The 72,089-nt window shown below is 27.7% G+C and overlaps 6 protein-coding genes and 1 pseudogene across 6 annotated transcripts; all 7 read left to right on the top strand.

Moving 5' to 3' along the window:
• Nucleotides 1-50,721: 50,721 nt before the first annotated feature.
• Nucleotides 50,722-51,312, top strand: LOC109607815 (RNA polymerase II subunit A C-terminal domain phosphatase SSU72-like). Its single transcript, XM_020024277.2, has one exon. The coding sequence runs from the start codon at nt 50,722-50,724 to the stop codon at nt 51,310-51,312; it is 591 nt and encodes a 196-aa protein (XP_019879836.1).
• Nucleotides 51,313-51,569: 257 nt separating this feature from the next.
• Nucleotides 51,570-52,692, top strand: LOC109601974 (RNA polymerase II subunit A C-terminal domain phosphatase SSU72-like). Its single transcript, XM_020018281.2, has 3 exons — nt 51,570-51,903; nt 51,956-51,997; nt 52,093-52,692. Exon 3 carries the CDS (start codon nt 52,095-52,097, stop codon nt 52,680-52,682), a length of 588 nt encoding a protein of 195 aa, XP_019873840.1. The 5' UTR covers nt 51,570-51,903; nt 51,956-51,997; nt 52,093-52,094; the 3' UTR covers nt 52,683-52,692.
• Nucleotides 52,693-52,863: 171 nt separating this feature from the next.
• LOC109601977 (RNA polymerase II subunit A C-terminal domain phosphatase SSU72-like) lies at nt 52,864-53,391 on the top strand. Its single transcript, XM_049966506.1, has one exon. It carries the CDS (start codon nt 52,864-52,866, stop codon nt 53,389-53,391), a length of 528 nt encoding a protein of 175 aa, XP_049822463.1.
• A 181-nt stretch (nt 53,392-53,572) lies between these two features.
• LOC126265365 (RNA polymerase II subunit A C-terminal domain phosphatase SSU72-like) lies at nt 53,573-54,100 on the top strand. Its single transcript, XM_049966507.1, has one exon. The coding sequence runs from the start codon at nt 53,573-53,575 to the stop codon at nt 54,098-54,100; it is 528 nt and encodes a 175-aa protein (XP_049822464.1).
• A 181-nt stretch (nt 54,101-54,281) lies between these two features.
• LOC109601975 (RNA polymerase II subunit A C-terminal domain phosphatase SSU72-like) lies at nt 54,282-54,825 on the top strand. Its single transcript, XM_049966495.1, has one exon. The coding sequence runs from the start codon at nt 54,282-54,284 to the stop codon at nt 54,807-54,809; it is 528 nt and encodes a 175-aa protein (XP_049822452.1). The 3' UTR covers nt 54,810-54,825.
• Nucleotides 54,826-54,990: 165 nt separating this feature from the next.
• On the top strand, nt 54,991-55,512 carry LOC126265347 (RNA polymerase II subunit A C-terminal domain phosphatase SSU72-like). Its single transcript, XM_049966438.1, has one exon. It carries the CDS (start codon nt 54,991-54,993, stop codon nt 55,510-55,512), a length of 522 nt encoding a protein of 173 aa, XP_049822395.1.
• Nucleotides 55,513-55,697: 185 nt separating this feature from the next.
• Nucleotides 55,698-56,220, top strand: LOC109601976 (RNA polymerase II subunit A C-terminal domain phosphatase SSU72-like; annotated as a pseudogene).
• Nucleotides 56,221-72,089: the final 15,869 nt, after the last annotated feature.

The following is a 72,089-nucleotide window of genomic DNA, read 5'->3' as shown; positions in this document are numbered from 1 at the left end:
TATCTCTGTCGGACAATAAAGTGCTGTGTGGGGTGTAATAAAGTTAGTTTTATGTCTGTTTAAGTGCCGTATGTGCTATAAATGTTTCAGCAGTAAATTACACTTATATATGTATTTCATTTTGTGTAATTTACAAAGATGGTGCATTTTTGCTGGGCATGTTTTAGGATTAAAATTATAGCTACTCGTACAAACTGGGTCTTTGATTAAATTATAGAAACGTACATTAACCTAACCTCAATATAACTTAACCAATTCTAACCTTGGTCAACCTATCCTAACCTAACTTAACCTAATCTAAGATGTTTTAAAATTATAGTAACTTTATAATAGTAAAAAATAGTTTCATAAAACAAAAATTTTAATACATTAAGAAGTATTAATTATTTATATTTAGGATGTTTTAAAACTATTTATGATTAGTAAACAGAGAAGCAACAAATAATATAACTTAATGTAACAGAAATAATAATAAATAAAAAAGTATTAACTATTTAAATGCAATAAAACATCAATAATTCCATTTTTATCCGTAGATTCAATAGAAACCAACAAAAAATTCTCTATGTAAAAATATAGAAATGTGTGACATAATATAAGATTAATGAACAAATCGAATTTAACATTAATTTTTGTCAAATTTATTGGAAATTAAACTTTAATAAGCCCTGAAAGCAATTTCATGAAAAAATATAATAAATGAAAAATTCTACACTAACTTAACCTAATCCAACCTAAGTTATTTTAAAACTATTTGTAATCAGTAAACATCGGATCAACAAAATAATAATAAAGTAGTATTAATTATTTAAAAACAGTAAAATATCAATATTCCTTACTAGAATTTTCTATCATTAATTTCAATAAAAACCAAGGAAGAATAATCATCAATAATAACCAACGAAACATTTTCTAGGTTAAATTATAGAATATGAGATGAATCTAGTTTAAGTTAAGTTAGGTTGCTAATAATTTTACAGTAATGAAAATTTGCATATTAATTTTTGCCCAACTTAATTTTAACAAGCACAGAAACAATTCTATAAAATAATAATAATGAATGAAATGTAATCCAATCTAACCTAACCTAACTTAATCTAACCTAAACTATTTTAAAACTGTTTATAGTCAGCAATCAGTGAAATCACTAAGGTGATATAACCTAATTTAACTTAACGTAAACCAATCTACCGTAAACTAATTTAATTTAACCTAACCTAGATTGCTTTACAACTATTTGTAGTCAGCAAACACTGAGGCAATAAAATAGTTTCATATAACAAAAATAATAATAAATTTAAAAAATATTTAAAAGTATTAATTATTTTAATGCGATATATCAATATTCTCTATCAGAAATTTTTTCATCTGTAATAAAACAAAAACAAAAATTTAGCTTAAATTGACATTTAACAAATACAGAAAACAATTTCATAAATAATAATTTACTTAACCTAATGTAACGTAAGCCAATCCACCCAAATCTAAACTAACTCATCCTTAGCTAACCTAACTTTGCCTAAACTAGGATGATTTAAAACTATTTTAAGAGAAAACCTTTCCAGACAAAAATACTAATGAAATGAAAAAATTAAATTAACCCAACCTAAACTAATTTAACTTAATCTCATCTAAGGCAATCTAGTCTAACTTAATCTAACAAGTATAGAAAACAATTCCATAAAAATAATAATAATAAATGAAAAATACTAAAGTAATTTAACATAAATTAACCTAACCTAATATAACGTAAGTCAATTTACCCTAACCTAACCTCACTTAATATAACCTTGTATGCTTTAAAACTATTTGTGGTCAGCAAACAATTATTATTTTGATAATTACTGATTAATTGAATAATTTTATATATACATGGTGTTTCATAACTTATCCGAAATTTTTTATCTTGATATGCACTTCTAAATAATAAGACTAACAGAAAACGAGATAATTTTTTATACTTTTTAGGCAGTATTTACTTCTTAATATTTTCAAGGAAGTACAAAATATCGGTGAATTGCGTAAACTTTGAACAGCTTTTGTAGAGTAAGGTTCGTTACACTTTAATACTTTTTATCTCGTTTTCTGTTGGACTTTTATTAGATTTTTTTAAAGAAATCGACTTATTTAGAAGTGCTGTCATACAGGGTATGAATATGTACATCTTACTAAATTACTAGAAATTTTTAAATAATTTTGACTTTATTGATTAACTTGTGAAAGTTACTGATTAATCAGTTAAACTTGCTGATTTCGATATATCTTAGCAAGTCACTAGTAAATTTAAACATTCATCAGTGAAAATTACTAATTCATCAACTGAACTTACTGATCATTCAGTGGACCTTTACTGATTATCAGTAGAACTTAGTGATTCATTAGTGGCAATACCGATTAACTGAATATCACTGATTGTCAGTAACAAAAGTTTTGACTTAAGTAATCAATAAATATTTACAGACAATGACTAGCTTCCCACTAATTCAGATTCATAGAGTATGTAATTGTCACTTAATACTATTAAACTACAGAACATATTTTCTGCGTGCACCGTAACTGATTTAGTGTAGTAGTTCTTAGTTAAAATTTAAACTTAATTAAAGGCGTAAGTAAGGGATTAATTTTATGTTTTAATTGCTCAGCTGTGTTTATTTCTGGATAAAGTCTTGGACCATATTTTAGTTTTTATGTTAATTAAACTACTTACACAAGTCCGGAGATGCAATTTTAACCTTATTATTTTAAAACGAAAAGTTTCATTTAAATTATCCGGCATATTTTTCATTATGCTTAACTCAATTAATTTTTTTTTTCCTTTTCGTAGCCTCACAAAGGATTTTAGATTACATTTTTATGATACTTTAAGTGACTTAGACGCAATCTTTTGTCGTTTTATTAAAATTTTAACAAAAACGTTTCGAATTGAACGGTTAGACAAACGCGGGATGTGAAATGTACAAACGGACCGGTCGAATCATGGTGAACAATATTGACCCGAATCGCCTGTAAATGGAAGTTAAAGCGCACGATACAAATTTATTGGACTAGTGAAGGCATTAGTCGAACCTATTGTATCGCGGGTCCCTTAAGAAAAATAACTCTGCGGATTTTATGGTTGCCTGGCTTAAGGACGAGATGAATTTATAAATCCGTAGATACAAAGGCTCTATCTCTACAAGGTGACACGTATGGGCAATAAAAATAAAATCTTGTCTTATTTTACCAAAATTATGTGGCCTTCCTATTAAAATATGTTAAGGGATGGATCTAAAACGAGAAATATATTTTTTCCTTTGGAATATATATTTTTTTAAGAAAAGCAATTTATAAGAAAAATATTGCGGTGAAAAATGGTGGTTACTCCCTAGATCAGCTGAAAAACTGTTGCAAATATTAAAATATTAACTGATTATATTAAGCAAAACTATGCCACTGAGAATCAGTGGAATTGAACTGATTAATCAGTTCATTTTCACTGATTGTTTAGTATAATATTACTGATAAATCATTAAATTTACTAATAAATCACTAAATAACATTGGTAATCAGGAATCTTCACTAATGAATCAGTAGGTTGCACTGATGAATTAGAAAGTTTCACAGATGAATCAATGATTTCCATTGATGAATCAGTGACCTCCACTTATAAATCCTTTTTTCCACTGACAATCAGTAATTTCCATGGATTACTTAGTAATACAATGATTAATCAGCAATTTTCACGAGTAAATCAGTAATTTTAACAGATAAAACGTTTTCCTTTGAAATATATTTTATAACAAAAGCAATTTATAAGAAGAATATTGAATTGAAACAAAAATAAAATTATTATATTTACTATTGTCAGTAAATATTAACTAAATTACTCAAAACTATGCCACTGAGAATCAGTGGAATTTAAATGATTGATCAGTACGTTTTCACTGATTGTCCAGTATAATATCACTTACAAATCAGTAATTTCATTAATGAATCAGTAAATTCCAATGATTAATCAGTAATCTCCACTAATGAGTCAGTAAGTGTCACTGAATAATTAGTCAATTGGACTGATGAATCAAAAAGTTTCACAGATGAATTAGTAAATTCCACCGATGAATCGTTGATTTCCATTGACAAATTCCACTGTTTACTCAGTAATTCAATGATTAATCAGTAATTTTTACTTATGAGTCATAAACGAGAAATATATTTTTTTCTTTTGGAATATATTTTATTAACAAAAGCATTTTATAAGAAAAATGAGTGAAAAGGATAATAAATTTAATTATTTCTAACAAAAATAACGATTATCCTTGGCGGAAAACTGTTATTAATCAGCGAAAATTACTGATTCATCACAAAATCTTACTCTTTCTTCAGTGAAAATTACTGATTAATCAATGAATACACAGTTATTTCATCCTGGATAAAAAATAAATTGAATAATTCGATTCTATACGTTTTCTTTTTAGTCAATTTTTATATCAAATTTTCAAAAAAAAAGAAATTTGATAGATTATTCTAGAGGGATGAATTCCTGTGATTACAAAGTTATTGAATATTACATAAGAATGTTTTTTATCAAATGGAATGATGAAAGAGCATTTTCATCAATATTTTTAGTACAAAAAACCAATTATAAAAGTGTAATAAATGTAAAAATGAGAAAAATCAATCAATTTTTCTTACTGGTTGGTTAGTAGAAGTTATTTATTAATTCGTGAAATTTACTGATTCATCAAGAGAATTTTACTTTTTATTCAGTGAAATTACTAATTAATCAATGAAACTGAATGATTAATTAAAATTAAAGATGAGAAAAGAGAATCAGCACTCATAAGTAGAAATTATAGATTCATCAATGAAAGTTACTGATTAATCAGTAAAACCTACTGATTTTTTGATGTTAAATCCCTGTTTTTACAAAGTTGTTGAATAAAAAGTAGTCAATCTAATCGAATGATGAAGGATCATTTTAACCAATATTTCTCGTTCCCAAAGAACAATCATAAAAGTGTAATAAATTCAAAAGTGAGAAAAACCTATTTTTCTTTCGACCCAGTTCGTTGAAAACATTAAAATAATGACGAGAATATGTCAGAAGTTTTAAACTGCAGTATTTTAAACTAATAATGATGACTTTGTTTTTGTCACAATTCAAAATGTACATAAAGTTTTCGGTGGTTTATTTTAAAATGATACGTAGCATAATAAAACCTATGAAGAAAATCCATTGCTTGAAGGGTCATGTAATTCGTAGTATCTTAAAAACGAATGGACATTTTTATGTGGCTCAGACAAAGGTCCCTTTTTACGGGCCCAGAACTGGCTTTATTTATATTTTATCTCGTGCTGAATAAAATAGGAAAAGAGTAAAATATTTTTATATACTATCAACCGTAAGCCTTATCAAGACAAAAGGATTTACTCCGGACCGCAACACATTTTTCGCTCGCGTTGTTGTCGTTGTTATTATAAAAAAAAAAATGTTAAGCAACGCCACCCACTGAATCGGACAAATTCGATTTAAAACCGTCGTCCGGTTTCATTTGGCCGGCACAATCAGGACTGGTCCGGACGCGGGACCGAAACAAATCGATCTGAATTTATCCTTATAATTCGGCAAATAAAAATGTTGCATTCGATGAGAAATATTGGTCTTTAGAAATATAAAATGTAATGGAGTGGTCATCCTGAATGGGCATAAAGAAGAACAGACGGAAGCGGCAGGAAATGGAATTATTGAAGCAATATTGAGTTCCTAACGCCCAAGGATTCGTTCGCATGTCCTGCTGCACCCCGGGAAAAATTTCAGCCATCCTGCTGGAATAACCTTTCGAGTTTCTCTTTTTGTGAAAATTTAATATAAAAAATGAATAAAATGAAAACGTATACAATTGAATTATTCAGTTATTTTATTTATTATCCAGGATGAAATAATCAGCGCATTCGCCATATTTCAAAGTCTTCGGTACTTACAAGTTAATCATTTGAATTGATTCATCAGTGGCAGTTAATCATCACAATTTCACTGATGACTCAATAAGTTTCACTGATTAATAACTAATTTTCACTAATGAATCAGTAAAATCATTTGATTAATCAGTTAGTTTCATTGATGAATAATCAATAATTTTTATTGATGAGTGATGATTCTCTTTTCTCACCTTTAAATTTAATAAATTTCTATGACTGTTCTTAGTGAACAAAAAATATTGCTCAAAATGTTTCTTTATCATTCCCGTCGATTAATAAGTAAGTTTCATTGATTAATCAGTAATTTTCACTGAAGAAAAAGTAAAATTCTCTGATGAATCAGTAAATTTCACTGATTAATAAATAAGTTCCACTAACTAACCAGTAAGAAAAACTGATTGATTTTTTTCATTTCGATATTCATTACACTTTTATAATTGGTTTTGGGTACGAAAAATATTGATTGAAATTCTCTTTCTTGATTCCATTTCTTATTTATTATTCAGTAACTTTGTAATCACAGGTATTCATTCTGCTAGAATAATCTTTTGAGTTTCTTTTTTTTAGAAAATTTAATATAAAAAATGAGTAAAATGAAAACGTATACAATTGAATTATACAATTTATTTATTATCCAGGATGAAGTAATCAGCGCATTCGCCATATTTCAAAGTCTTCGGTACTTACAAGTTAATCATTTGAATTGATTCATCAGTGGCAGTTAATCATCACAATTTCACTGATGACTCAATAAGTTTCACTGATTAATAACTAATTTTCACTAATGAATCAGTAAAATCATTTGATTAATCAGTTAGTTTCACTGATGAATAATCAATAATTTTTATTGATGAGTGATGATTCTCTTTTCTCACCTTTAAATTTAATAAATTTCTATGACTGTTCTTAGTGAACAAAAAATAATGCTCAAAATGTTTCTTTATCATTCCCGTCGATTAATAAGTAAGTTTCATTGATTAATCAGTAATTTTCACTGAAAAAAAAGTAAAATTCTCTGATGAATCAGTAAATTTCACTGATTAATAAATAAGTTCCACTAACCAACCAGTAAGAAAAACTGATTGATTTTTTTCATTTCGATATTCATTACACTTTTATAATTGGTTTTGGGTACGAAAAATATTGATTGAAATTCACTTTCTTGATTCCATTTTTTATGTATTATTCAGTAACTTTGTAATCACAGGGATTCATCCTGCTAGAATAATCTTTTGAGTTTCTTTTTTTTTAGAAAAATTAATATAAAAAATGATTAAAATGAAAACGTATACAATTGAATTATTCAATTTATTTATTATCCAGGATGAAGTAATCAGCGCATTCGCCATATTTCAAAGTCTTCGGTACTTACAAGTTAATCATTTGAATTGATTCATCAGTGGCAGTTAATCATCACAATTTCACTGATTAATAACTAATTTTCACCAATGAATCAGTAAAATCATTTGATTAATCTGTTAGTTTCACTGATGAATAATCAATAATTTCTATTGATGAGTGATGATTCCTTTTCCTCAACTTTAAATTTAATAAATTTCTACGACTGTCCTTTGTGAACAAAAAATATTGCTTAAAATGTTTCTTTATCATTCCCGTCGATTAATAAGTAAGTTTCATTGATTAATCAGTAATTTTCACTTAAGAAAATGTAAAATTCTTTAATGAATCAGTAAACTTCACTGATTAATAATTAAGTTCCATTGACCAATCAGTAAGAAAAACTAATTGATGTTTCAACATTCATTACACTTTTATAATTGGTTTTTGTGTATGAAAAATATTGATTGTACTCCTCTTTCATCATTCCATTTCATGAACAACTTCTTATGTATTATTCAGTAACTTTGTAATTATAGGGATTCATTCTGCTAGAATAATATTTCGAGTTTCAATTGGTTCAAGTTATTTATTATCCAAAATGAAATAATCAGCACATATATCAAAGTCTTCAGCACTTATAAATTAATCAGTGACAGCGATTAACATCGACACAATATTACTGATGAATCGATAAGTTTCATTTGATGAACAACTTTTTATGTACTATTCAGTAACTTTGTAATCACAGAGATACAATGTTTAAAATTGTCCTGAATGAACAATATAATTCCACTTTGTAATCAACACAATTTCACTGTCGAATCTGTAATTTCCATTGATGAACCAGTCAATTCCAATGATGAATCAGTAAATTTCACTGATTAATGAGTAATTAATTTTCACTAATAAAAAAGTAAGTATCACCGATAAATAATTAGTAATTGATGAGTGATGATAAAATACCCTCATCTTTAAATTTAGTATACTTTTACGTTGTTCTCTAAGAACGAGAAACATTGCTTAAAACGGTCCTTTGTCATTCCCTTCCACGGACTACTTTTTACGTGTTATTCAGCAACTTTGCAATCACAGCAATTCAACGTACAAACGTCAAAATTTCATTACACAAATTTGTCTTTTAATTATATTTGTCTGCGCACTTTTTCACTCTCTTTCGCCACCGAAGTTAATACAATAAGCTACTAAAAGAAGCGTTCGTCTCAAACGATTTCAATTTTATTATATGTCAGAAAATTCTCCTTTCACAACGATTTGCCTTTGTCTTTAACGGTTCCACGTTTTATAGTATTTAATTTGGACGGCTTTTTCTAGCTTTTGTTGTTGAATTAATGAAATTATTTTAATTAAAACTGTAAGAACGCATTCGACTACTTTTCTTTTTTCATTTTCGATCCGTCGCAGGAGGAATTCGCAATGCAATTTTAAATAAGCTGCAATTATTTCGTGCGTTTCTGCATTATCGCGGCTTCAGGTATTCGCCGACAAATTTTAAATTTATCGCTGTCGTTATTCGCGTTTAGTTATAAAATATCACGTACATTCAACGCGACATAAAATATTTTCTAAAATATTATGCGGGGGTTGAAGGAAATGTGCCGTTCGGAATTCGAGCGATTTTCAGCTAGAAAGTGATGTGGCTTTCCTTTAAAATTCAAAACATAGTTTGAAGCCTTTCGAGGCAGTGAAATTCTTAAAATACGTTTAATCGAAACTGAGGAAAAAATCCTCGGTGGTCGGTTAAATTAGCAACCGCCCCGTGTGCGGAATGAGATGAGTTGTTGCCCCACTCGCGGTGACAAAAACCGTTTCTTTTACGCGGAATAATGAATTTCTCCGGGGATGGAGGGGGCTGCAATTTTATTATGCGCTAAATTAATTCGAATTCTGTCTTAAATAATTATTTACGATGACAAGAAAGTGCTCACGGAGCAAATTTATGGTGGTTGGCCGGTTAATTTATGGCGAATGCAGTTTATAGCTGATGAAGTGTAAAGCAGGTCTTATTTAGTGAAGAGCGACTGTTGCAGAACTAATTAACATACATATGACATTAACCGGTTCCCTCTTGGATTAGCTGGACGTTCCTATTGTTTGATCATGCACACGTGATTAGACCGGCTCCAACCTAATCAAAGTAGGAGCTGGTTGTTATAAGTGATTCATTCAGGTTGGATGGAAGATTTTATTTGGACTTTATCTTCATACGTCACATGTTAATTGTGGGAATTAATAGTGAAACAGGAAGGAATTGAAATGAGTATAACTAAGGGAAGTTAAGATTGTATCGTCGAAACAATGGCAAGGACTGAGAAACAATTGAAGTTGGCAGTATATTTTTGAGTATTTAAGTTGTGAGATATTCCATAACAGACAATTACTTGAGATATGCTTTTGACTGGAAATATTATCTATTTCTTATTTGACAAATAGTTTTAAAGTTTTCTATAAATCATAAATTTAAGTACGAAGTTACAAATAAACCAAAATAAACAAATAATAATAACAAAACCTTCGTCAGTCAACAATATTATTTTTAAGAATTAATTTTATATTTTAGTTGTGTTGATTATTGGAATCTACAGGCATAAAGTTAAACTGACTCCAACTTAATCAAAGAAAGGCTGGTCAATATAATTGACATGTTCAGGATGGGCAGTAGATTTCATTTGGTACATTGTTGGTGTTTTTATCTATATAAGTTACTGGTGTTACTTATGGAGATCAAGAGTGAAACATTAAAATTAAAATAAGAATACCTTCGAAAGTTGAAAGTGTATTTTAAAATTAATAGAATTTATAGAATTATTAGAATTTATAGAAATTATAGAATTTACAGAATTTATAGAATTTATAGAATTTATAGAATTTATAGAATTTATAGAATTTATAGAATTTATAGAATTTATAGAATTTATAGAATTTATAGAATTTATAGAATTTATAGAATTTATAGAATTTATAGAACTTATAGAATTTATAGAACTTATAGAATTTATAGAACTTATAGAATTTATAGAACTTATAGAATTTATAGAACTTATAGAATTTATAGAACTTATAGAATTTATAGAACTTATAGAATTTATAGAACTTATAGAATTTATAGAACTTATAGAATTTATAGAACTTATAGAATTTATAGAACTTATAGAATTTATAGAACTTATAGAATTTATAGAACTTATAGAATTTATAGAACTTATAGAATTTATAGAACTTATAGAATTTATAGAACTTATAGAATTTATAGAATATATAGAATTTATAGAATTTATAGAATTTATAGAATTTATAGAATTTATAGAATTTATAGAATTTATAGAATTTATAGAATTTATAGAATTTATAGAATTTATAGAATTTATAGAATTTATAGAATTTATAGAATTTATAGAATTTATAGAATTTATAGAATTTATAGAATTTATAGAATTTATAGAATTTATAGAATTTATAGAATTTATAGAATTTATAGAATTTATAGAATTTATAGAATTTATAGAATTTATAGAATTTATAGAATTTATAGAATTTATAGAATTTATAGAATTTATAGAATTTATAGAATTTATAGAATTTATAGAATTTATAAAATTTTTATAGAATTTATAGAATTTTTATAGAATTTATAGAATTCTTATAGAACTTTTAGAATTTTTGTAAAATTTATAGAATTTTTATATATTTTATAGAATTTATAGAATTTTTATAGAATTTATAGAATTTTTATAGACTTTATAGAATTTTTATATAATTTATAGAATTTTTATAGAATTTATAGAATTTTTATAGAATTTATAGAATTTTTATAGACTTTATAGAATTTTTATATAATTTACAGAATTTTATTAGAATTTATAGAATTTTTATAAAATTTTTATAGAATTTATAGAATTTTTATAGAATTTATAGAATTTTTATATAATTTACAGAATTTATAGAATTTTTATAAAATTTATAAAATTTTTATAGAATTTATAAAATGTTTATACAATTTTTATAGAATTTATAGAATTTTTATAGAATTTATAGAATTCTTATAGAACTTTTAGAATTTTTATAGAATTTATAGAATTTTTATAGAATTTATAGAATTTTTATAGAATTTATAAAATTTTTATAGAATTTATGGAATTTTTATAGAATTTATAGAATTTTTATAGAATTTATATCATACCGTGGAAACAATGGAAACGAGTGAGAAAATTTGAAGTTTTCATTTTATCTCTGAGTAAGTCGTAAGATATTACACAACAGACACATTGTTTGAAATATACTTTTAGTTAGAAATACAATCTATTTCTTATTTGACAAACAATTTTCTATAAATGATAAATTTAGGAACAAAATTACAATTAAACAAAATAAATAAGTAATAATAACAAGTGGAATTATATAAATCAATAATGTTTTTAAGAATTAATTTTATATTTTAGTTGTATTGACTGAACACAAAGTGAAACTGACTCCAATCTAAGCAATGAAAGATCTGATCATTATAATTGTCTTGTTCAGGTTGTGTGGAAGGTTTTATTTGGTAAATAGTTAGTGTTTTCTATCTTCATACGTTACATGTTAATTATGACGATTAATAGTAAAACAGGAAGGAATTAAAAAGTGCATAACTACCCAAAGTAAAGAGGATGCCTTGGCAACAATAGGAAGAAGTGAGGAACATTTGAAGTTAGCAGTTTATCTTTGTGCATCCAGATCGTGGGATATTACAAAACAGACACACTGCTTGAAATATACTTTTAGTTGGAAACATTATTTCTTATTTGACAAAGAGTGTTAAAGTTTTCTGTAAATGATAAATTGAGGAACGAAATGAAAATTAAACTATCATAAAATATGCCAGTATAATTAGAAAACCTTCGCCAATGGACCAATTTTTAAAGTATTAATGCTGTTAAGAAACATATTTGTATTTTAATTGTATATTTATATTGTATCTACGAACATAAGTTAATTGGAACATGTACCAAATAGAATCAATTCCTTCGTAATTAGTGAAACTAAGTAAGTTAAACAGTTGGCATAAAATTGACAGATATTTTGACGTAACCGTGCGTAGACGTAGACTTCCTAGTAGTGCAAAGCGTCGGATAATTTTTCAAAAGCTTACATTTACAAGCGAAAATCCGGCAATTTACAGCCTCCGTTTACAAACGGACCAACTTCTCATCTGCAGCTTTTGTAGACAACTGCCGAGATGCTCTTAAAACATTTTTGTGCTACGTTACGGGAATACTTTTTTATTAACCCCATTCTTGCGCCGACTTGTGACTTGATTTGAAACAACGGAACTATTCCTTTTCTTTTCTTGTCTGGTTGTTGTTACTACAATTTAAATAAAACCCAACGATAAACTTAAAAATGTATTTTACGAGAGCATCAGGCACGGCTTTATTGAGAGGATATGTTCTTTAAGCCAATCCTTCCATACTCTTTATTTTCTTTATAATCCTTTTTTATGGTACATCGCCGGTATAAAAACATGATTGATGAGGCTTCTTTGAACTTATTGACGTGCCGTTTTCATACGATCATCGGTCTGAACGTTCCAGATAATCCCGTTTACGTTGAAATAAATATTTCCTTTATCGAATGATATTTGCATCATTTCACCATCTGGCTGAATTGTCAAATCGTATCTATTCGCATTGACCAAGTGAAATATGTATGTATCTCTACGAATATTTTTAAAAAACTACTCCGTTTTAGTTTCTACTGAATATTTTATTTCAAGTAATAGAATTTTAAATGTTTCTTTTATTGAATTATATTTAAATATTTTTAAGCGTCTCTCATCTAATGATATTTATTTTAGTTCACGATTTAATTAAAGTGTCAACTGTATCTATTTAAACACTTCTTAAAACACTAATTTTATTATCCAGTAAATTTACTATTAAGAAATTCAATTAACATATTAATTCTTTAATGTCTCCTTCATCAAATAATATTTGCTTAATTTCTCCATCTAAATGAATTGTCAAATCTTTGCTCAGGCCAAATGAATTATGAGTGAATCTCTTTAAACATTTTTAAAATACTCGATGATTTTACTTTCTAGTAAATATATTATTAAAAAATTCAATTAAGAAATTAATTCTTTACTGACTTCTTTATCGAATGATTTTTGCTTTATTTTACATTCTGAGTGAATTGTCAAATCGTCTCTCTTTACCCTGGTCAAGTGAATTATGAGTGTATCTCTTTATAGATTTTTATAATACTCGATGATTTTACTTCCTAGCCAATATATTATTAAGAAATTCAATTAAGAAATTAATTCTTCACTGACTTCTTTATCGAATGATTTTTGCTTTATTTTACATTCTGAGTGAATTGTCAAATCGTCTCTCTTTGCCCTGGTCAAGTGAATTATGAGTGTATCTCTTTAAACATTTTTAAAATACACGATGATTTTACTTTCTAGTAAATATATTATTAAGAAATTCAATTAAGAAATTAATTCTTCACTGACTTCTTTATCGAATGATTTTTGCTTTATTTCACATTCTGAGTGAATTGTCAAATCGTCTCTCTTTGCCCTGGTCAAGTGAATTATGAGTGTATCTCTTTAAAGAGTTTTATAATACTCGATGATTTTACTTTCTAGTAAATATATTATTAAGAAATTCAATTAAGAAATTAATTCTTCACTGACTTCTTTATCGAATGATTTTTGCTTTATTTCACATTCTGAGTGAATTGTCATATCGTTTTTCTTTGCCCAGGCCAAGTGAATTATGAGTGTCTCTTTAAACATATTTAAAATACTCGATGATTTTACTTTCTAGTGTATAATTAATTGAGAAATTCAATTAAGAAATTAATTCTTCACTGCCTTCTTTATCGAATAATTTTTGCTTTCTTCAATTGAATTATGAGTGTATCTCTTTAAAGAGTTTTATAATACTCGATTATTTTACTTTCTAGTAAATATATTATTAAGAAATTCGATTAAGAAATTAATTATTCACTGACTTCTTTATCGAATGCTTTTTGGTTTATTTCACATTCTGAGTGAATTGTCAAATCCTCTCTCTTTGCCCAGGCCAAGTGAATTATGAGTGTATCTCTTTAAACATTTTTAAAATACTCGATGATTTTATTCTCTAGCAAATGTATTATTAAGAAATTCAATTAAGATATTAATTCTTCACTGTCTTATTCATCGAATGATATTTGCTTTATTTCACCATATAAATGAATTGTCAAATCATCTCTCCTGAATATTCAGTGAGATTTTTTACTGTCTCCTTTATTGCATGATATTTATTGACTGAATTGTCAAATCGTATCTCTTCACATTAACTACGTGAATTGAGAATGTATATCTTGAGACATATGTGCTCTCTCAAAAATTAGCTTATTAAGAAATTGATTTTTGTCTGTTTCTTTTATCGAATGATATTTTCATTATTTTACCACTTGACTGAACTGTCCAAGTGAAAATTGTACGTGTCTCTTTAAACGTATCTAGAAAACTAAACGATTTTATTTTCAAGCAAATATAATATTAAGAAATTCAATTAACCGATTAAATCTTAAACGTCAGTTAATGCAATTCGGGCCGGGTGATTTCGAATATTAAGTAAATTGGATAGGAGCATCGGATTAAAATTTTTTTTTTTTCTTTTTTAATTTATTTACCAAAGAAAATAAACTTGCACCTCGAGGAACGCGGCATGCGACTCATGTTTTTTAATCTAAATTTCCAATATATGTAAATGCGAAGCCGTTTCGATTGGCGCACCGATATCGACACGCCAAGTCGATATTCAATCGTTCAGTTGCAGCTCGTTTCCGAAGTACTTTCCCGGGGACTAGTTGCTTTTATAAATAATATTAGTAATTTCCGTTACTGATGTGCTCGCCTTGTGCCCTTTGAATTTTGATGAGACGGCTGATGGATTAAAATCCACAAGGTATTATTCGTAACAAAGTGGGACACGTTTTTCTTTTTAGTTTTTAGTTCGTTTCCTTCGCAATTTCCCGAAGATTTTTATTACTGACCCATAAATAAAATCGCGTTTTTAAATCTCGGGGGTGCGCATTGTTAACGGTGCCCGTCGCACGACGGATAACGGAAAATATTGTGTCCATCGTCCCCATCATCTTTCCCATCGAAACCATTCGCGGGGGTGGAAAAAACGGGCGGCCGGTCTGGCAGGACGCTGGTCGTTGAAGTTTTCCAATTTTCGCCCGGCAACGAGAAAAAAAAAGGTCAAAAACCAAATTACTCCTAGTATATATTCACGGCTGACGGCCGCGTTGAGGTGTCATAGATGAAATTCCGCTCTATTTCCCGGGGAAAAGTATGCGAAACGGCGTCGCACCGAAAATTGTTTCCTTATTATTGACGGAACGATTTTTCGCATTGGCTGCAACTCCGCGACTTACTGCAGGTGAAAAAGGGTTGTGTTTATGTGGACTCCATAACCGTTCCCACTTCCAAAAACATTACGTGATTTTAATATTTATGCGGGTGCAAATGTGTCGGAATATTTTCAATTTGGAGATTCAAATTGAAACGTTCGATTCGGTGTTATGTATGTACCGGCACTTCCTATCGTGCATTGGGGTTTGGTGACCTTTTTAATATCCGCAAATCAATACGTATTGTCAATCGAAGAATATGAACCGCATAAATGTTAACATGTATGGAAAGTATGACGGGTAAATTATTAATTTAACATTTATTGATTCGGCCCTTTGTTTGGAACAAATAACGAGTTATGAAATTGTAAAGCCGATATTAAAAAACGGTAAAATTCATGGGCACATTAAATGCAGAATGTGGTTGAAAAGCTACATTCAAAATCGGAATGTCGGTGCAATAATTGATTCGAATGGGGGACTGACGACTTTTAAATCGACTCAAATAGGAAATTGGGTATTTTTTTAGAGGAAACTTCTTCAATTTGACGGTATTAAATTTGTTTAATAAGATTGCTTATGGAACAATATGTTTAAAAATTAATAAAAAATATTTATAATAAAATATATTTTTATGAAATTTTGAAATATTTAGATAAGCAGAATATTAATTAATATATAAAAGTCGAAATGATGTTGAATGATCAAATTCAAATAAATATAGAATCTTTAAAACTATTTAATTTTTTATGTAAAAGTAAAATCATCAATCTCCAACTTAAGCTATATTTTTGTACAACTGTCCACTGTTTATAAATTATACAAATTTTATATAAGGAAGAAAAAAGTTTGGCATATTCAAATAAGTATTAAATGTTTAGTATTGAAAAGAAAAAAGCTATAGTTTTATAAAAGTATTTGGTAACTGTCTAATATTTAAAATTTATATAAATTATATAAGAAAAGAATATGTGGCAAATTTTAATAAACATAAAATCATTAAAATTTTGAAAATTTCATTTAATTATTAAATAGAAGTCAAATTTTCAGTTTTCAGCTTAAATTATATTTTTATAAAATTATTAGAAAACTGTCAAATACTTTTAAAAAACTACTATCTAATATTATAATTTATATAAATTTTATATAAAGAAGAAAAAAATATATGGCAAATTTTAATAAACATAAAATCATTGAAATTTTAGAAAACTATTTAAATAATTGAATAAAAATCAAATTTACAACCTTCAGTTTAAACTGTATTTTTATTATTTGACAACTGATAAAGACATTTAAATTTTATATAAGAACAAAAAAATATATGACATATTTAAATAAACATAAAATCTTTAGAATTTGAAAAAACTATTTAATTAAGAAGTAAAAATCAAATTTTCAAGTTTTAGCTAAAGCTATAGTTTTATAAAATTATTTGACAACTGTCTAATACTTAAAATTAAAATAAATTTTTTATAAGGAAATTTTAATAAACATACAGTAATTAAAATTTTAAAAATTTTATTTAATTATTAAATAGAATTCAAATTTTCAGTCTTCAAAATTATTAGAAAACTGTCAAATACTTTTAAATTTTATAAATATTGTATAAGAAGAATGTGACATATACAAATAACTACATAATATTTAAAATTTTGAAAAAACTATTAATTATTAAATAAAAATCAAATTTTGAACTTTCATCACAATCTAGAGTTTTATAAAATTATTCAACAATTTTCTAATATTATAATTAATATAAATTAAATAATAATAAGGAAGAAAAAAATATATGGCAAACTTTAATAAACATAAAACCATTGAAGTTTTTAAAAAACTATTTAAATAATTAAATAAAAATCAAATTTTCAACCCTTCAACTTAAGGTATAGTTTTATCAAAATATTTGACAACTGTCCAATACTTAGAATTTATATAAATAATGTATAAGAAAATGAATATATGGCAAATTTTAAAAACATAAAATCTTTAAAATTTTGAAAATTTTATTTAATTATTAAATAGAAAACAAATTTTCAGTTTTCAGCTTAAACAATATTTTTATAAATTATGCCAAATACTTTTAAATTTCGTAAATTTTGTATAAGAAGAATGTGATATATTTAAATAAATACAAAAGATTTAAATTTTTAAAGAAATCTATTTAATTATTAAATAAAAACCAAATTTTGAAGTTCCAGCACAAGCCAGAGTTTTATAAAATTTTTTTAAAAATTTTCTAATAATATAATTAATATAAATTTTGAAGAAAACTATTTAATAATTAAATTAAAATCAAATTTTGAACTTTCAGCAAAGTTTTATAAAATTATATAACAATTATTTAATATTATAATTTATATAAAGTTTATATAAAGAAAAAAATATATGGCAAATTTTAATAAACACCAAATCATAGAGATTTTTAAAAAACTTTTTATGTAATTAAATAAAAGTCAAAATTTCAATCTTCAGTTTAAACTACATTTTTATAAAATTATTTAACAACTTTCAAAATCATTTAAATTTTATATAAGAAGAAATAATATATAACATATTTAAATAAACACAAAATCTTTAAAATTTTTGAAAAAACAAATTAATTATTAAATAAAAGTCAAATTGTTACTAAGTTACGTTTTAATATTTTTAAATTTTATTCAAAATTATAAAGACACTAAAATTTTGAAAACTAAAGACTAAATATTTTGAAATGTTTAAATAAACATAAAAACACATAAACATTATTTGATTATTTGACAATTTTTCAATACTTAGGTTAATTGAATTTTATATTAAAAAAATATATAAAAATATATGATGTATATATATTATATATCTTTTTTAACATTTTCAATATTTAATATTTAATTAATATTTAATTATTATTTATTGACAACTTATTAACATTAGAGCATAAAAATAAATATATCATTTAAATTTTTGATTGTATAGCTGGTTTTTGAAATAATTAAATAAATATAAAATCATTTTATAAATTAAATTAAATTAAATCAAATTTACAACTTCTTTTATTAAAAATGTCTAATATAATATTTATTGAAAAGGAGGAAATAAAAATGAATAAAAATGACATTAATATTAGGGGAAAGAATATTATAAACACAAATTTCACATTATTTACACGGTGTAACCATCGATACGTTAATTCCAAATGTAGGTATAATAAGATTTCCGATATGCGAACGCGTTACGGGAATAAAGGGTATTGAATTGGCGCCCACCCCAATATGAATTTAAATTAGGCAAAACTAATACGTATTCATATTGTACGCGAAAACCGGTGGCGTTCGTGAATTTGCTACCGATATCCATCGATGACCGTCAGTTTGAATGGTCTCTCATCAAGTGTACCAACTGAATCATACGAACGAATCAAACGTCGTTCACGCACATTTCGTCCCGTATGACGAACTGATTTAGAACCGTTCCGGCACGCCGGTAACACACACATCAGTTTCGAAACTGATAAATTCAGTTGTCATTATTATTCGAACCGTTTCGCCGTCGGTTATCGATCTAAACCTGGCTTTAATTAAATGTAGATTATATTATTTGAAGTGTTGTCATATACACGGATTGCTAATCCCATTTTCCATATGCGACCGGGAATTCTAAATGACATTGCGACAATATCGTCTTAATTAGTCTGTCTATTAGATAGAAACGTGTCTAATTTTCAGTCAGTATCAACAAGATCACATGTTCCGTGTTGATTATTTTTAGGTATTGTCTGCTGTTATGAAACATGTTCCATTTATTTCGGGACGTTTCTACTAACTATTGATTACAGTTTCGGTTGTTTTGTCCTGAACAAGTTTTACATTAAAAATTACTTGAATTAATTTAATTTTTTACTAATGATTATAAATTTAATTATAATGTTTGTTGGTTATTAAGGTCAGCAGTATAAAAACATGTTTATTTATTATTGATATATATTAAAAAAAAATAAATTTATATTTTACAATTTTTATGACAAAATTTATTTACAAGTTTGTTATCTCTTAATAATTTATCATTTTTATTCATTCTAGATTAAAAATTACCATACTACTTCAATAGTATTTTTTATTATTTAGTTGAAATAGTCCCATTAAAAACTCTTCTAAATTATTAAATATTTTGAAAACATGTTTCTGTATATTAAAATTACTTAGATGTTTTTTTACAATTGAAAAGACAAAATATTCTAGATGGAAAACAATTGCTCAATTATATTTTTTCACTTTAAATTGAAAATTTAATATTTATATATTTTTTAAATTAATTGAATTAAATATATTATATTTTTTTAATTTAAATTAATTTGAATTAGATATTTTATTATTTTTTAATTTTAATTAAATATTTTATTTTTTTTTTAATTTTAAATTAAATATTTTATACTTTCTTATTTATTTTATTTAGTTAAAGTTAAATATTTTAATTTAAATTAAATTAAATAATATATATATATATATATATATATATATATATATATATATATATATATATATATATATATTACTTTTTATTCAAATTAAATATTATTATTTTTTATTTAAATTAATTTAAATGAAATATTTTAATTTTATTTTAAATGATTTAAATTACAAATTTTATAATGTATTTTTTAATATAATAAAATTTATATTTTTTATTCAAATTAAATATTTAATACTTTATAATTTTAAATTATTTTTTTTAAATTTTTGTATTTAAATTAATTTTAATTAAATATTTTAAATTTTGTAATTTTAAAGTAAATGTATTATTATTTTTCATTTAAATTAATTTAAATTAAAAATTTTATATATTTTAATTAAATTAATTTGTTAATAAAATATTTTATTTTTTTTTTACTTTTTATTCAAATTAAATATTATTATTTTTTATTTAAATTAATTTAAATGAAATATTTTACATTAATTTTAAATTAATTTTTTTTTTACTTTTTTAATTTTATTTTAAATGATTTAAATTACAAATTTTATAATGTATTTTTTAATATAATAAAATTTATATTTTTTATTCAAATTAAATATTTAATACTTTATAATTTTAAATTATTTTTTATAAATTTTTGTATTTAAATTAATTTTAATTAAATATTTTAAATTTTGTAATTTTAAAGTAAATGTATTATTATTTTTTATTTAAACTAATTTAAATTAAAAATTTTATATATTTTAATTAAATTAATTTGTTAATAAAATATTTTATTTTTTTTTTTAAATATTTAAAACATTTTTTTCATTTTAATTTAAAAATTTTTTAATTAAATTTAATTTGAATTATTTTATACTACGTAATATTTTTTAATTTAAAATAAATATTACGTAATATTTTAATAGATAGATTTTATTCATTATAAATTAAAAATTTTTTAATTGAAATTAATTTGAATTATTTTATACTACGTAATATTTTTTAATTTAAAATAAATATTACGTAATATTTTAATAGATAGATTTTTTTAATTTAAATTAATTTTAATTAAATATTTATGGTATTTTTTAATTTTAAATTTAATATTTTTATTTTTATTTATTTAAAATAATTTAATTTAAATATTTTACATGTTTTAATTTATTTAAATTTGAATTAAAAGAATAATAAAATTTGAATTTTATTATTCTTTTAATTTTAAATTAAATATTTATTGTTATATTAATTTAAATTTAATATTTGATATATTCTAATATTAATTTAAAAACTTTCTAGTTTTTTAGTTTTAATTTAATATGTTATTCTCTTTTAATTGTAAATTAAATATTTTTTTTTGTTAAAATAAAATATTGCAAAATATCTATTCATATTAAATTAAAAATTTAAATTAATTTTTTTAATTTGAATTAATTTGAATTATATATTTTATTATTTGTTTTCTTTCTTTTTTTAAATTTAAATTTAATATATATATATATATATATATTAATATTATTTTTTAGATCGAAAATTTTATACATTTTTCTTTTTAAATTAAATTGAATATTACATAATATTTTTTAATATTAAATTATATTTTTGTAATTTTAATTAATTTAATATTTTATTATTTTTTAATTTTAAATTAAATATTTTATATTTTGTTAGAAAAATCAATTTTAATAAAATATTTTAATATATTTTTTTTAATTTGATTTAAATTTAAAGTTAAATATTTTATCCATTGTATGTTTTTTAAAATTTAAATATTTTATTTTTATATTTAAATTAATTTAAATTAAATATTTTATATTTTTTATTCTTTTTTTAAATGTGAATTAATTTTTTTCATGTTTTTTAGTTTTAATTTATGTATTTGATTTTTTAATCAACATTAAAAATATAATTTTATTTAGGTTTAATTTAAATATATTTTTTATAATGTATACCAATAAAGAAATTATTAAATTTGAAGTAGGTACTTCAGAAAATATTTAAAAAAAAATATATTTTGCGTTCAAATTTTAAGGATATAATGATAATAATTATTAGTCTCTCGGTACCACATATGCCTAAATTTATTTAATATGATACTAGGCAAAGGCAGCTTTACTTTTTGTTCTTGTATTTCTGCGATGACGGAAGACTGTAATCCCCAGCTTCTTCTGGTTCGTTACAGTCTGCACAAATATTATAATAAGTTCAATGATATAATTGAATTAAAACTTTCCACTAGGAAAATCTGCAAGGCAAAATGAGCTCCTAAGCCACCAATAAAATTACCATCCACACTAAAACATTCTCCTGGCATGAACTAAAGCAAAGAATCCGGGCTGTCACCGGGGGCGTCCTCTAATAACATAATTACTTATCTTAAACAGAGATTAGCCTTTACGACCCCGTAAACCAAAGTTTCTCCCGACAACTGCGGAATTATTATGTTGAAAATTCATTACTTAGCGGATAATTCGCCGTTGTAAACAGGAACAGTGTGTAGCTCCGGCGTGGCACTATCAACAGCTGTCAACATATGCGTCTGAGTTAATTATTATAAATCGCCGACACGAAGAACTCCGAAAGCTGTGAGCGTCGAAATTCACACTCCCGGTACAACAACTCCCAACCAACCCCTGTTTTTTCCTTAATAAATGTGCTAATTAATTTAATGCCATCCGAGTTGTTAAACCGAATTATTTCATTACGTTTTTACAAATCCTTGTCAGTTGTAATTCGCAATACGTAATTGACCATCCAATTCTTGTTTTCTTATCTCGGGCAAAAAGTCCTTGTAACGGTTTTTCCTGAAACGAACCAAATGAGTAATATTCAAGCGCAGTCTGATAAATTGATGACGCTCATGACATTATTGCCGTAGAAAAACAGGAAAACACATTTTCATTTCCGCGGATCTTGAGGATAATCAATGTCGCTTATTTTCTCACGTAGAAACAAACAATCTGTTTTGTCGGCGTGGCGGAAGAAAACAACATTAATCGCACGTGTGAACATCATCTTTATTTAATGTCTAAGACCGTTTTATTCTGCGGATGACGGTTTAAAAGTATTTCTTTTATATAAATAATATAATAATAATGGAAAAGAATGAGTCTGTATTATATAAATAAATAATAATAATTGTTTAGATGCTTTTAAATCTTTATATTTATAGTGGTGGTCATTATTATAGCAATCTTTTGGATGTTAAATATTTTACCTCCAACCCTTTTATTTAATGTGAACTGTTAAAGTAATATTAATTTACTATTGTTGTTTTATACAGTGTATACAATACTTAATAACTCAATTATTTAATAACCAAGTTACTTAATGACTAAATTACCAAATGACTAAATATCAAAAAATAGTTAAAACAATAAATTTGGGAAATTTGAGGAATTGGAGAATTTTAGAATTTCAGGAAACCTCATCTTTAATGATTTTTCCTAAATTTAATGCATAAATTACAAAACGACGTAAAATGTCCCAAAAAAATCATTCAAACGTAAAGGCTTATCAAAAAACTAAAAACTATTTACAGTCCAAAAAATTATTCAAAACTTAAAATTTTACTAAATTCTGACATGACCAAATTACTTAACCAAGTTACCTAATGTCCACATGATCTAATGACCGAATGACCTTAGGCCCAAATTACCTAATTACCTTATGACGAAATATCAAAAAATAGTTAAAACTAAAAAAAATTGGGAAATTGGAGTTATTTAATAATTTTTATTAAAATTACAAAAAAACGTAAAAATCACATGAATGTAAAAAATTATTAAAATCCCGAAAAATCACTAAAAATGTAACATAATTAATTAAAAAAAATCATCGAATTATCTTATGACCAAATTACTTAATCACCGAATTACCTTATGACTAAATTACCAAATGACTAAATATTAGAAAACATATATAACTATAAATCTATGTTGGGAAATTTTTGGAATTGGAGAAATTGGAGTAATTTAAGAATTTGAGAAACCTCATCTTTAATAATTGTGAATAAATTTTTACTGAAATTACAAACAAAAATCTAAAAATCATTATGAATGTAAATAAATACTAAAATCCTGAAAATCAATTAAATCACTAAAAATGTAAAATGTTATTAAATTAAAAAGAAATCAATAAAACAAAGGTTTACCAAAAATGTAAACATTTTCTACTATTCAAAAAATATATATTGAAATCGTATAATTTTTTCTAAATTCCGAAATGACTAAATTACTTAATGACCAAGTTACCTAATGACCACATGACCTAATGACCGAATTACCTTGTGGATAAAGTACTTAATAACCTAATTAATTACCTAATGATTAAATTACCTAAAATCTGACTTACCTAAAGACTAAATTACCAAATGAGTAAATATTAAAAGTCAGATAAAATTATAAATCTAAGTTGGGAAATTTTGGGAATTGAAGAAATTGGAGTAATTTAAGAATTTGAGAAACCTCATCTTTAATAATTGTGAATAAATTTTTACTGAAATTACAAACAAAAATCTAAAAATCATTATGAATGTAAATAAATACTAAAATCCTGAAAATCAATTAAATCACTAAAAATGTAAAATGTTATTAAATTAAAAAGAAATCAATAAAACAAAGGTTTACCAAAAATGTAAACATTTTCTACTATTCAAAAAATATATATTGAAATCGTATAATTTTGCTAAATTCCGAAATGACTAAATTACTTAATGACCAGGTTACCTAATGACCACATGACCTAATGACCGAATTATCTTGTGGCTAAAGTACTTAATGACGTAATTAATTACCTTATGATCAAATTACCTAAAATCTGACTTACCTAAAGACTAAATTACCAAATGACTAAATATTAAAAGACAGATAAAATTATAAATCTAAGTTGGGAAATTTTGGGAATTGGAGACATTGGAGTAATTTAAGAATTTGAGAAACCTCATCTTTAATAATTTTTTACAAATTTAGTGAATAAATTTTTACTGAAATTACAAACAAATATCTAAAAATCATTATGAATGTAAATAAATACTAAAATCCCGAAAATCAATTAAATCACTAAAAATGTAAAATGTTATTAAATTAAAAAGAAATCAATAAAACAAAGGTTTACCAAAAATGTAAACATTTTCTACTATTCAAAAAATATATATTGAAATCGTATAATTTTGCTAAATTCCGAAATGACTAAATTACTTAATGACCAAGTTACCTAATGAACACATGACCTAATGACCGAATTACCTTGTGGATAAAGTACTTAATAACCTAATTAATTACCTAATGATTAAATTACCTAAAATCTGACTTACATAAAGACTAAATTACCAAATGACTAAATATTAAAAGTTAGATAAAATTATAAATCTAAGTTGGGAAATTTTGGGAATTGAAGAAATTGGAGTAATTTAAGAATTTGAGAAACCTCAACTTTAATAATTTTTTTACAAATTTAGTGAATAAATTTTTACTGAAATTAAAAACAAATCTAAAAATCATTATGAATGTAAATAAATACTAAAATCCCGAAAATCAATTAAATCACTAAAAATGTAAAATATTATTAAATTAAAAAGAAATCAATAAAACAAAGGTTTACCAAAAATGTAAACAATTTCTACTATTCAAAAAAAATATATATATTAAAATCGTATAATTTTGCTATATTTCGAAATGACTAAATTACTTAATGACCAGGTTACCTAATGACCACATGACCTAATGACCGAATTAACTTGTGGCTAAAGTATTTAATGACGTAATTAATTAACTTATGATCAAATTACCTAAAATCTGACTTACCTAAAGACTAAATTACCAAATGACTAAATATTAAAAGACAGATAAAATTATAAATCTAAGTTGGGAAATTTTGGTAATTAGACAAATTGGAGTAATTTAAGAATTTGAAAAACCTCATCTTTAATATTTTTTTTACAAATTTAGTGAATAAATTTTTACTGAAATTACAAACAAAAATCTAAAAATCATTATGAATGTAAATAAATACTAAAATCCCGAAAATCAATTAAATCACTAAAAATGTAAAATGTTATTAAATTAAAAAGAAATCAATAAAACAAAGGTTTACCAAAAATGTAAACATTTTCTACTATTCAAAAAATATATATTGAAATCGTATAATTTTGCTAAATTCCGAAATGACTAAATTACTTAATGACCAAGTTACCTAATGAACACATGACCTAATGACCGAATTACCTTGTGGATAAAGTACTTAATAACCTAATTAATTACCTAATGATTAAATTACCTAAAATCTTACTTACATAAAGACTAAATTACCAAATGACTAAATATTAAAAGTCAGATAAAATTATAAATCTAAGTTGGGAAATTTTGGGAATTGAAGAAATTGGAGTAATTTAAGAATTTGAGAAACCTCAACTTTAATAATTTTTTTACAAATTTAGTGAATAAATTTTTACTGAAATTAAAAACAAATCTAAAAATCATTATGAATGTAAATAAATACTAAAATCCCGAAAATCAATTAAATCACTAAAAATGTAAAATATTATTAAATTAAAAAGAAATCAATAAAACAAAGGTTTACCAAAAATGTAAACAATTTCTACTATTCAAAAAAAATATATATATTAAAATCGTATAATTTTGCTATATTTCGAAATGACTAAATTACTTAATGACCAGGTTACCTAATGACCACATGACCTAATGACCGAATTAACTTGTGGCTAAAGTACTTAATGACGTAATTAATTAACTTATGATCAAATTACCTAAAATCTGACTTACCTAAAGACTAAATTACCAAATGACTAAATATTAAAAGACAGATAAAATTATAAATCTAAGTTGGGAAATTTTGGGAATTGAAGAAATTGGAGTAATTTAAGAATTTGAGAAACCTCAACTTTAATAATTTTTTTACAAATTTAGTGAATAAATTTTTACTGAAATTACAAACAAAAATCTAAAAATCATTATGAATGTAAATAAATACTAAAATCCCGAAAATCAATTAAATCACTAAAAATGTAAAATGTTATTAAATTAAAAAGAAATCAATAAAACAAAGGTTTACCAAAAATGTAAAAATTTTCTACTATTCAAAAAATATATATTGAAATCGTATAATTTTGCTAAATTCCGAAATGACTAAATTACTTAATGACCAAGTTACCTAATGACCACATGACCTAATGACCGAATTACCTTGTGGCTAAAGTACTTAATAACCTAATAAATAAATTCTCTGTAAGTTGGAAAAATTGGGGAATTGGAGTAATTTAAGAATTTGAAGAAACCTCATCTTTAATGAATTTTTAAAAATTTTATGAATAAATTTTTAGTGAAACTACATAAAACGTAAAACTCACTATGAATATAAAGTTGCACAGTGTTCGAACAACGAAGCGAAAGTTTCGACTTGTCACGTCCCGTTCCCATGTATCGTACACAACACGTTTTTTCGCGTAATTAAAATCGTCCATCTATTAAATATAGATTAGCCAGATGACCGATTTCCCAAGAGTAAACAAAATTTAAATTCGAAAACACGTCGAAAAAAACTGTTACGCTAAGCTTTTTCAGGCCGATCGCACTGAAAAATCGATGGGAAACGAAATGCCGCAGTTATATGGTATATGTGGAAACGTACGCCTTTATTTATTTATGCCGGCTTTAAATGCAATTTATTGTCGTCAGTCTGACGTCGTGCACAAGACGGATGCATCAGTTTCAGGAATTGGACTTCATTAAGCGTTTGCTTGTGTTCGACAAATTTACATATAAATTTAATGGCGTTTTCGTGTCTCCCAGGTGCCAGTTTAAAACTCATGCAAATACCTGGTGGTGCGGGTGCCGCACAACGATCCGTAGACGGATAATTGATGGTTAAATTTAGATTTGGGCGCTAACATAAATGTAAGCATAAGAAATGGACCCCCATATCTTGTTATCTCGAAGAGAAACTATGCTAATATCCGGCCGAACGTTAATCCCTCTATTCCGGGGTGGTCCCAAGTTATGCCCATTATGCAGACACCGACTCCCTATATTAGTGGCCCATAAACACTCGGATTTCTAATCATTGCCCTGGCATATGGCACATAGTCAGTTATCGCTTCACGATTAATGACTAAATTACACCGAGACTGTTTACACGGGATTGGCAACCGTTGCTGACCCACATTTCGCAATAAAAACTTTCTTGTCCTACCAATAAATGTTTGGTTCACGACACGGCATTAACTCAGATTGGTTTAAAAGAGACATCAATTCAGATGGTACACGGTCTTAGGGTCAGGAATCTTGGACCACTTCTGAAATATATAGATACGCTGTTAGAAATTGGTACTGATGCATCAAATAAACCGTAAAGCATTCTATAAATTTCTGTGCCACAATCTCTGACATCTTCGAAACTAGCAATTTATCCCATTCCCCAACTTTCTCAAAATTTATAGATTTAACTAGTTTTTGACATTTAGACATAAGGTAATTCGGTCATTTAGTCATTAGATAATTCAGTCATTGGGTAATTTGGTCATAAGGTAATTAATTAGGTTATTACGTACCACAAGGAAATTCGGTTATTAAGTCATATGGCTATTTCGGAATTTAGCAAAATCATACGATTTTAATATATTTTTGTTGGACTGTAGAAAATTTTTATACTTTTATATTTTAATGTTTTTTTTGAGAATTTAATTACATTTTACATTTTTAACAATTTTTCGGAATTTATTAATTTTTTACAATCGTAGTGGTTTTTACGTTTTTTGTATTTCAGTAAAAATTTATTCATTAAATTTGTAAAAAAATCATTTAAGATTTCAATTCCCCAACTTTCCTCAAATTTAGAGTTTTAACTATTTTTAGTCATTTGGTAAATTAGTCATAAGGTAATTTAGTCATTAGGTAATTTGGTCATTAGATCATGTGGTCATTGGGTAATTTTGTCATTTTAAATGACCAAATATACAAATTTTATGGAGGTGTCCTACACATCTTATATCAATTCACAATTTAGGTAACACAAAAATTTGTAAGCTATCTTAGAGAAAATTTATAGTTTTTAGTTTTTTAATAAACTGATATAACTCAAATAAGTAAAAATTTAAATAAAAATGTTTTTCATTAAAAATATTTGAAAAATGATTTAATTTTATCGAAATTCTTTTTTATTTTATGTATTTGTAAGTATTTTGTAGTTATGTATTGTATTTTGTTAGACTTAATTTATTAATAATTCAAATAAGTTAGAAATTAAGAAAATGATGTTTCACATTATAAATATTTAAAAAATGATCAAATTTCATTTTTACTTGAATTTTTAAGTATCATATTATATATTGTATTTTGTAAGAAATAAATTGATAATAATTCAAATAAATAAAAAATTAAAAAAAAATGCGTTTCATTAAAAATATTGTATTATATTTTGTAAGAAGTAGTTCAAAAATGATTCAAATAAGATACAAATTTAAAACGGAACTTTCCATGTAATAAATATTTAAAAATGTAGTAAATTACGTTTTACAAATTACAAATTAAGAAAATGATGTTCCACATCATAAATATTTAAAAACTGTTCAAATTTCATTTTCACTTGAATTTGTATCTATTTCATGAATTTGTAAGTATCAAATTATGTATTGTATTTTGTAAGAAATAAATTGATAATAATTCAAATAAGTAAAAAATTAAAAAAATATGATTTTCAATAAAAATATTTGAAAAATTATTTAATTTTATCGAAATTCTTTTTTATTTTATATATTTGTAAGTATTTTGTTGTGTATTGTATTATATTTTGTAAGATTTAGTTCAAAAATGATTCAAATAAGATACAAATTTAAAACAGAACTTTCCATGTAATAAATATTTAAAAATTTAGTAAATTACATTTTAATTATTACTTGTTCCTATTTTACATATTTGTAAGTATTGTATTATATGTTGTATTTTGTAAGACTTAATTTATTAATAATTCAAATAAGTTAGAAATTAAGAAAATGATGTTTCACATTATAAATATTTAAAAAATGATCAAATTTCATTTTTACTTGAATTTGTATCTATTTCATGAATTTGTAACTATCATATTATGTATTGTATTTTGTAAGAAATAAATTGATAATAATTCAGATAAGTAAAAAATTAAAAAAAAAATACTTTTCATTAAAAATATTTGAAAAATTATTTAATTTTATTGAAATTCTTTTTTATTTTATATATTTGTAAGTATTTTGTTGTGTATTGTATTATATTTTGTAAGATTTAGTTCAAAAATGATTCAAATAAGATACAAATTTAAAACGGAAATTTCCATGTAATAAATATTTAAAAATTTAGTAAATTACATTTTAATTATTATTTGTTCCTATTTTACATATTTGTAAGTTTTGTATTATGTGTCGTATTTTGTAAGACTTAATTTATTAATAATTCAAATAAGTTACAAATTAAGAAAATGGTGTTTCACATTATAAATATTTAAGAAATGATTAAATTTCATTTTTACTTGAATTTGTATCTATTTCATGAATTTGTAAGTATCAAATTATGTATTGTATTTTGTAAGAAATAAATTGATAATAATTCAAATAAGTAAAAAATTAAAAATATATGATTTTCAATAAAAATATTTGAAAAATTATTTAATTTTATCGAAATTCTTTTTTATTTTATATATTTGTAAGTATTTTGTTGTGTATTGTATTATATTTTGTAAGAAGTAGTTCAAAAATGATTCAAATAAGATACAAATTTAAAACAGAACTTTCCATGTAATAAATATTTAAAAATTTAGTAAATTACATTTTAATTATTACTTGTTCCTATTTTACATATTTGTAAGTATTGTATTATGTGTTGTATTTTGTAAGACTTAATTTATTAATAATTCAAATAAGTTACAAATTAAGAAAATGATGTTCCACATCATTAATATTTAAAAACTGATCAAATTTCATTTTTAATTGAATTTGTATCTATTTCATGAATTTGTAAGTATCATATTATGTAAGAAATAAATTGATAATAATTCAAATAAGTAAAAAATTAAAAAAATGCTTGACATTAAAAATATTTGATAAATTATTAAATTTAAATTTCATCGAATTTTTTTTATCATGTATTGTATTTTGTAAGAAGTAGTTTAACATTGATACAAATAAGTTACAAATTTAAAATAGGACTTAAAACTTTATTAAATTTCATTTTATTTATTGTTTCCTATTTATATATTTGTAAGTATTACATTATGTATTGTATTTTGCAAGAATTATTATTTATTAATAATTCAAATAAGTTATAAATTAAGAAAGTGATTTTTCGTTTCATAAATATTTTAGAAAAAAAAACAAATTTATTTTTTTATGGGAATTTTTATTTATTTGATGTATTTGTAAGTAATATATTATGTATTGTATTTTGTAAGAAGTATATTGATAATGACCCAAATAAGTCACAAATTCCGAAATTGATCAAACATTTTTGAAAAATTATTAAATTTCTATTTTATCCAAAAAAATGCATTCATCAAATATATTTTAAAAATTATTTTATCTGGTCTTTTTTCTATGTATTGTATTTGTAAGAAGTAGTTAGTTCAATTTTATGTATTTGTAAGCATTCTGTAAGGTAGCAATAGTCCAATCAATTGCAAGAAAGTCATTATACAGGTATAAATAGTTAGCCTTTCTAAAATCATAATGGTTGTTGTTGCTAAAGGGAAACACTAGTGGGCGGTGATTTTTTACAACCCCAAATGAGATGCCAATTGTTAGTTAATGAAAAAGTTACGGCGCCGAATAAATTTTAATGCCAATTTTTACTGTAGTCGCCGTTCACTCCAATATCACCCCGTTGCACACGTAAATCTTTGCCCGTTCTCAAACTACACATTGCGCATTTCCGCATTGTTTTAAATGTACTGGCAAAACCGACGAAGGCTCCGTCCGAAGCGGCGGAAAAACGGCCATAAATACCGTTCCGAATTGTTTTGCGCCCCCCCACCTTTTAAAAAACAATAAATAAATGAAACAAACGAAGATGATGCCGAGACGCCGAGAATTCGTATTCACAAAGCATTAGGGGTTTTTATAAGTTTCAGACGTACTAAGCTTCGGCTGTTCGGCTGCTTTGTATTCAGCGTATGTCATGCGGCAACAAATAAAATTCTTTTTGCTTCCCGGTTCCGAAATCTTGGAGCTACATGTGCGTGTAAATTTTTTGTAATATTTATTTCATTGGGCACGGGGAAATCAATTCGGCTGTTTTGTTTTTATTCGTTTATTGTGGAGTGGCGTCCGCCGTTGAATGGCAATGTCGTGGGTGCGAACGTGGTGGGTTTTTGTCGAAATAAACGGAATCAGTCGGGAAATCAGAACACGATAATGTTACAGTTGTTGGCAATGAAGATGATTTTTGGTGAAAAATGTGTAGCTAATTATTGGGGGATGGAATTTATCAAAGTTCTTAATGGGAAAGTAAATTGAACATTGACTAAATTGAAGTTCCTGGTAATGATGCTGAAAGAGAGGGTTTCAAAGAAATTTACAAATAAAAAACTAAAATTTCTTAAAGGAAAAAATTTAAATTTATGGAAGCTCAAATATTTTAATTTTTTATAAATATTTATGATTTCATTCCCAATTTGTTACTTCTTTGAGTCATTACCAACAGCAAAGGTAGCATACCTTACAGAATGCTTACAAATACATAAAATAGAAAAATGTATAAAAAAAATTAATAATTTACAATTAATTTACAAGTGTTTAAGATGAAATACATTTTTTTTTGTTTTCTAATATGTTTATTTCAATTAATTATCTATTTTTTACAAAGTACAATATATAATCCTATATTTACATAAAAAAAAGAAAATAAGAAAAATACCAATTAAAATTAAATTAATTCTTGCAAAATAATTACTTCTTACACAGTACAATATAAAACAACTTACATACATAAAATAGAGCAGAATGTGGATAAAATTGAAATATAATAATGTTTCAAAAAATTTTGATGAAAAATATGTTTTCTGAATTTGAGACTTATTTGGGTTATTATCAATGTACTTCTTACAACATACAATACATAATATAATGCAGTTTTTATAAAAAGGAAATTTGCTCTTTTTTAAATATTTGTTATCCAAAAAATACTTTTCTGAATTTATAACTTTTAAATCCTTAACAAATTACTTCTTAAAAGACGTAATACATAATATATAATACAAAAACAGAATAAGAATAAATATCAACTAATTTAAATTTGATTTTAATCATTATTAAATTATTTCTTACAAATTACAATCTACAATAAAATAATACAGATACAAATACAAAAATCGATAAAATTTGATTTTATTAATTTTTCAAATATCTTTGATGAAAAACATTTTTTTAAACATTTTTTACTTGTTTGAGTCAATTTCTATATATTTTTTATAAAATTCAATACATAATATAAAACTTAAAACTTACATCATTTATGATATATTTTTTAGTTTGAAAGTAATTTAAATTAATATATTAATTGTTACAAAATACAATACTTACAAGTATGTAAAATAAGAAAAAAAATAAATAAAATGAAATTTTGATGACGTTTTAAATTTGTAACTTCACTCAAATTTATCATTCAAATGATTATTAAACTACTTCTTACAAAATATAATACAATATATAACAAATTCTTACAAATAAAATAATAAAACATTTTGATAAAATTTAAATTTAATAATTTTTAAAATATTTTTAATATTTTAATTTTTTAATTTTTTTATTTATTTGAGTCATTATTAATTTATTTCTTACAAAATACAATATATAAAATGATACAAATATATATGAAATAGACACAAATTCCAATAAATATGAAAAATCTTTTTCTTAATTTATAATTTATTTGAATTATTAATAAAATAAGTCTTATAAAATACCATACATAATATAATACTTACAAATATGTAAAATTGAAACAAATAATAATTAAAATGAAATTTAATGTCTATGACATGAACAGTTTTCAACTAAGTTTTTAACTAAACTTGTAACTTATCATTTTTAAACTACTTCTTACCAAAAATATATAGTAAAATAGAAAAGGATTTCCATAAAATTAAATTTTAATAATTTTTATGGAAAGTTTTTTTTTTATTTTTTTTTTTTTACTTTTTGAGTTATATCAATTTACTTCTTACAAAATACAATACCTAATATGATAAATACAAATACATAAAATAGATACAAGTTTATCATTTTGAAATTAATTAATTTGAAACTCATTTGAATTATTAACAAATTAATTCTTACATAATACATAACAAAATACTTACAAAAACATAAAATATAATATTTTTTCAAAGTCTTTACTTATATAAGTCAATATACATAAAAGAGATACAAATTCCAATAAAAATGGAATTTGATGATCATTTTTTAAATATTTATGATGTGAAAACACTCTTTATTAATTTATAACTTGAATTATTAATAAATTAATTCTTACAAATATGTAAAATAATAAAAGTAAATAATTAATCAATTTTAATAATTTTTATTAATATTTGTGATAAGATAGAAAACTCCATTTTAAATTTCGATAAAATTTAAATTCAATAAATTTTCAAATTTCAAATAATGGTGATTATTTATTCATGATTGAGTGACATTAAAATATGTATATAAAATGCTAATAATAATATATAAATAAACTGCTTACAAATACATAAAACAGAAGAACAGTCCAATAGGAATTAAATTTAATAATTTTTTAAGGATTCATGAAATACCTTACTGAATTTATAACTTATTTTTATGCAAAAATATGATAATAAATATAAAAGGTATGAACATACTTAAAAATATTCGTTGTAAAGTTAGTTAAAAATGTTTAATATAATTAACAAATTTAACAAAATAAAAAGTTGGCGATGAAATAATTTTCTGGATAGTCAAAATAAAAGGGAGTGTTCGGAAGTAATTAAGGAAAAAATATTAAAAAAGTAATTTTAAACATGCCGGCATGAAAAGGTCATAAAAATGTAGTGTATTATATATAATTTTTATTTTTAAGCACAATTTTTATGAATAGGGGAAACCAATTTTAATTAAGTTTCAAAGCATATTTCGAATGTACAAAAATATGAACGGGCACAAATCCCACATAAAGACGAAATTAAATTTTAAATGTAGTAAATTATGTTGCAAAATACCTACCTACATGTATCTATAAAAAACTAGTGAAGTGAATATAATGGCTTAATTAACTTTCGTGCAAAAAATCTGATTAAAAGCTTTTTATGGAAATGAAAAATTGACAAATAAATTAAAAGATCTCAAGGACACGTCTCGAAAGCTTTCGTCATTGTCCTCCGAATTAAAAATGTTATAAATAGACTAAAATTAAAAGAGGACTTAGGACAACCAGTTTATTTTTATGTAGCGGGCCAAAATATCTTGGCACGTGGTCGCGTTCCTCCGCAAACCATTCACTGCGTCATTTCACCGATTTCGTTGATAAGAAAAAACCGGTGACATTTTAAATGTCACATTTAACACGGCAAAAATGGGGATGAATTTGCGGTCCGGTCGAGTTGAATTCAATCCGCATTTATCAGCGAATTCAGGCCATAGCCACGCGAGCTCCTTTCAGTTATTCCTTTTTATTTTATTACACATTAACGTGGGGTCGTGTGTTCAATTCGGGGACGTTTCAAAGAAACAAATCCTCAGATTGAAAGACGTATTAATTGAATTGTTTGTTTTGGATCCGGTCTCCGTTTCAGCGGCTGAAAACTGACGACACAATGTTACCGTGTAAGAAAGAATAAAATGTTACTTTTATTTTAGAAAAAAATAGGTACATTGAATTACGGATTTTGATTTATGACGCGGACGGAAATTTAAATGTAAAATACTTTTGTTGTACGTTGGCTTTTGTTCATTATCCTCGTAGACTTTTACTGCTCCTTTGGTTCCTGTAAACAATAAATTGCATGTTCCTTTCGCACAAATTCGCTGCGATTTATTCAAATCCCTTTCGAAATATAATAACGTAATATTTCATTCGCAATCTCCTAGTTTCGTGAATGTGTAACTCTAATTTAACGAATTCCAAGTTTAAGCGCAGCAAGTTAATGATTATTAAAGTGCGATTTGCATTTTAGTTATTATACGTGGAACTTCTTTGTTTATCGGAGTGAATATCCGCCGGAGTCGTGTATTGAGCCTTGAGAGTACTTTCTGTTCATGCTCAAAATCTGGGTTCGAATTTCATTTTGATCCAAATTCTCCAAAATTTCGAGTAGAAGGTAAAATGTACTGTTATTTATAAACTTTATTAGGTTCAACAAACTTATCTGAAAATTTAAATACAGTTGTCAGAAGCAAGATTCAAGTTATTGGAATGATGAAAAACTGTTTATTTTAAAAGCATAAAAGCTATTTCTAAAATAGTTAATTGTGTATTTTAACTGTGTGAAGTTCAACTCAACTTCAACTTCGTGACATTTATAAGTTTAGAGAAGTATCCTGATTGATTTTGTGTTCGCCTCGTTGTTTGAAGAAATTAGTACACCTGTCCACAATAATTGATTATTATTAATATTTCCTGAAAATGGGGAAAATAAACAAAACTCTGTATATTTACTTAAAAATATATTTTGATTTATACTTGTTACAAATAAACATAAAAAATATTTTTTATTCTATAAACCTAAAAATTAACAAAACTTGACGTTTATAAAAAATAAAAATTTGAACTTAATGTGGGGTATTTCCACTTTTACTACGAATGACAGTATCACATCTTCTGTTCAACTTCAAAATCTGGGTTCGAATTTCATTTTGATCCAAATTCTCCAAAATTTCGAGTAAGAAGAAAAATGTACTGTTATTTATAGACTTTATTAAGTTCAACAAACATATTTGAAAATGTAAACACAGTTGTCAGAAGCAAGATTCAAGTCGTTTTAATTAAGTGAAGGTAAAAAAGGTGTATTGAGCTTCTCTGGTAACATACCATGATAATGACCCTGTTTACGAGTACTGAAGCTGTTATTGGACTGACGAAAAAATGTTTATTTTAAAAACAGAAAAGCTATTTCTATAATACTAATTGTATTTCAACTGTGTGAAGTTCTAATCAGATTCAACTTAAATAGTCAATGATATGAACCTGTTTACTGAAGCTGTTACTGGATTGACGAAGAAATATTTATTTTAAAAACATAAAAACTATTTCTAAAATACTGAATTGTATTCCATTTATTCCGATCCCTCAATATTTTCTTATTGGCTAAAAATTTCAAAATTTGGATGATATCCAAAATGTCATCTCGAGATATTTTAGTCAAAAACCAATTGACTTTTATGGGATATTATTGATTAAAAATAAAGTTTTATTAAAAATTTATTCATTTGAATTTAATCTAAGAAAACGACATTACTTTCCATTCCATTTACTCTGGAGCAGACTTATTCTCTGGAAACCATTTGATTCTATGTTGCAGTCAATGAATTTTTTATTTGTCCACATTATATCTTCAATCAATAAATATTTTTATCAAATATATCAAATTAATTTATTAGGTAATATGTCCAACCCTTGTTTATAATAAATAAAATACACACCTGTACATGTTTTTTATTAGATTATCAATAAATTCTTGGGGGATGACACTGAATTAATTTGGATCAGTACGTACTCAATTAGGTTCATATCCGGAGAAATTGGAGAATAATCCAATCTTGTTCTGAGTCTAAGTAAAGTCACTCTTAAAGGTCTTTTATATTATACTTGATCAGCAACTGATGGTTACATTTGAAATAAGTTGGTGGTAGGAAGCCTGATAATGACTCATAGGTTGCTAACAGTTATCCTCATAACTGTTTGGACTATACACCTGTCTTGTCTGACATTTGTCATCCCTAAACGTCCGCTTGGAGGTCTTGTTTCTTCTCCTTCATTGTTTCGTTGATTGATCCTCGGAATAGAACTGTGATGAATGTTCAATCTCTGAGCAATTTGCCTCGTGACGAAAGATTATTTATAAACAAATTTAATTAGTTAATGGAGTTTCTGATATTATTGGGATATTTAATCTTCAATAATGTTTATTGATCCTTTTGATTAAAATTTTGATAAGAATGTCTAACTTTAGTTTAACAAATGCCAAGTTTAAGCGCAGCAAGCTAATGATTATTAAAGTACGATTTGCATTTTAGTTATTATACGTATAACTTCCGCGTTCGTTAGAGTAAATATCCACCGGAGCCGTGTATCGAACCGGAGCTCGAGACTACTTTCCGGGGGAATTGAAAACAAAGCATCCGACGTAGCCTTCGGTTGACCTCAACTTATTTATATATTTCACCTCTGCCATTCCTTTTCCTCCGGAGCATACATATTCTCTGGAAACCATTTGTTTCTGGCATAATGCGAAATGCACGACAACAAAGGATTCCGCCCGCTCCTTTGCCGGGATCGCAGTCGATGCACATTTTTGTTTATTTGCCCACGCAATTTTTCGAACTATGAAAACAATCTAGCGCCGCGACTGCGGTTATAAATGTTCCGGGTGCGCAGCCAATTTATTCGACATGAGCAAGTTTTAAGTAGATCACAGGCGACTTTCCATCTATATGTAAATTGAATGGTGTAAATATCGTTTCAATACGAGATGAAAATCTAAATCGTAAACGCGAAATGCAATTCCGCATTTAACACGACTGATAGTTTGTTCACATGAAAAAAAACCGGCGTACATCGAACATCAAAACTCCTGCTAGCAAGGCCTTCGAATACGGTTTTTCGTTTGGACGTTTCGACGGGGTGCAGTTTCGGCCCAAGTTTTAATTCAATGAAAACACCAGCACGGGAAAATTGTTAAACGAAACAAAGCAGAAAAAAGGGCCCCGGAACAATATTTCCGACAAAAACTGGGATCAAGTGGCGAGTGAATGTATAAAATATATAAAATGTATAAAATAATGTGTAAAATGTGTTAAATGTATTAAATGTATAAAATGTATAAAATGTATAAAATGTATAAAATGTATAAAATGTATAAAATGTATAAAATGTATAAAATGTATAAAATGTATAAAATGTATAAAATGTATAAAATGTATAAAATGTACAAAATGTATAAAATGTATAAAATGTATGTATAATATCCATAAAATCCACAAAATACATAAAATCCATAAAATCCATAAATTCTATAAAATACATAAAACCCACAAAACACAAAATTCATAAAATCCATAAAATCTACGATATTTATCAAAATGTACAATATCTATCAAAATGTACGAAATCCATAAAAATCTATAAAATCAGTCAAAATGTATGAAATCTACCAAAATCTATTAAAATCTGTGAGATCCAAAAAAAAATAATCTGTGGAATCTATCAAAATCTGTTAGAGATCTATTAAAATCTAAAAAATGTATAAAATGTATGTATAAAATCCATAAAATCTATAAAATTAATAAAATCCATATAATCCACAAAATCCATAAAATCCATAAAATCCATAAAATCCATAAAATCCATAAAATCCATAAAATCCATAAAATCCATAAAATCCATAAAATCCATAAAATCCATAAAATCCATAAAATCCATAAAATCCATAAAATCCATAAAATCCATAAAATCCATAAAATCCATAAAATCCATAAAATCCATAAAATCCATAAAATCCATAAAATCCATAAAATCCATAAAATCCATAAAATCCATAAAATCCATAAAATCCATAAAATCCATAAAATCCATAAAATCCATAAAATCCATAAAATCCATAATTATTTATGGAAATCCATCCATATTTATTTATGGATTTTATGGGTTTTATGGATTTTATGGATTTTATGGATTTTATGGATTTTATGGATTTTATGGATTTTATGGATTTTATGGATTTTATGGATTTTATGGATTTTATGGATTTTATGGATTTTATGGATTTTATGGATTTTATGGATTTTATGGATTTTATGGATTTTATGGATTTTATGGATTTTATGGATTTTATGGATTTTATGGATTTTATGGATTTTATGGATTTTATGGATTTTATGGATTTTATGGATTTTATGGATTTTATGGATTTTATGGATTTTATGGATTTTATGGATTTTATGGATTTTATGGATTTTATGGATTTTATGGATTTTATGGATTTTATGGATTTTATACATACATTTTATACATTTTATACATTTTATATATTTTATATATTTTATATATTTTATACATTTTGTACATTTTATATAATGTTTAAAATGCAACATATAACATTATACATTTCATACATTTTAAATAATGGCGAATGATACTTTTAAATAAATGGTGAATGCGTTATATCAATTTTGATCCCGCTCTCATATTGTTGATTATTATTATTATTATTATTATTATATCCTGTAATATTAAATAAATTAAATAAATAAGCAGCCAGAATAACACTGTACTTGTTATGCCTGAATGCTTCTCTGGCAAAATTTAAGTTTGAATAGATATCATTACGAGTCAACTGTTTTAAACTGAGTAATATCCATACTCTGTACCTTGTTTTTAATGGAGTATAGTCAATAATTTACTAGTGTCTTCCACCCTAAACTACATATCAGTGACCACTGGTATTGTGTTTCATTTTCTGAGATCTATAAATCTTTGGATGTATTTGTATTCAATAATTATTTACATATATTACAGATAAGCAAAATTCCTATTTGTCAGACATTAAAAATATCATTTAAATTTACATATATGTGCAATTTACCCCAATAATAACTTTCGATTCAAAATAAAAATCTACAATATTTGGCAAACAATCGAGTCTTTACGACTTCAAAGTCGATTTAAATAAACATTTGCATTTCTAAACATTGTTATTAATATTATTAAAATTTTAATTTTTAATAAATAATGATTTAGTTCTAAAGTACTTAACTTTTAGCGATTAGCTTATTTTTCTACGTATTTCTTTTTAACTTAAATAAAATTAAAAATTTATAAAACATAGTAAGAGAATAAAAAAGCTTCCAATAAATATAAACAGTTTAATACAAAAAATGTTAAAATAACAAAACAAATCATGAACCAACAACGTGAGCTACTTTTTCCTGTATGTATTATAATATTTTCTGACTTGAGTAGTGACCCCAATAATCGATGGTGATTTCCTTAAGAGTCCCCATTTATTTGAAGCTCGAATCTGGGGGATTTTTCGCTCTCGAAACAAATGTTTTATTAAATGTTCACTTCAAATTTAATGAAAATCTAAATATTAAAACGTCGTGCCCGTAGCAAAACTGTAAAGTGCCGGAGCTATGGCCTCTACGTACGAAATAAATTTTACATTTTATAATCTCAACGGGTTCGGCGTAAACTGAAAACGATATACGTCCCCCGATAATACCATTTTGTCAGCATTGGTTAATGCTTAATATTTCTTGAAAAGTTTCAGCACCGCTCCGGAACGTTCGCCAATTTACATAGAAAGCAGTCTGTCTTGTCCCATTATTGTCCGCGGGCCCCGCTATTTATTATTGTCGCCGAACTTCCCCAAAACCGAAACTTCCCAAATTCCTAATTGAAAATTTCCAACGGAAAAATTATCGACTGGCGCACGTATTGCATCCTGGCGGTGGCGGCGGCGGCGGCCTCGGCGGTGGCGGCGTCATGTAGAAAATTTGTTTTTCCAACATCCACGTCCCCGGACCGGGCATAACTATTTATTCCAAGTACACAATCGAATGGCGCCTTTGTGTCTGCCGAACTCCACTTTCATTCACTCGCCACTTGATCCCGGCTTTTGTGGGAAATATTGTTTCGGGGCCCTTTTTTCTGCTTTGTTTCGTTTAACCATTTTCCTGTGTTGGTGTTTTCGTTGAATTAAAACTCGGGCCGAAACTGCACCCAGTCGAAACGTCCAAACGAAAAATCGTATTTGAAGGCCCTGCTAGCAGGAGTTTTGATGTTCGACGTTTGCCATTTTTTTCATGTGTAAAAGTCGTGTTAAATGCGGAATTGCATTTCGCGTTTACGATTTAGATTTTCATCTCGTATTGACCCCAGGATGGATCCACCTTGTCGTGGTCCTGGGGCTCAGTACCGCTCCACAAGCCAGTGGTAGTGGGGAGCTAACGGATCCAACACCTGCAAGTCCAATTCATCCCCAGGAAGATCTTCGGATCTTCCTCAGATTGGACTTTACATATATACGGATAGCATAATTCCTATTTAAATTTACATAAATCTACAATTTACCCCAATAATAAATTCCGATTAAAAAAAAACATACAATATTTGGCAATCGATATACATTTTATACATTCTATTCATTCTATATATATATTAGACTGATGATCGACAATTTTTTTTTCATATTTATATCGAAAATCTTGTTGGAAATGGTAAAAAAAATACTGTGAAAGTTACAGCTCTTAATATTAATATTAAAATCCAAAATTCCATAAAATCCATAAAATCCATAAAATCCATAAAATCCATAAAATCCATAAAATCCATAAAATCCATAAAATCCATAAAATCCATAAAATCCATAAAATCCATAAAATCCATAAAATCCATAAAATCCATAAAATCCATAAAATCCATAAAATCCATAAAATCCATAAAATCCATAAAATCCATAAAATCCATAAAATCCATAAAATCCATAAAATCCATAAAATCCATAAAATCCATAAAATCCATAAAATCCATAAAATCCATAAAATCCATAAAATCCATAAAATCCATAAAATCCATAAAATCCATAAAATCCATAAAATCCATAAAATCCATAAAATCCATAAAATCCATAAAATCCATAAAATCCATAAAATCCATAAAATCCATAAAATCCATAAAATCCATAAAATCCATAAAATCTATAAAAACCATAAAATCCATAAAATCCGTGAAATCCGTAATATCCATAAAATCCATAAAATCCATAATATATCCTGGCATTTTTAGAATTTTTAAACTTTCACATCTTTTTTTCTCTTGATTAAAACTATGAAAAGAATGAAAAAATTTTAATTTTTTTGCTGGATGAGAGATAAATACATCCAAAATCATTTTTTTTTCTTGATATACACGAGTATACACCACAAATTTTTTTAATATTAGGTCATTGAGTATATTACAAAGCCAATTTGAGATTAGTACTAGTATTTTGTTAGAATTTTTCTCTTGCACTAAATTTGAAAAAAAAATACAGTTTATTACCTTGCCGAGGTTAAGGTTTAACTGAAAGTTACTTCTTTCGATACCTAATAAAAACACTCTTTTCCAAACAAAATATCAATTTTAAAAATAGAGTTGATTAAATAAATTCCTCCAGGACAGAACTTTCGCCTCAGATAAAATACATTTTTTTTTTCAACCACGACAAAAAAATGGTTAGCGAAGCATACATCAGAAATCTCGTGTTGCCTATCAGCAATCCAACGACATTATATCTCCATTTCCACATGAGCGTCCCTGAAACGAGACATAACAGAACTTTCGGATACTTTCAAACCTACTTCGAGCGCCGCATTTTGCGTAGTCCTGAATTTATGTGCCCGCACTTTACACAACTTGTACACGAATATAAATAATAATCCTGGGAAGTGGTTATTTATGTTTTAGCAGGCGGTTCGATATTCTAGAATGCGGTTACGTTCAAACGGTTAGTTAAAATAGTATTAATTTTTGGGTAATTTCAAAGGCTGAAAAAAAAAAACAGTTATTCATATTTCCTGAAACGGCCCGCGACGTTTGGGATAAGCGGGGAGATTTATTGGAATAATACAAAAACACTTTATTTTTATGGCAGTAACTGTTCAGCTTAGAGGCAAATTGCCCTACTGGAGAGTATATTTATTGCTTGTCGCCACAAGAGGCCAGAAAAGCCTTTTTGTGGCCGCCAAGGGCGATTGCAATTAAATATTATATGTGGTGTATCAGGACATAAAATAAAAGGGATGGGGAAGATGACGATATTTTGGATATCGTATAAAAATAAATTATGCTGTCAAGGTTGGAATCGGGGTTTGAGTGCATGTTGTTTTCAGTTTGTGGCTTTATAATGGAAACAAAAGCTTCTCTTTATGTATTTGTAAAATGAAACGTACAAAAAATCAAAGGTTCAGTCTTTGATTTAAGCATATTTTGCTTTTGGAACATTTCCGGCACAACCTTGACTCCATAATATCAACACGGACCTAAAAGAAATCAAAAACTGTGAGATTTAAATGGAATCAGTGTTTCATTAACGAACTGAAATGAATGAGAATTTAACAAACTTAACCCAGGATTTTCAACTGTAAAATTCTGAATATTGAATAACAAAATTAGGCATTGTCAATTCACTCTTTGCTCACAGCGCAAATGAGCAACGATAGATTGAAGTTACTAAACCTGATGGAACAGTATTTAACAAACTTAACCCAATATATTGATAACTACGTGTAAAATTTTAGATATCGGATATCAAAATGAGGCATTTGATAATTGCCAATTCTCTCATTAAACGCAACGCAAATGAGAAATAAAGGGTTAAAGATTGTAAACCTAATGAAACAATTTTTATCAGACTTAATCCAGCATTTTGAAGACTACGTGTAAAATTCTAGACATTGGATAACAAAATTAGACATTTGACAATTGACAATGCCCTCCTTGCAAGCATGGATTGACCTAGTAAGACAGATAGACAGTATTTAACAAACTTAATCCAGGATTTAGATGACTACGTGTAAAATTCTATATATTGGATAACAAAATTAGGCTTTTGACGTTGCTAAATACCTTCTTTGCACGTAACGCAAATGAACAACAATGGGTTGAAACCTGGTAGAACAGAATTTAACAAACAACACAATATGTTGATGACTACGTGTAAAATTCTAGATATTGGATATCAAAATTAGGCAGTTGACAATTGCCAATTCTCTCATTAAATGCAACGCAAATGAGAAACAAGGGGTTAAAGATTGTAAACCTAATGAAACAATTTTTATCAGACTTAATCCAGCATTTTGAAGACTACGTGTAAAATTCTAGACATTGGATAACAAAATTAGACATTTGACAATTGACAATGCCCTCCTTGCATGCAACGCAGATGAGCAAGCATGGATTGACCTAGTAAGCCTGATAGACAGTATTTTACAAACTTAATCCAGGATTTAGATGACTACGTGTAAAATTCTATATATTGGATAACAAAATTAGGCTTTTGATGTTGCTAAATACCTTCTTTGCACGCAACGCAAATGAACAACAATGGGTTGAAACCTGGTAGAACAGAATTTAACAAACAACACAATATGTTGATAACTACGTGTAAAATTTTAGATATCGGATATCAAAATGAGGCATTTGATAATTGCCAATTCTCTCATTAAACGCAACGCAAATGAGCAACAATGGGTTGAAGCTTGTAAACTTAATGAAACAGTATTAACAGACTTAATTCAACATTTTGATAACTACGTGTAAAATTCTAGATATTGGACAACAAAATTAGGCATTTGACAATTGTCAATAACCTCCTTGCACGCAACGCAAATGAGCAGCAATGGGTTGAAGCTAGTAAACCTAGTGGAACAGTGTTTAACAGACTTAACGCAATATTTTAATGAATACATATAAAATTCTAGATATTGGATAACAAAATTAGGATTTTACAATAGTCAATGCCCTCCTTGCATGCAACGCATATGAGCAACAGTGGTTTGAAACTAGTAAACCTCATGGAATAATATTTATCAGACTTCACGCAATATTTTGATGACTACGTATAAAATTCCAGATATTGGATAACAAAATTAGGCATTTTACAATTGTTAATTCTCTCATTGAACGCAAGGCAAATAATAGGTTGAAACTAGTAAACCTATGGAATAATATTTAACAGACTTAATCCAGGATTTTGTTGATTATGTGTAAAATTCTAGATGTTGTTTAATTACCAAGACACAACTGTGTTTTGTTTACAAAGTGACCAAGTTATGAACAATTTACTACTTGCACGCAATGCAAATGAGTCTATTATTAATCATGTTGTTACATGTGTTGAAAAATGAGTTGATTCCAACATTCACCTCACTGGATGATGGATTCAAGGTAGTAAACTTGATGGAGCTGTACTTAAAAAGGACTGAACCTTTGAAGGGAATGAAATTTTACATATTTGCTACCTATCAAGATGCAAAGAGAGCAATGCAATTATCTATTGCTCACAAATTAAGTTCGTGAAAAACTCAAAGACTTCCTTATCCTTTATAACAATCCAAGGACACATGTCACATTGGAGATTCAAAGGAAGCTTAAAAAATTTGAATAGGAACTTCTACCTCATAGTCCATGGAGTCCAAATATTTTTCTAGATGTCTATTATTTATTACTGTTATTGTCCAATTTTTATGTAATAAATGGTTTACTGAAGAAGACATCAATATTGAGGTTGATCTTCACTTCAGTTCCAAGAAACCACCATTTTTTTTGTGTGTGAATTTGCTTGGAGAACGTTGACAAAAAATGTGTTGATTAAACTAAAGCTTTTACTTTTGGAACAACATTTCCGGTATAACCTTGACTCCATGACATCAAAATGAACCTAAAAGAAAACAGAAACTGTGAGATTTAAATGGAATCGGTGTTTCAGTAACGAACTGAAACGAATGAGGAATTAAACAATCGTCAAGCTGCAATTGCCCTTATTTACACAGTCCCAGCTTTAATGAAATTTAATATGCGCGTAATCAATAGGGTGCCGGAGCCCGCGGTCACCGCACCCCGGTTCCGGACTTGACCGGGAGCGAAGTGATGCTGCGGTAAGGCCACCGTCCCATTGTAATGATACCCGGGAGAGGCAAGCCGTCCCCGTAAATGTGATATCTACTCATCCGACCGCCGTACCAGTTACAAATGGCCATTTGTAGCTTTTCGGACACCGTTCTCACCTCGTGTGTCGACCCAGTCGGGATTTGCATCTAACCGACACGTGCTGGTTTATATACGTACGTTGGGTAAGGCGCATCCGGACCGAGTCGCCTTTGATCCACGGTGATGGGACACTTGAGCTACATTAAGAAAAAAACTCTTAAATGAATCAGAACTGAAGTACTGCACCATCAAAACAAAACGCACCAAGAGAGAAGAATATCTGCAAGCTAATTGAACTGGTAACCCATTTCAAAGTTGCACTTGATCTCGGGGATTTCAAGTGGCGCATAATTTAATAATTTTATCCGGGATAAAACGGAAGCCCACACATATACTCACACACACACACACACTCGCTTTGTGGCATGTTAAAATCGCAGCTACAAAGTGTAGAATTTATTAGTACGACGTAAGTAATAGCTCTTTACCAAATGAACGTGTGCCCTCAGAAAATGCGCTCGGGGAGTATACGTGGAAGCCGAGCTTTTCTAGATTACCGTGTTCCGGTCACGTTTTAGTTTTGATGGTGCCATATTGAAAGGGATGATAATTTTAGGAGTTTTATTGTCGGTTTTGCGGTAAAATCATTTCATAACCGATTCCTTTTAAAATTTTCAATAAGCCGAATGCTTTTTATGGATATTTCTTTGGTCACTGCAAATAACAGGTACAGAATATGTGGTTTACAAGTTTAACGTTTAGCTTCTAATCAACAAAATCACATCACAATAATGTGCAAATTTTTTGTCAATGTGCTCCAGGGAAATTCATGACACAGAAATATGCTGGTGTCTTTTGTAAAACATTTATTACATAAAAAATTGGACAATAACAATAATAAATAATAGACATTTAGAAAAATATTTGAACTCCATGGACTATGAAGTAGAAGTTCCTATTCAAATTTTTTACGCTTCCCTTGAATCTCCAATGTGACGTGTCCTTGGATTGTTATAGACAATTGCACTGTTCTCTTTGCATCTTGATAGATAGCAAATATGTAAAATTTCAGACATAGCTATCAAAATCTTTTTATTCTCTGCAAAGGTTCAGTCCTTTTTAAATACAGCTCCATCAAGTTTACTATTTTGAATCCATCGTCCAGAGAGGTGACTGTTGGAATCAACTCATTTTTCAACACATGTAACAATATGATTAATAAAAGGCTCATTTGCATTGCGTGCAAGGAGTAAATTGTTCATAACTTGGTCACTTTGGAAGCAGGACACAGTTGTGTCTTGGTAAATAAACAATATCAAGAATTACACATAATCAACAAAATCCTGGATTAAGTCTGTTAAATATTGTTCCATAGGTTTACTAGTTTCAATCTATTATTTGCTTTGTGTTCAATGAGAGAATTAACGATTGTGAAATGCCTAATTTGGTTATCCATTATCTGGAATTTTATACGTAGTCATCAAAATATTGCGTTAAGTCTGATAAATACTCTTCCACGAGGCTTACTAGCTTCAAACCACTGTTGCTCATCTACTTTGCGTGCAAGGAGGGCATTGACAATTGTCAAATGCCTAATTTTGTTGTCCAATATCTAGAATTTTACACGTAATCATCAAAATGCTGGATTAAATTTGTTAATACTGTTTCATTAAGTTTACAAGGTTCAACCAATTATTGCTCATTTGCGTTGCGTTTAATGAGAGAATTGGCAATTGTCGAATGCCTAATTTTGATATCCAATATCTAGAATTTTACACGTAGTCATCAACATATTGTGTTAAATTCTATTCTACCAGGTTTACTAGCTTCAACCCATTGTTGCTCATTTGCGTTGCGTGCAATGAAGGGATTTGGCAACATCAAATGCCTAATTTTTGTTATCGAATATATAGAATTTTACACGTAGTCATTAAAGTACTGGATTAAGTCTTGTTAAATACTGTTTTATCAGGTTTACAAGCTTGTCAACTCATTGTTGCTCATTTGCGTTACGTGCAAAGAGGGGATTTGGCAAATGCCTAATTGCACGGGCCTATCCAATATCTTGAATTTTACATGTGGTCATTACAATCCTAGGTTAAGTTTGTTAAATACTGTTCCAACAAGTTTACTAGCTCAACCCATTGTTACTCATTTGCGTCGCATATAATTAGAAATTTGACAAAAGTCAAATTTTGGTATCCAATGTCTCCTTGTCATCCTAATATTGTCTTAAGTTTGTTAAATATTGTTTTACCAGGTTTACTAAATTCAACCCATTGTTGCTCATTTGCTTTGCGTGCAAAGATGGGTTTGGGCAACATCAAACGCCTAATTTTGTTATTCAATCTCTGCAATTTTACACGTAGTCATCAAAATCCTGGGTTAAATTTATTAAATACTGTTCCATTAGGTTTACTAGTTCAATCCATTGTTGCTCATTTGCATTGCATATAATTAGAAAATTAGTAAAAGTCAAATGTCTAATTTTAGTATGCATTATCTAGAATTTCACACCTTGTCTTCCTAATATTGTGTTGTGCTTGTTAGCTTTACTAGCTTCAACCTATTGTTGTTCATTTGCATTACGTGCAAAGAATATAATTTTACACGCACTTATCAAACTCTTGAGTTAAGTCTATTAAATACTCTGATGTCATTCTTTGCATGAACCTTCTTTTTAATGATTGATTCATCCCAATTTAATGACGCTTACTTCCAAACAAGATGCACGAGGATTGTTCATGCATTCATTACTATAACTCTTTTAAATCTTCGAATAATATGATTTCATCACTTACATCTTATCATTAAATATGGACACCCTGTTTTAACAAGTTTTAAACTTATTTTTGAAGCAATAAATTCAATTTGCACGAATTTGAGTAATTAATTATTAAGTGAAAAAAGTTTTAGAAGGAAAAAAGTTTTCACACATCCACATTTATTATAAATATGTTGTAATATAAATTAAAAATATTTAAATAAATCATGTAAATTACTTTTGTCATGTGTCTAATATTTAAAAAATAACTGATGATTTTTTTTTACAAAATAGTACTCACATTTTAATAAAACAAAATGTTTGGTAAAATTATGTTTTGTATGTGTAATCATATTTATTGGCTTATGGGTATTAGTGCTCATTACAAATTTTAAGCCAAAAGGGACAATCTAGGTTAATCCCTCGATATCCTAATCCTTTTTTAATGGCCTTCTTTGTGCTAGAGAATTTGGATATAATAGCCTGTTAATTAAATTCCACAGAAATTATCGGAAATTTCTTGTAGATCTCAATCATTGAATCCACCCACAACAGTTAAAATTGCAAAGTTCCACAATATTCGATAAGCCTCAAAGTTTCTTCCTCAGCTTTATTTTTTGTAAGTATTTATATGATTTTATTTAATGAAGTGGAATCGTTCAATCCGTCACTTTCAGCTTTACAATATGCATTGACTTTTTGTTGGTTGATCGAACAAAAAAAAAACTATTGTCGACCGTTGACAGGTCTCGTGTCATCAAGTCAATCAAAATTATAAAACATATAGCATGATAAATTCCATGTTTTAACCTAACCCCCACAAAATTACGGACCAAATGTGATTTTTTTTCAATAAGTGAACGCAAAATTTTAAGGAACTAACAAAAAAAAAAACCCAGTTACAAAAATTCCGAAGACGAGATGGCCAACAAGCGTGGCCTGCGAGTGGCGGTGGTGTGCGCCAGCAACATGAACCGCAGCATGGCCATACACAACGTGCTGCTAGACATACCGAACCTGCACGTGCGAAGCTACGGCATCGCCAACAAGATATGCATACCGGGCGACCAGCCGCACACCTCCAACATCTACGACTTCGGCGTCACCTACGACGAAATCTTCAAGGAGCTGAAGCAGAAGAACGAACGCGTCTACACCCAAATAGGCCTGCTGCAGATGCTGCACCGCAACCGTCAGCTGAAACCGAAGCCGGAACGGTTTCAGGACGCCCGCGAGAAGTTCGACGTGATCGTGACGTGCGAGCGGAAGGTGTTCGACCGATTGGTCGACTTCATGGAGCACAAGACGCCGGAGGAGTTCACGATTTGTCACGTGATCAACGTGGACATACAGGATAGTCTGGAGGAGGCCAACAACAAGGCCTATTTCGTGCGTGACCTGTGCAAAAGTTTGAGCTCCTCCCAGGACCTGGACTACGAAATCAAGCACATACTGAAGGCGTTCAAAGACAGCCACGGGCTGCCCTACAATCACAAGATCGTCTTCAATTAAATTCACGTTTCATTTTGCCAACGACGATATCAATTCGCAGTCGCCAAGTCTCACCTCAAAAAACTTCTTAATGTCCATTGCTGTAATATGAAAATTTGGATAATAAACATTTTAGACATCGACATCTTTTATGACGCACTTTAATTACATTTTATGTTTCAACAAAAATTGTTTCCTAAGGAGAATCCTCAAAATATAATTCAGAGAGGGAATTAATCTTTATAAAGGAAACGTGAAATATTATACCTTTAATTTAGTTCTTTGCTTTAAGTTTGCTTCATTATTGTTCACTTAAAAATACAATTCTTCCACTTTCAACATCTTATAAAACAGAACTTTGCCTTATTAGTCTCAAACTCAAACCAAAACTTATTTTGTTCGGTTTTCCTAGGGAAATTAATTTCATACTTGAAACTGAGCTATATTAATCAGCGAATATTTTTCCATTATATTACACCACAATACTGCTTTGAATTAAATTTTCCACGTAATTCCTTAAAGGCAACACCAAAATTAAAACATGATTATAATTACATTGTTCACAAACTCCACATTAAAATTAATTTGGATTTAAGGCGATTATTAAATCAGGTAATAAGTTGTCAAACTGACGAATTAATTAATGGTTGAGATTTAATTATAGGTAATGTCCAAAATCGCATTCCTTCATGCACTTAACAACTAGGTAATTTATATTAATATATATAGATGGTTGAATTTCAATTTTATTTCACCATCGACACCATCAACAAGCTTTAACACAACTTAACCTACACACAGTAATGTCAACCGGAAAGAATCTGCGCATTGCGGTGATATGCTCCAGCAACATGAACAGAAGCATGGAGGCCCACTCCTACTTGGCCAAAAAGGAGTTCAATGTGAAAAGCTACGGGACCGGTGACAAAGTTAAGTTGCCCGGAGCTTCGGCTGACAAGCCAAACGTCTACGACTTCGGGACGCCATACAATGATATTTATCAGGATCTTCGCAAGAAAAACGCCGGTTTGTACACCGAAAACGGCATATTGCACATCCTCGACCGTAACCGGAGGATCAAGAAGCATCCGGAAAGATTCCAGGAGACGGAGGAAGTGTTTGATTTGTTGATAACATGCGAGGAGAGGGTCTATGATCAAGTTTTGGAGCATATGGACACCAGAGAAGCGAAGGACAATTCCATTGTTCATATAGTTAACTTCGATATTACTGATAATTTGGATGAAGCCACTGTCGGTGCTTTTCTTATTACCGATTTTTGTACCATGATTGAAAAGACCTCAGATTTAGACGACGAAATTGAGGACGTCCTGTCTGCGTTTGAGGAGAAGACTCACAAAAGAATTCTGCACAGTATTGCCTTTAATTAATATTATGTTATTTATATTATTTTGTAATAAAACTACTATTTGAAAAAAACAATTATTTTACTCGTGTATTTAGTGACAATCATATTACAACCATCAAATTGCCAAAAATATATGCCTCCTTCATTCAATTTAAGGATTACAAAAATAGTAATATAATCGTTACAAGCTTTTAAATACAGGCATGGAGTTATACTCCCACTTGACTAAAGAAGATTTCAACGTAAAAAGTTACGGGACCGGTGGCAATGTTAAGTTGCCCGGAGCTTCAGCTGACAAGTCAAACGTCTACGACTTCGGGACGCCATACAATGATATTTATCAGAATATTCGCAGGAAAAACGCCGGTTTATATACCGAAACCGGAATCTTGCACATCCTCGACCGTAACCGGAGGATCAAGAATCATCCGGAAAGGTTCCAGGAGACCGAGGAAGTGTTTGATTTGTTGATAACCTGCGAGGAGAGGGTCTATGATCAAGTTTTGGAGCACATGGACACCAGAGAAGCGAAGGATAATTCAGTTGTTCATATAGTTAACTTCGATATTACTGATAATTTGGATGAAGCCACTGTTGGTACTTTTCTTATCACCAATTTTTGTACTATGATTGAAAAGACTTCAGATTTAGACGACGAAATTGAGGACGTCCTGTCTGCGTTTGAGGAGAAGACTCACAAAAGAATTCTTCATAGTATTGCCTTTAATTAATATTATGTTATTTATATTATTTTGTAATAAAACTACTATTTGAAAAAAACAATTATTTTACTCGTGTATTTAGTAACAATCATATTACAACCATTAAATTGCCAAAAATATATGGCTCCTCCATTCAATTTAAGGAGGACAAAAATAATAATATAATCGTTTCAAGCTTTTAAATACAGGCATGGAGTTATACTCCCACTTGACTAAAGAAGATTTCAACGTAAAAAGTTACGGGACCGGTGGCAAAGTTAAGTTGCCCGGAGCTTCAGCTGACAAGTCAAACGTCTACGACTTCGGGACGCCATACAATGATATTTATCAGGATTTTCGCAGGAAAAACGCCGGTTTATACACCGAAACCGGAATCTTGCACATCCTCGACCGTAACCGGAGGATCAAGAAGCATCCGGAAAGGTTCCAGGAGACCGAGGAAGTGTTTGATTTGTTGACAACCTGCGAGGAGAGGGTCTATGATCAAGTTTTGGAGCACATGGACACCAGAGAAGCGAGGGATAATTCAGTTGTTCATATAGTTAACTTCGATATTACTGATAATTTGGATGAAGCCACTGTTGGTACTTTTCTTATCACCGACTTTTGTACCATGATTGAAAAGACCTCAGATTTAGACGACGAAATTGAGGACGTCCTGTCTGCGTTTGAGGAGAACACTCACAAAAGAATTCTTCATAGTATTGCCTTTAATTAATATTATGTTATTTATATTATTTTGTAATAAAACTACTATTTGAAAAAAACAATTATTTTACTCGTGTATTTAGTAACAATCATATTACAACCATTAAATTGCCAAAAATATATGGCTCCTCCATTCAATTTAAGGAGGACAAAAATAATAATATAATCGTTTCAAGCTTTTAAATACAGGCATGGAGTTATACTCCCACTTGACTAAAGAAGATTTCAACGTAAAAAGTTACGGGACCGGTGGCAAAGTTAAGTTGCCCGGAGCTTCAGCTGACAAGTCAAACGTCTACGACTTCGGGACGCCATACAATGATATTTATCAGGATTTTCGCAGGAAAAACGCCGGTTTATACACCGAAACCGGAATCTTGCACATCCTCGACCGTAACCGGAGGATCAAGAAGCATCCGGAAAGGTTCCAGGAGACCGAGGAAGTGTTTGATTTGTTGACAACCTGCGAGGAAAGGGTCTATGATCAAGTTTTGGAACACATCGACACCAGAGAAGCGAAGGATAATTCAGTTGTTCATATAGTTAACTTCGATATTACTGATAATTTGGATGAAGCCACTGTTGGTACTTTTCTTATCACCGACTTTTGTACCATGATTGAAAAGACCTCAGATTTAGACGACGAAATTGAGGACGTCCTGTCTGCGTTTGAGGAGAAGACTCACAAAAGAATTCTGCACAGTATTGCCTTTAATTAATATTATGTTATTTATATTATTTTGTAATAAAACTACTATTTGAAAAAAACAATTATTTTACTCGTGTATTTAGTAACAATCATATTACAACCATTAAATTGCCAAAAATATATGGCTCCTCCATTCAATTTAAGGAGGACAAAAATAATAATATAATCGTTTCAAGCTTTTAAATACAGGCATGGAGTTACACTCCCACTTGACTAAAGAGGATTTCAACGTAAAAAGTTACGGGACCGGTGGCAAAGTTAAGTTGCCCGGAGCTTCAGCTGACAAGTCAAACGTCTACGACTTCGGGACGCCATACAATGATATTTATCAGGATATTCGCAGGAAAAACGCCGGTTTATACACCGAAACCGGAAACTTGCACATCCTCGACCGTAACCGGAGGATCAAGAAGCATCTGGAAAGATTCCAGGAGACCGAGGAAGTGTTTGATTTGTTGACAACCTGCGAGGAAAGGGTCTATGATCAAGTTTTGGAACACATCGACACCAGAGAAGCGAAGGATAATTCAGTTGTTCATATAGTTAACTTCGATATTACTGATAATTTGGATGAAGCCACTGTTGGTACTTTTCTTATCACCGACTTTTGTACCATGATTGAAAAGACCTCAGATTTAGACGACGAAATTGAGGACGTCCTGTCTGCGTTTGAGGAGAAGACTCACAAAAGAATTCTGCTTTATTGCCTTTAATTAATATTATGTTATTTATATTATTTTGTAATAAAACTACTATTTGAAAGAAACAATTATTTTACTCGTGTATTTAGTGACAATCAAATTACAACCATCAAATTGCCAAAAATATATGCCTCCTTCATTCAATTTAAGGAGGACAAAAATAATAATATAATCGTTTCAAGTTTTTAAATACAGGCATGGAGTTACACTCCCACTTGACTAAAGAGGATTTTAACGTAAAAAGTTACGGGACCAGTGGCAAAGTTAAGTTGTCCGGAGCTTCGGCTGACAAGCCAAACGTCTACGACTTCGGGACGCCATACAATGATATTTATCAGGATTTTCGCAGGAAAAACGCCGGTTTATACACCGAAAACGGAATCTTGCACATCCTCGACCGTAACCGGAGAATCAAGAAGCATCTGGAATGGTTCCAGGAGACAGAGGAAGTGTTTGATTTGTTGATAACCTGCGAGGAGAGGGTTTATGATCAAGTTTTGGAGCACATGGACACCAGTGAAGCGAAGAATAATTCAATCGTTCACATTGTTCGATATTACTGATAATTTGGATGAAGCCACTGTTGGTGCTTTTCTTATTACCGATTTTTGTACCATGATTGAAAAGACCTCAGATTTAGACAACGAAATTGAGAACGTCCTATCTGCGTTTGAGGAGAAAACTCACAAAAGAATTCTGCACAGTATTGCCTTTAATTAATATTATGTTATTTATATTTTTAGTAATAAAAGCTACTGTTTGTAAGAAACAATTGTTTTATTCCTGCTTTTAATGCCCGCCATATTACCACGATCAAATTACCAAAAATATATAGCACAATCTGGGCCAATTAATTTCACGAGGGCAGAGATAACAACAAAGTCGTTGCGAGCTTTAAAATATTGGCCAGGTTTTAGACCACGTTAAAAAATGCCATTCCGGCCGTGTAAATAGCTTAAAGGAAACAATTTGTTAAATAAACTGTACAATTTGTAAAGACCAAAATAGAATAGGAAAAGAATAGGTGAGGTGAAGTAAGAGCCTAATTAATTCCTCCGACCACGTCCTTTCCACCCCTAGGCTCGTAAACATTTCAGGCCTTACTTCCTGCACAGTTATTTCTATATACCCCCAAATTAAACAGGATTTCTGTTCAATTGTTTCGACGTCTGCGAAAATTTGTTTTTGTTTGCGGGTTACTTGCTATAATTAGATCATGTGCCTGTTAATACCACTAAAGTCAGACCGGATTGTTTCGTTCCTTTCAGTTCCGTCTTTGTTTTTATATTTATTTATATCGAAAGATGGCAGCAACGTAGTGTTACAATTGTTATGCAACCAGGTGTACCGAAAAGTAAGGAAACAAGGACAAAACTTGATTTACCGGGGGCAGCCAACGATTTATATGTTCGGTGGCGTTTGGAGCGTCCCTTTGACATATTTAAACAGTTTCCAAAGAAGTTCCATGAATCATTTCGGCGACGGTCCTCCGAAAATAAAAACGGTAATCTTACCTTGCTTTAAACCTGAAACACCAGCGCGGAATAAACAAGTTGCATTTAAGATGCCGCTATCTTTTCAGCAACATTAAAAGGGGCTACATAAGCGGAATTTTAATTCACCCCTTACGCCGGTGCGCCTTGTTAATTAGTTAATTTTGAAGCATTCAAATTGGGCCGCATTCTAGTTAAACGTCCACATTGTATTGCGGAATGGGGGGGCTACTTTAGTGAAAACGTGACATATTAAGTCGGTGTCATCGCTTAGAAAAAAGGGGCAATTTCGTCGGTGGTTTTTTATTTCGGCGTCTTAACACCTCTTTAAAAGTTACGGGCGGTTCATGTTAGTGGGCGACCCGGAGTACGTATATGGCATACGGCGGGCGGTTTGTTTTAAAATTCAGCGTGGAAACTTTCGCAGAAATGTTAGTTTGGAAGTTAACAAAAATTAAAAGAACGTCTCGTTTGTATTTACGAAGTGTTAGGAACTAAAATAAACTGAACAGGAGAGTTTTTGTTGTGTTGGGAAAGTAGCTGGTTAAGAATCGGTTCGCGGGGCGTGGACGTGTAAATATTAACATTAAATTATGGCCGCGGTTTATAAATATTTCGGGGGGTCGTAAAGTAATAATTATTGCTGTCTTGTTTGCATATCGGACAATGTTTGGAAATGCAAATGTTTATTTAAATCGACTCTGATGTCGTAAAAAGCTCGATCGTTTGCCAAATATTGTAGGTTTTTATTTTGAATCGGAATTTATTATTGGGGTAAATTGCAGATATATGTAAATTTATATGATATTTTTAATATCTGACAAATAGGAATTATGCTTATCCGTAATATATGTAAATAATTATTGAATACCAATTTATCCAAAGATTTATAGGTCACAGAAAATAGAACACATTACCAATGGTCAGATATTACTGATGTATAGTTTGGTGTAAAAGATACTAGTCAATTGTTAACTACACTCTATTCAAACTAGATACGTAGAATGTATAATATGTTTCTTGTTAGTCAGTTAGAAATAGGTGACTCATGTTGAACTTATTACTATTTATTTAATAATACAGTATATAATAATCCTTTCTCTTAGTATTAGGACAAACTTTTCACACTTTTACTTTGTTTTAAAGCTCATCAATCCTATTTAAAAAACTAAAGCTCAGTTTCAATCCTATTTATAATAATAATATTATTATTAATATTATAAATTTATAAAATGTATAAAATGTACATTTAAACTGATATATGCATTCACCATATATGTAAACTGTCCATTCGCCAATTTTATTACTATACATAAAATGTATAAAACGTATAAAATGTATAAAATTTATAAAATGTATAAAATGTATAAAATGTATAAAATGTATAAAATGTATAAAATGTATAAAAATGTATAAAATGTATAAAATGTATAAAATGTATAAAATGTATAAAATGTATAAAATGTATAAAATGTATAAAATGTATAAAATGTACAAAATGTATAAAATCCATAGAATATATAAAATCCATAAAATCCATAAAATCCATAAAATCCATAAAATCCATAAAATCCATAAAATCCATAAAATCCATAAAATCCATAAAATCCATAAAATCCATAAAATCCATAAAATCCATAAAATCCATAAAATCCATAAAATCCATAAAATCCATAAAATCCATAAAATCCATAAAATCCATAAAATCCATAAAATCCATAAAATCCATAAAATCCATAAAATCCATAAAATCCATAAAATCCATAAAATCCATAAAATCCATAAAATCCATAAAATCCATAAAATCCATAAAATCCATAAAATCCATAAAATCCATAAAATCCTTAAAATCCATAAAATCCATAAAATCCATAAAATCCATAAAATCCATAAAATCCATAAAATTCATAAAATCCATAAAATCCATAAAATCCATAAAATCCATAAAATCCATAAAATCCATAAAATCCATAACTATCAAAATCTACGATATCTATTTAAATCTATGAAGTCTATCAAAATCTATAAAATCTACCAAAATCTATTAAAATCTGAGAGTTCTAATAAAATCTGTGGAATCTATCAAAATCTGCGCAATCTATTAAAATCTAAAAAATATATAAAATGTATGTATAAAAAATATGTATAAAATGTAAGAATCCATAAAATCCATAATGTAGAGGTAGAAATGTATGAAATATATGAAATGTATGAAATGTATGAAATGAAATGTATGAAATGAAATGTATGAAATGTATGAAATGTATGAAATGTATGAAATGTATGAAATGTATGAAATGTATGAAATGTACGAAATGTATGAAATGTATGAAATGTATGAAATGTATGAAATGTATGAAATGTATGAAATGTATGAAATGTATGAAATGTATGAAATGTATGGAATGTATGAAATGTATATAAATACAAAATGGATAAAATGTACAAAATAATTTATTTATAGACTTTAATTAAAGTTTGAGTGAGCGGCCAAGATTATTAAAAATGAAGATGTTTGGAAATTGACATTAAGTAGTCAACCAAATTCCATTTAAAATTCCATTACGTTCATTATGAATAAGGAAGGAATACTTTTTAGCCTTAATAAGGCAGAATATGAACATAGAAAATCCGACAGACAAAATTTAACGAGTGAGCTTGTTACAGCTTGTTATTTGTAGTTTGGGATCAGCTCAATACTTTATAAATATAGTGCGCATCACACACCAAACTCAGTTGAGGTATATTCATACATCAATTTTAAACATGCACGATGCACACATCGCGGTATTTTATTAAGTTACAATCCATGAAATATTCAAAAGTTCCTGTAATGCAGTTGGCGGCCCAAAAATGTGTACCGCTGGGGTTTTGAATTGTCCTTTTTACTGGTGATTTGGGCCCAGTTTACCTGTATTAGAGCCCGTCCGGAAGAACCTCAGTGTCATCTACGTCCTGGTCGCCGTTTCCAAACTGCCCCATCAACTTGGCTCCGTGACTGGAATCTTGCCAGACTAATGGCGAATAAAAGGGCGAGTTTCTTTGCCACTCAGACATTTACAATGTCGGATGGTTGACTGAATGTCTTATTTCTACGTCGCACGGTATTTGGACGTTCGGAGATGTTTGGGTGAAATCAATTCGTCGAAGTGGAGGCGATCCATCAATACGCTGTTCCGAGAAATTAACACATCACTCCGAAAAAAATAATTGATTATTATTAAACTTTTTTGAAGACTCTGTATATTTATTTAAAAATATGTTTTCCTTTATAATTGTTACAAAAAATCTTAAAAATTATAGTTTTTTTTTAAATTAAAAAATAACAAAATTTGGTGTATATAAAAATAAAAATTTGAACTTACCCCACATTAAGTTCAAATTTTCACCTCTACTACGAATGACAGCTTCACATCTTCTGTTTATACTCAAAATCTGGGTTCGAATTTTATTTGGGTCCAAATTCTCCCAAATTTCGAGTAGAGGACGCCACATCTTCTAAGTTATTCGATCGGTTAAGATGGTCCTTTAAACGTCTCCCAAAAATGTCCCAGATATGTTCTACTGGATTAAGGTCTGCACTGCGAGCTGGTTAGGTCATAGCATTAATTTAGCAAGATAATTTCGAACAACATGGATTGTATGTGGTCGTGCATTGGTAAAAAATTGAACTTATAAAAAGGGTATATGGGACGACATACCACAATTGAGACCCTACCCCAGAAATGTTTGTTAAATTCAAACTTTGACCTCTGATATCATCAAAATGGCTAAGGTTATGAAAAAATTGTGAGGAACCTTTTTTGTAGAGCGTTCAATTTTCTACAAAAAATGTAAATATTATTTTTCTGTACGATCAAGTAATGGTGAGATATAGATGAGTTAATATAAAGAATGTACTATTTACATAAATAGAAAAATTTATTTACAAAATTATAGTTGATGCTTCCATTTCCGAGAAATTAACGCATCACTTCAAAATAATAATTAATTATTATTAATATTTTTTGAATACTCTTTGTATATTTATTTAAAAATATATTTTTCTTTATAATTGTTACAAAAAATCTTAAAAATTATATATTTTTTTTAAATTAAAGAATAACAAAATTTGATGTATATAATAATAAAAATTTGAACTTAATATGGGATATTTTCACCTCTACTACGAATGACAGCTTCACATCTTCTGTTTGTACTCAAAATCTGCGTTCGAATTTTATTTTGGTCCAAATTCTCCCAAATTTCGAGTAGAAGACACCACATCTTCTAAGTTATACGATCGGTTAAGATGGTCCCTTAAACGTTTCCCAAAAATGTCCCAGATATGTTCTACTGGATTAAGGTCTGCACTGCGAGCTGGTTAGGTCATAGCATTAATTTAGCAAGATAATTTCGAACAACATGGATTGTATGTGGTCGTGCATTGGTAAAAAAATTGAACCTATAAAAAGGGTATATGGGACGACATACCACAATTGAGACCCTACCTCAGAAATGTTTGTTAAATTCAAACTTTGACCTCTGATATCATCAAAATGGCTAAGGTTATGAAAAAATTGTGAGAAACCTTTTTTGTAGAGCGTTCAATTTTCTACAAAAAATGTAAATATTATTTTTCTGTACGATCAAGTAATGGTGAGATATAGATTAGTTAATATAAAGAATGTACTATTTACATAAATAGAAAAATTTATTTACAAAATTATAGTTGATGCTTCCATTTCCGAGAAATTAACGCATCACTTCAAAATAATAATTAATTATTATTAATATTTTTTGAAGACTCTTTGTATATTTATTTAAAAATATATTTTTCTTTATAATTGTTACAAAAAATCTTAAAAATTATAGTTTTTTTTTTTAAATTAAAAAATAACAAAATTTGATGTATATAATAATAAAAATTTGAACTTAATATGGGAATTTTCACCTCTACTACGAATGACAGCTTCACATCTTCTGTTCATACTCAAAATATGGGTTTGAATTTTATTTGGGTCCAAATTCTCCCAAATTTCGAGTAGAAGACACCACATCTTCTAAGTTATACGACAGGTTAAGATGGTCCCTTAAACGTTTCCCAAAAGTGTCCTAGATATGTTCTACTGGATTAAGGTCTGCACTGCGAGCTGGTTATGTCATAGCATTAATTTAGCAAGATAATTTCGAACAACATGAATTGTATGTGGTCGTGCATTGGTAAAAAAATTAAACCTATAAAAAGAGTATATGGGACAACATACCACAATTGAGACCCCACCCCAGAAATGTTTGTTAAATTCAAACTTTAACCTCCTATATCAACAAAATGGCTAGAGTTATGAAAAAATTGTAAGATACCTTTTTTGTAGAGCGTTCAATTTTCTACAAAAAATGTAAATATTATTTTTCTGTACGATCAAGTAAGGGTGAGATATAGATTAGTTAATACAAAGAATGTACTATTATAAATAGAAAAATTGAATTACAAAATTGTAGTTGATGCATTAATTTCTTAGAACGGTGTACGAAATACCTTTACACATAACTGACAAATTCTCACACAGCCTCAAAATTTCCAAGCACACCACTGGACACATATGGAAACCGCCTCAAAGGGATTAAAGGTAGTCTTTGCAGTAACCCTTTCAGATGTCGGCGCGGATTTGCATATTCCCTCTCCGTAATCCGCCGTTCAAAAAAAATGCTAATGCCTCGAAGGAGTATTTAAAAGGTCCATTAAATAGATTTTCGACGATCCTTGGAGATGGCGCGGTGCTGCTAATGCAAATCGGATCTCAGGAATAACATGTATAATGGTGTTTGTGTTAAAATGGCGCCACCAAAAGAAAAAAAAAACACTCGATTGTTTTAAAATCATTTTTCCTGTTCGCAAAGAAATCGACACTCTTCGAGCACCGTCAAAACTTTATTATAATTTAAATTGGTGCGCGACACATCTCCGGGTCCTTAACAAGCGCTTCCGATCGAGTGCCCGGGAGTTTGTCGAGGGTCAAGAGACGTCGACAATGGCGTGCTTAATTCAATATTTTAATTTAAAACGAATTCCGTTTAAAACGAAAAATATTTGCCTATAGGGAGGCGAACTGAATCAGATAAAGCAATTATAATTTAATTTTCCTTTTGGATTTGTTCTTATCAACAGAATGTAAAGGGAAATCATACAATTAATTTGTCCAATGGGAAAAAAACGAATTAAATTATTTGCGCCTATACAGGTTTAAAAAAAGGACGTGCGGATTAATAAAGAATTTTATCTTGGAGGGTCGATATCGAAAACCAATTTATTAATTAATTGCCTCGAATGTTGGTAGTTGACAAATAAATTTGAAAATGAAATGGAAATCAAAGTAATAAAACTGGAAACGTCTAATTAATTAATTTGACTATTCAAATATCAATATTTGGTACGTTGAAAATTTTATTCGACTGTCCAAATACACTTTTGAAGTAGATAATTTGAATTTTAAAAATAACATCATTATATAGCATCAAATATTTTACCAAAATAAGTTTTCCTCTGAATTCTTAAAAGATATTATTCCATTCTTCAACTGTAGGCTGTAGTAGGTCTGGAATACTCATGGGAGAATTTTTTATGCATTAGTGGGGTGCAATTTGGGCTGTATGAAGAAGAACAAAAAATGATTTTGGATGTATTTATCTCTCATCATTTCATTCTTATCATATTTTTAATAAAGAGTAAAAAGATGTGAAACTTTAAAAATTCTAAAAATGCCAGAATTTTATGGATTTTATGGATTTTATGGATTTTATGGATTTTATGGATTTTATGGATTTTATGGATTTTATGGATTTTATGGATTTTATGGATTTTATGGATTTTATGGATTTTATGGATTTTATGGATTTTATGGATTTTATGGATTTTATGGATTTTATGGATTTTATGGATTTTATGGATTTTATGGATTTTATGGATTTTATGGATTTTATGGATTTTATGGATTTTATGGATTTTATGGATTTTATGGATTTTATGGATTTTATGGATTTTATGGATTTTATGGATTTTATGGATTTTATGGATTTTATGGATTTTATGGATTTTATGGATTTTATGGATTTTATGGATTTTATGGATTTTATGGATTTTATGGATTTTATGGATTTTATGGATTTTATGGATTTTATGGATTTTATGGATTTTATGGATTTTATGGATTTTATGGATTTTATGGATTTTATGGATTTTATGGATTTTATGGATTTTATGGATTTTATGGATTTTATGGATTTTATGGATTTTATGGATTTTATGGATTTTTTTGGATTTTATGGATTTTATGGATTTTATGGATTTTCTGAATTTTATGGATTTTATGGACTTATGGATTTTATGGACTTTATGGACTTTATGGATTTTATGGACTTTATGGACTTTATGGACTTTATGGATTTTATGGATTTTATGGATTTTATGGATTTTATGGATTTTATGAATTTTATGGATTTTATGGATTTTATGGATTTTATGGATTTTATGGATTTTATGGATTTTATGGATTTTATGGATTTTATGGATTTTATGGATTTTATGGATTTTATGGATTTTAAGGATTTTATGGATTTTATGGATTTTATGGATTTTATGGATTTTATGGATTTTATGGATTTTATGGATTTTATGGATTTTATGGATTTTATGGATTTTATGGATTTTATGGATTTTATGGATTTTATGGATTTATGGATTTTATGGATTTTATGGATTTTATGGATTTTATGGATTTTATGGATTTTATGGATTTTATGGATTTTATGGATTTTATGGATTTTATGGATTTTATGGATTTTATGGATTTTATGGATTTTATGGATTTTATGGATTTTATGGATTTTATGGATTTTATGGATTTTATGGATTTTATGGATTTTATGGATTTTATGGATTTTATGGATTTTATGGATTTTATGGATTTTATGGATTTTATGGATTTTATGGATTTTATGGATTTTATGGATTTTATCGATTTTATAGATTTTATACATTTTAAATAATGGCGAATGAAAAGAATAACACTATACTTGTTATGCCTGAATGCTTCTCTGGCAAAATTTAAGTATGAGTAGATATCAACACGAGTCAACTCTTTCAAATTGATTAATAAGAGACATATTAACCATACTCCTTATCTAGTTTGAATGGAATATAGTTAACACCACTTGATACTTAAGTACCTTTATTTACCTCCAGACATCATATATTTTCATTTTTAATAATCTTGGCCACAAACTCAACTTTTATAAAAAATACACATACAATTTAATTATAATCTCTTCGTTAAGTTTTTTAAAGTAAGTAAGTAAGAAAGTAAGTAATTTATTGGTGTCACATACAAATAGTTTACGCACGTCAGACAGTTGGATACAATTAAAATTCAGATTACAACTATTTGTATATAACACCAATAAATTACTTACTTACTTATTTACTTACTTACTTTATGTATGTGAAATCCATTCGTCCAAGTTATTGATGAAATTCATTTCATGAAGCCTCTTTCTAGTGGTTGATTTATTACAGTTTAAGAACCTAACATTCACGACGATTATACACGAAACATCCCTTAATTTCTTCATTGGTACAGAATCCAGGATGATAACGTTGTTCACCTTCAACGCATCCACTGCCACTTTCATCTTGTAACCAGAACCCACAAAACAAATCCTTCAAATATAACGGCTGATGTCGACAGTTACATTTTCTTTGAAAACAAAACCAAAACACATGTTTTCTCTCGCGTCTCGCACTAATTAAATCAAACTCACCCCTGACCACTTCGCCCATTGTCCCAACCTCGGTTTGGAACGTCGTTCAGCCGCAGCTTCGGCGCAACTTTCGCATTTGCATGATCTCTCGTTAAGCCAATTGAAAAATGTCTGCAGCTTCCCTTTTATCAAGGGGTAGACGTTGAATGCAAATTGCAGCCGCGGCCCGTAATCACCACGACAAAATCCGATACAAAAAATCGAGTGAATGGCTCAAGAGCTTATTAAAGCCCGAAGTACATTTCAGCTGTGGGATTATATCTGGCATTATTAAGTTACAGGTTTATCCGGATTATAAACCGATTTATTTGTTTTTTGTTTTTTGTTTCTTTGCACGACAGACGGCAACATTTCACCCCCCCGACGGGGCCGAGGGGATGCAAAAAAACAGCGTCTAATCGGCAAGTCTTCGATTAATAACGGGACGTATCCGCAGCAGGTTTCTCCGAGGCGAGGTCGCGGCCCGTATAAATCAAGGGTGGGTCAGCGTATTCAAATCGACGCCGCCTTTGAATTATGGCCGGGATTAAGGGGCTACGGGATCATTCGATGGGGTTGTCACTTTTATCTATTTGCGCGCAAAACACATCCCGAAAATTTAATGCCGTCGAGTCTCATCCATCAAAATCAAACTAAGTAATTAGTCACTAATATAGTATGGGCAATTTTAAAACTACGTCCCGGATAATATCGGATTTCCGTGTCGGATCTTATCGGTGATAAACCAGAGCTGTAATTAACGTAATTGTGTTATCTGTTTAATGAGGAATTTTTTGTTTATAAATATAATTTGGCAGTGGATATATTACACAAGTTTTCGTGTTGTTGTTTAGTTTTGTTGCAGTTGTGCACATTAAATAAATGACCGTAATCTGTTTGATGTCAGTATGTCCATAGTTATTATTATGTTCAAACTGTAGTTTACATACATTTAACAGGATTTGGATTGTGCAAATTATTTGCCTTGTTAATCGGGATTAGCTAATTTTTTTATAATCAGCTGAAATATGTGTATAAATTAAAAGTTACAAAAACGAGGTCTTTAAAATACTATTATTATCGTTTGATATTAAAAAATTATGTTTTTAAAATTTTAATATTTAATTTATTTAATTTAATTTATTTAATTTATTTAATTTATTTAATTTATTTAATTTATTTAATTTATTTAATTTATTTAATTTATTTAATTTATTTAATTTATTTAATTTATTTAATTTATTTAATTTATTTAATTTATTTAATTTATTTAATTTATTTAATTTATTTAATTTATTTAATTTATTTAATTTATTTAATTTATTTAATTTATTTAATTTATTTAATTTATTTAATTTATTTAATTTATTTAATTTATTTAATTTATTTAATTTATTTAATTTATTTAATTTATTTAATTTATTTAATTTATTTAATTTATTTAATTTATTTAATTTATTTAATTTATTTAATTTATTTAATTTATTTAATTTATTTAATTTATTTAATTTATTTAATTTATTTAATTTATTTAATTTATTTAATTTATTTAATTTATTTAATTTATTTAATTTATTTAATTTATTTAATTTATTTAATTTAATTTATTTAATTTATTTAATTTATTTAATTTATTTAATTTATTTAATTTATTTAATTTATTTAATTTATTTAATTTATTTAATTTATTTAATTTATTTAATTTATTTAATTAATTTATTTAATTTATTTAATTTATTTAATTTATTTAATTTATTTAATTTATTTAATTTATTTAATTTATTTAATTAATTTATTTAATAAATAAATATGGCGATTTTACTAATTTTAATCTGAAGTTTTTGAAAAGATAAAAAATAAATAAAATAATAAAATATATAAAATATAATATTTATTTATTTATTTTTAAATTTTATTTGTTTAACTAATTTTATTTATGTATTTGTTAAACTGAGGTGTTATAATAAATTAATAATATGCAAAATCTTGATTTTATTTAACTTATTTTAAATCGAGTTAGGTATGATTAGTTTCTTATTTATCTTGTTTTACATTTTAATTTATTGAAATGAAAAATGAAAAATGAAAAATGAAAAATGAAAAATGAAAAATGAAAAATGAAAAATGAAAAATGAAAAATGAAAAATGAAAAATGAAAAATGAAAAATGAAAAATGAAAAATGAAAAATGAAAAATGAAAAATGAAAAATGAAAAATGAAAAATGAAAAATGAAAAATGAAAAATGAAAAATGAAAAATGAAAAATGAAAAATGAAAAATGAAAAATGAAAAATGAAAAATGAAAAATGAAAAATGAAAAATGAAAAATGAAAAATGAAAAATGAAAAATGAAAAATGAAAAATGAAAAATGAAAAATGAAAAATGAAAAATGAAAAATGAAAAATGAAAAATGAAAAATGAAAAATGAAAAATGAAAAATGAAAAATGAAAAATGAAAAATGAAAAATGAAAAATGAAAAATGAAAAATGAAAAATGAAAAATGAAAAATGAAAAATGAAAAATGAAAAATGAAAAATGAAAAATGAAAAATGAAAAAAGAAAAATGAAAAATGAAAAATGAAAAATGAAAAATGAAAAATGAAAAATGAAAAATGAAAAATGAAAAATGAAAAATGAAAAATGAAAAATGAAAAATGAAAAATGAAAAATGAAAAATGAAAAATGAAAAATGAAAAATGAAAAATGAAAAATGAAAAATGAAAAATGAAAAATGAAAAATGAAAAATGAAAAATGAAAAATGAAAAATGAAAAATGAAAAATGAAAAATGAAAAATGAAAAATGAAAAATGAAAAATGAAAAATGAAAAATGAAAAATGAAAAATGAAAAATGAAAAATGAAAAATGAAAAATGAAAAATGAAAAATGAAAAATGAAAAAAGAAAAATGAAAAATGAAAAATGAAAAATGAAAAATGAAAAATGAAAAATGAAAAATGAAAAATGAAAAATGAAAAATGAAAAATGAAAAATGAAAAATGAAAAATGAAAAAAAATGACAATTTTTCTGTAAATATGTTATTTTCTATAACTAATTTAGATTAGGTTTAAGTCATTTCGGTTTGAATAGGTTAGTTTATCTCTGGTTTGGTCACCTAGATTAAGGGTTGATCAAGGTGGATCAGCTTACATATTGAATTTAATTAAGAATATATACAAAAAATTAATGAAAATAATTAAGTTAAATTAAGTTTTTTTTTCAAAAAATTAGCTAAAAAAATTAAATAAATTTTTGTCATTAAAACCTAATTAGAATAGAATAGTTTTTTATACTCGTAGTAAACTTTATGTGAATTACCATGGTTTTCATTTAAATTTTATTTTTAAACAAAATAAAATAGTGAATTAAATTTAGATGAGAAAAGTTAGAATATTAACAGCATCTAAAGATATTCACTTTTAAGGAAGCAATAAAATGTGTGTACGATTGTGAATTTGAGTAGTTAGAATCTATGTGTTTTTAATGCACAGCCATTAGCGCTTCAGTTTTCTAAACATCGCACCTAATTTGGCCGAAATTACAGTGATTCGGCCCCATAACGAGAAACTTTTACTTCGCAATCCATAATTCAGCTTTATGCTATCGGAATAAAAGTAGCACTTTTCTTCGCAAAACGGCGAACTTTATGGAAATTACGGATGCAATATTAAAACTTTGCATGGAAAACATTTTGGTACCGGCACGAACAAGAAAAAAAAAGACCTTAAAATAATATTTTATCAGGACGAAGCCGTACGTGTGTGGATATTACCTCGTACGAGTGTCGGACTTTTCAAATATGAGAACCGTGTACCCACTGCCAGTCTTCGCTAAAAGCCGTGGAAATCTGAAAAGTTGCAAAATATCCCCTTTTCCACGGGCATTATTTGAAACAATATTCCGCATCATAAAGGCGGAATAAGAACATTTTAAAAGAAATCCAGCTGTTAAAAAATCCCCGCAGGATACTCTAAAAACACAGCTACGTATGCAGAGTTGCTCCTTATATAAAGGACATTCCTCTCCAAGGAACTTACGCACTGCTTACCGTTGTCAACGGGCGCATTAACAGGACCGTATTCATCTTCATTGGGGGCGCCTAGGTTCTTATTTTTCCTTGAAGTAAACGTATTTTACAATCTGAGACAAAGTGTTTCAGCAATATTGGACCATAAAGATTTTTATTTCCATAAGGTGTTAAAATTGTTGCAGCAGCACAGCTTCCAATTTACAATATGTGTTGTAAAAATATAATAACAATTTAAGAAGACAAATATTAAATGTGTTAATTTATATTTTTGTTTTAGTAACCAGTTCTTGAATCAATTACAAACCAACAACTATACTGAAGCCAACGATTTGTCATTTATTTGTGGGCAAGTTTTTTTCATTGTTCAAAAAATACACACCAGATATTGACACAAAGTGATTAGGGAACACCTAAATATTTTTAAATTATTGCAATAGCACCAAAACACCAACAAACTAATGTGAAAATATAATGAATTAATAAAAACAAGTATTTTTACAACCCCAACAATTAAAATAATAACACCCAACAAATAGCCAAATATTTATCATTTTATGTTAAATATAATAATAATAATTATTATTATTTAGAATTATATTTAATTTTTTAAAAGGATTTTTAATGTTTAAATCAATTTAAACACTTTATATAACATCCATTTTGTTTTATAATTTTGGCCCATTTCAGTGGTACACTCCCAAACATTTTCCAAAAAAACATCAAATCTATATTTCTTCAAGCTTCTGGAATTGCTGAGATTTAAATTTTGTAAAATATTTTATGAATTTTATGGATTTTATGGATTTTATGGATTTTATGGATTTTATGGATTTTATGGATTTTATGGATTTTATGGATTTTATGGATTTTATGGATTTTATGGATTTTATGGATTTTATGGATTTTATGGATTTTATGGATTTTATGGATTTTATGGATTTTATGGATTTTATGGATTTTATGGATTTTATGGATTTTATGGATTTTATGGATTTTATGGATTTTATGGATTTTATGAAATTTATGGATTTTATGGATTTTATATAGAGTAAAAAGTTCCTATATTTTTGTCTACTGAAAATTTTTCAAAAAGTAAAATTAGAATGTCCATTGCATAATAGACACAACATTAACAGAAAAAATAATAAACGTTATTAATACTGACATCCAATTCAAGTAGTACTGCTCATATTATTAATATATTTAAATTAGTTGTTATAATTATGGCCACCTCTGTATGATCAAAATTAATTGATCAAAAACAAAATTACTGATTTATGTTAAAGTCATGTTCTTTTTTCAACACATTAACTCATATTAAGCTAAATTATTGTGGGCCTGAACATTTGTTGCAGTATGACAATCACTTACCCAGATTGTAACCTAATGCGGTCCTGGGAGGGAGTGAAGGAGCTAATAAAAGAAAATTATCAAATACAAACCTACTTGAGGAGTTCGTTTGGGGAGCGACTCTTGAAAAGAAAATATCCTCATAAGGGACTGGAAAAAGATCGCTTTAACAAATTTTAATTTTAAATCCCGTATATTTGCATGATGTCTGTTCGGGCACACTTTCGCGAGACACTTAACGTTTTGCTCTATATTTTAATTGGACTTCCTTGAATAAAACAGCACACCCGAGTAGGTATTCCCTTTAAATACTCTTCACACTTTTATTATTATTTTTTTAACAGCCAAAAGGTCACTTGGAGGGCTTAATTAATTAATGGCGAATTCCTTATTTTTGGGGATGTTCAATTTATTTATTCTCCATTTCGTCCCCTAATAAGAGATAAATTATGCTAAACGTCACACAATACACGGCCATAATTGAATTTAGGAATTATTCGTCTTACGAAATACCGTAACGATTTTCATTGTTCCAATATCAACGTAATTAAATTCAAGGTATTTAGGAAATCAATGGAACTTGTAACTCAAGAGACGAATTTATTGAGTGTGAATTTATTAACTGTGAATGTTCCAAGGCTCCAAAATTATCGATTTTAATCGCCTGAAACGAGTTAATTATTAGAGTTAACACCAGAAAGGAAAGTACAGTTGCAAACGCCAATTTGTGAAATTAATTAACGTTTAACTCTACAATAATTAATTCTTAATGTTGCCATGTCATTTATTTTGCTTTGTTATTTTAAAAGTATTAGGAAAATAAAGACGCATTCTTACATCCTTACATTTTTATTTATAATCAATAATCCCTCAGTTAACATATCCCTCGTTATCAACAACTTTTTGCCACCTAGTGTACAAATTATCAATTATGGACTGA

Source organism: Aethina tumida, chromosome 4 (assembly GCF_024364675.1).
Source record: "Aethina tumida isolate Nest 87 chromosome 4, icAetTumi1.1, whole genome shotgun sequence".
In the NCBI taxonomy this organism is placed as follows: domain Eukaryota; kingdom Metazoa; phylum Arthropoda; class Insecta; order Coleoptera; family Nitidulidae; genus Aethina; species Aethina tumida.
Note: the sequence above shows the minus strand (reverse complement) of the source record. Positions and strands in the feature narration are given on the sequence as shown.

Excerpts from the sequence above, each read along its gene's own strand:
- LOC109607815 (XM_020024277.2), top strand. The coding sequence starts at position 50,722 with ATGGCCAACAAGCGTGGCCTGCGAGTGGCGGTGGTGTGCGCCAGCAAC.
- LOC109601977 (XM_049966506.1), top strand. The coding sequence starts at position 52,864 with ATGGAGTTATACTCCCACTTGACTAAAGAAGATTTCAACGTAAAAAGT.
- LOC109601975 (XM_049966495.1), top strand. The coding sequence starts at position 54,282 with ATGGAGTTATACTCCCACTTGACTAAAGAAGATTTCAACGTAAAAAGT.
- LOC126265365 (XM_049966507.1), top strand. The coding sequence starts at position 53,573 with ATGGAGTTATACTCCCACTTGACTAAAGAAGATTTCAACGTAAAAAGT.
- LOC126265347 (XM_049966438.1), top strand. The coding sequence starts at position 54,991 with ATGGAGTTACACTCCCACTTGACTAAAGAGGATTTCAACGTAAAAAGT.
- LOC109601974 (XM_020018281.2), top strand. The coding sequence starts at position 52,095 with ATGTCAACCGGAAAGAATCTGCGCATTGCGGTGATATGCTCCAGCAAC.